The 72,089-nt window shown below is 40.1% G+C and overlaps 1 long non-coding RNA gene across 1 annotated transcript; it reads left to right on the plus strand.

Moving 5' to 3' along the window:
- The first annotated feature begins 15,227 nt into the window (after positions 1–15,227).
- On the plus strand, positions 15,228–22,688 carry LOC134488516 (uncharacterized). The gene is made up of 3 exons (XR_010066977.1): positions 15,228–15,402; positions 18,092–18,222; positions 20,951–22,688. It is a non-coding gene; the product is annotated as an uncharacterized LOC134488516 (long non-coding RNA).
- The last annotated feature ends 49,401 nt before the right edge of the window (positions 22,689–72,089 follow it).

The raw sequence follows: 72,089 nt of genomic DNA on the forward strand, positions 1-72,089 counted from the left end.
GAAGTCAGAACAATTATTTAACTTCTACCTCTATATTCAAATGCCATTTAACATTTCTGTCGCATCTGTGACTTAATTTTCCCATAATGGTTTCCATTAGGAAACAACATTGTTCAGATAATTTGTGTACCTATATTTTTCCTTAAATACATGCCAGCAGGTCTTGCATAGATATCAGTATTATTTGATAAGTAATTTTTTTATTAAAATTGCTAAATGACTTTTTTCACAGAGATACTGAAAAATTAATTTAATAAGGTATTCTTGCCTTGCAGTTTTAAGATTTTTATTTCCTATTATCATGAGGGGGCAAATACAATATATATATTCATACAAATCCAATTTAAATCCTTGAGATTCTCTATGACTTAAAAAATTACTTCTCTTAACTGGGTGAAAAAGTGGTATTTCTTTAGCATATTCCTCTCACAGAAGTTTGAGGAGAAAAGAAACTCATTGGCTCACTTCCTTCAAATGTTATTGCTAAAAGCTAATGAGCTCCATCGAGGGACAATGAAGAGTTCTGATAGGGGTTCTTTGATTGAATAGAAACTCATTAGGAAATCAAATCATTTTTGTATCATAATGTGTTTCGACACTGAGCATGAATTCCATTGTATCAGGAGGATATAGCTCTTCCGTCTTTAAAATTTTTCAAATCCTGCTGACTTTGGAAGGCCAATGTCCTAATTGGAAGCTATACTTTTTGAAAAAAAATCTTTGTTTCCTGTTCTGCTTCTTTTTTAATTGACAGCTCTGTATAACACCAGGCATTTTCTACTTTGATTATCTAAAAAACTTTGAAACACATTGCTGTATTTCAGACCAATGGAAACTGTGCTCTACTGCAGCCCTGGAGGCAGTTTACATTATTAGGTTGCTTGATAGGAAAGGCCATCCTGTACAGTAGTCCTTCACTCTGTTCTGCATCTTGTCGATGGAAGAATGCAGATGCCAAATAAAACGTCAAGTCGTCTTCCCTTCCTTTTTATTCACTGGCAATAAATACAATTTGGTATTTCAGCAGATGCTAAGAAACCTTGATGTCTCATTGGACTGGGAGGAGTGGCTACTGGAGGGAAATGTGACAATTACATCTCAAAGTGTTTCCTTTGGGGGAGGTGTGAGATTAACAAGATCTCCGGGCAGTACATTGTTTTTAATTTTTTTTTTTCTATCCCTGTCAAGTTCATCGTTTCAATGTTAAAGGTGCATCGTAACATTTCGCATGTCATTTGGCTGATGCGTGTTTCGGTTGGGAGTGGAGGAGGATTCTGTCTCCTGGGATGTTATCTGTATTCAGCAGAATTGGAATGTGTTTGGGTTATTTTGTGTGTTCAAGGTTTTCTTCCCAGGACATCAGCAGAAATTGTTACCAGCACCTGGGGTGGGGAATTTGAAACGGTTGGGCGAGGGGAGGGATTACGTTTGTGCCGAGGGTTTTTAGTTTGTATTTGGCGCGCTTTTGCTCATTCTCAGCTTTCTCTGTATTTGCACACTATTCTTTAATAGATCAGATTTCATTAAGTTCCTGCTTGTGAGTCTGGTTCTGTTAGGATAGGCAATCATTACAATCCCACATTTATTATTTTTATAAATAACACAAGGTGAGGAACATACCTAATACTCCTTCCTCCTCTTATTTTCCCCACAACAACAACCCTGTGAGGTGAGTTGGGTTGAGAGAGAGGGACTGGCCCAAGGTCACCCAGCCGGCTTTCATGCCTAAGGTGGGACTGGAACTCTCAGTCTCCTGGTTTCTAGCCCAGCACCTTAACCACTAGACCAAGTGGCCAAACTGTTACAAAGAAGTCAGCCATAACTTTGGTCCATAGGTTCTGTGCATTATGTTTTCATTCCCATCATAGCAGCCCCTTTGCTAATGTATCCCCTTTGTTCATTATGGACAAAATAATGGGAATGGCTGTGAGAACAGAGGCTTGAAGGCTGCCAGCAATGAAAGTACTCTGGGATGGTGTTATTGCCTAACTGATTTATCTAAATCCTAACTGATTTATATAAAGGAAATACAGCCACGCTAGCCATGAGGGACAGCATGTCTAGCTTCTAAAATATTGGTTTAACACCTCTACTCATACCTTTATTCATACTCCGTGTAATTCCAGAAAAGGTATCACATAGGTAAACAAAGTCTTTAACTATGGACTGCTAGCTTTGGGTGCCCTTTTCTGTGATCTTGTATCTAATTATCAGTATCTTTACCTCATTTCTCTACTCTAATGCCCAGTGGTCTCCACCCTATAAATGAAGCCAGTTTAGTGGCCTGCTAGAACCACTGAAATGAAGCAGAGCTTATAACACAGCTGAGAAGCTGGCACAGAAAAAGAAAATTATCTTAGATAGCTTCAGTGACTATGCCAGAGAAACACAGGTTATGGACCTGACACTCAGCCCTCCCAAGCATAAAGAATCACACACTTAGACATATTAGGTTAAGAAGTAAAAAGAATTCTTACTGACTTTATTGTTGCTTCTGTAACATCCATCTTGGTGGAAAAGATGAAGTTCCTTTGTTCTTTTCTTTCTAAATACTTAGTTTTGCCCTAAACTCTTAGCCCTACAGCTGCCAAAAACTGTGAAAGAAAGGGGCAGAATCCTTCATCAAGGCCCTAGCATATGGCCCTGATGAATGGAGAGCAGAGCTGCATGCTTGCTTCTCCCTGGGTGGAAGAAGGAGGAAGAGAGAGAGAAGTGGGAGTGGCAACAAACAGCTTCCTCAGAGTTGCATTGTGAGACAACTCAATTTACATGCTAATTCACATGCTAATGAGGCATGCTGGATTTGCCAGGACTTCCAACAATAGAGCCCTACCAGGCCTACTTTTTTCAATCTTCTCTTTGGATTTATAGTGAAGATTTCCCTGAAGATTTCATTCCCTGAAATCTTACTGAGCATAAAGATGCAAACATGTTGCTTAAATTCTCTTTCCTATCAACTGTTCTGGCATTGCATTTATCATTCACATCCTCTTGGCTCGAGTGCTGTCTCTCCCTCTGACCTTCCCTTTTGTGGGAAACCAGGCAATGGCTAACCTGAACATTGTATTTCCTTTGTCAATAAAACGCTTTGAATTTAGGGAAAGCTCTGTTTTTACTACAACTGCAACTTAAGCTTCTTTGGGGGCGTTCTGCTACCTAAGGCAATGCCCATAAGAAAAGCATCCTCTGTTATTATTTTGGAAAATCTGCTGGCTTCTGATTCAGGTCTGCTAGACTGATAACAGCTCATCAGTTGGCAAGATAGAGGCAGGACTGCGGAAAGAACAGACATCCCTAGCAGTAGAACTAAATTTCCTTCCAGTTGTTTGTATTCTCAAAGGTTTATTGTCTAAAACAGAAAATAGTACAGGCAGCTTTTATCACCACTATATAAAGACAGAGATAAGAGCAACTCTCCCCGTGAATGTGTTTGTCTATTGATTCATATATTTTCATAGTACCTTTATGTCACCTTTCAGAATAAATCTTCCCCAGGCTGCCCACCTACATAAAATATAGGGTAGATACAAAAATCACCCAATTTGGATTGTAAAAAGGAAAAAAAACCCAAAATTTTGCTCTCCCATTATCTAACATGGTAAAAATATAAACACTTAACAGCTATTTACTTTTTATCAGAAAAGGACATTTGGAAGAAGGTCAAACTATTTAAGGGGATGTCAAATTTCCTTGAAATTGGTACAAGGATATTTGAGCTGCACTCGCAAATGTAATATCCCCATCCTTGGTTTCTCCTGTGACACTGGCTGCTCTTCTCTCATAATATCTCTTGGGCCAAAGTGGAGCTGGGAAGGATGCTGCTTGCAAAGCCAGAGGCAGGAGAAAGATGAACATGTACACATTTATTATTTACATGTTTACACATGAAAAAATAGAATATAAATAAGGAATCATTTATGGGAGAAATAAACAAAAGACGAGGAATAAATAAACAATAATGCACTTGAGAACTTATGGGCCTTAAAGTAAAAGAATGGAATATCAAAATAGGAAGGGAGAAAAAAAAAGATAGAAAATGAGTGGAATGGAAAAGTGGAAAACAATTAGCTGAAAGAGGATCAAATTTAAATCCACTGGATAGAAAGAGAAAGACATGATTGCAGTGGTAGGAGGTGTGTGTGTGGGTGTGAGTGTACAGCATCATCTCATAAACTTGCCATCCATCCAAAAGTCTTTATTGGGCATAATCAATCCTCAGTAGCCCTCTGATTTCAGGATGGACATGGCAGTCCCTGAATCCAATATTTCCCACCCCCTTCCCTTTCTCGTGCCCCCACTAAAATATTACACAAGCAAGAGACTCTTATTTTTTCCCCCAGTCTTTTGGAACTTGTCACCAATTGTTTCACCATGCTGAGGTCCTGGACTCCATAGTAAAGGTTTCCTGGAGATTGAATCAGATGCTCATCCCACTTCAAATGAGTTAAATACCCACTCAAATTGCCCTGTTTCATGCTGAATTTGGGCTTTTTGCTATAAACAGAGTCTACAGCAAAGTGCAGCAAATCACATAAAATAGAACTTTTTAAAAGGTGAAGTTAAATAATAATTAATATATTCCATTCATCCCAAGATTGAAATAATAAGATTTTAAAGGCAGAATTATCTCACTTAGGAAGGACTTCCTCAAGCATGGAAGTTGTACAAATATCAATGTCGCCAAAGAAAAAGTTTAAATGAGATTCAGTATCTCATAATCTAGGTTACGGTAGTTTCATTAGCACTTAAAAAATAGTTTTACCAAAACAGAATATTTAAAACTACCCAATGTGATATCAAACAAAATAATCAGTATTGAAACCAACAATAATATATGAAAAATTGTCAGGAAACGGGTTAAATTACTTCTCTGTCCTCTCAGTACTTTTCAGTTCAAAATCTTTCAACTATTGGGTAAGTTGAAAGCATGAATGCATAACAGGGATAAGGCTGTCTCATCCCTGTTATGCATAATATGTAATTAGCTTCTAATTTAAACTCTTGACTGATCTGTGTTATCAATGTTGCAGATGAATTATATTTGAAGTCAATTCTTTCTACAATGTTTGGATTTAAATAACTCTTTATTTTTCCCTCTCTTCCTGAATACCGGTACTCTGACTATATTGAAACATTTTTAAAGTAATTTTTATTAAAGAATTTTTTTTACAAAGTAAAAACCATAGGAGAAAATAAAGATAATGAAGAAGAATAGTAAATAGTGAAAAAAGAAAATAGAAGAAGAAAGAAAAGGAAAAAAAAAAGAAAAAAATATTATAAAGAAGAGGCTTCTGATCTTTTTGACAGTGGTTATAAATGCATTTATATTTTACCCTCTCTCTAAGGTTACATCATAGTTTCCTTCTTTCCATAAGCTACCCTTTCTAATAATCAAACCCGTATCAAATCACAAGTTTATTTTTCTCTTTTTTCAGCAAAAAGTTCCCAGTCACTGATAAATGTACTTGTTGATCTTTCTCTGAGCAAACAAGTCAACTTTGCCATCTCTGCTAGTTCTGTCATCTTCACTAACCATTCCTCCACTGTGGGTATTTCAGAGCCTTTCCATTTTTGTGCATATAGTACTCTCACAGCAATAATCATAAATAAAAATGATCTTCCACAGCTCTTTTCTGATTAATTGTCTGTCAATTAATCTCAGCAGGAAAAGTTCTGGTTTCAGCTGAATGTTGATCTTTAAAATTCTTGTATTTGTATTTATATGTATTTGAACCAAGACATTTCTGGCTTTTTTACAAGTCTACCAGGCGTGATAAAATGACCCTTCATGTTGTCCACATTTCCAACATAGATTTGAAGTCCCTTTACATATTCTAAACAAGTTTTCTGGGGTCATATACTAATGGTACATCATTTTATAAAAATTCTCTTTTAAGTTATAACATAATGTAAATTTCAATTCTTTTAACCACATATTTTCCCACTGTTCTATCCGGATTTTGTGTCCAAAGTTCTTAGCCCATTTTATCATGCAGTCTTTCACTTGTTCTTCTTCCATTTCAAATTTCAATAAAAGTTTCTACATTTTAACAATTACATGTTCATCATTTGTACATTGTTCAACATGAAATTCTGTGTTTTGCTGCTCAATTCCAAATGTCCTATTATTTACCTTAAACCTTTCTCTTAACTGTGCATGGAAAACCACTGAAAACTAAATCCCGCTGCAGCCAGTTGCTCTCTTGATTTCATCTTATATTCTCCATGTTCCTGTTCTAACAACTCTCCAAAAGTTAGCCATTTTTCTTTACCTACTGTTTCTTTCCTGTAAAATGCTTCTTGTGCGGAGACCCATAAAGGCATTTTCAGGCACAGTCTGCATTTATATGTGTTCCATATTCTCAATATGGCACTTCTAATATAGATTCTTAAAATCTGTATTAACCTTAACTTTATTGTACCATAGAAACCTGTGCCGTCTGAACCTCAGATCATGTCCTTCTAATTATAAAATCTCTTAGTTCTCAGGAAAACCCACTCTTTCATCCAGACTAAGCAGCAGGCTGCAAAATACAGTTTCAAATCAGGCAGTCCCAATCCTCCTCATTCTTTTGCATCTTGAAGTATTTTATATTTAACTCTTGGTTTTTTCCTTGCCATACAAATTGAGATATATCTTTCTGCCATTGTTTAGATAGTACTTCTGTTGTCATAATAGGTATTGTTTGAAACAAAAACATCATTTTTGGCAAAATTTCATTTTTATTCTCCCCAACAATGACAATTGTAATTTCTCCCATCTTAACATGTCCTTCTTGATTTCATTCCATGTCTTAACATAATTATTCTGGTATAACATACAATTCATGTTAGTCATAGTGATACCCAAATATTTCACTTTCTTCTCAATCTTAAAACCAGTTTTCCCCATCAATTCCTTTTGTTTTTCCATTTCCATATTCTTTGTTAACATCTTTGTCTTTTAATTTTAAAACCAGCTAACACCCCAAAATCCTTCAGTTTTTCCATTAATATTTCTATTCCTTCCAGAAGATCTTCCAAAATTATCTCCAGCTCATCAGCAAACACCTGTTATTTATATGTTTCTCTTTTAATCTTCACTCCAGCAATTCTCTCTTCTCATCTTATATCTCTATTCAGTACTTCCAAAGGAAAACAAACAGCAATGGTGACAAGAGGCATCCTTGTCTAGACCCTGTCTATATCTCACAAGGTTTTGTTAATTCCCCATTCACAATTATCTGTGCCTATAAATAGATTTTACCCATTTAATAAAATTTGATAAAATTCCAGCCAAAGTCCATATCTTCCAAAATTTTAAACAAAAAAGTCCTATTCAAATTGTCAAAGGCTTTTCTGCATCAAGAAAAATCAATGCTGCTTGCTTTTCATTATGTTGCTCTAAATATTCCAAAATATTCAATACATTTCTAATACTGTCCCTCAGCTGACTTTTAGGTAAAAACCCATACTGATCTTCATGAATAAAGTCCTGTAAAACCATCTTCATTCTCTCAGGTAAAATCATTGTGAATAACTTATAAACATTATTCAGTAATGTTATTGGGCAATAATTTTTGGTGAAGTCAAGTCTTGACCTTCTTTGATTATATTGAAACATTGTGGAAATATCCCCCCTCCCCCCACTGCTATCTAAAGCATATCTAGTGGATATAATTTACAGAAAATATTGGGTTTTGAGGACTTCAGACTAAATGTGATAAAAATACTGACAAATTAGCATATTGTTATTATTGCTGTTGCTCTTATTATTTTGACTCTTGAAAGAATTCTTTATCAAACTAATCAAATAGTCAGATCTATTCTGAAATGTAATTTCCAGATGACTAATTAACCTGGATCACTGTTTCTTTCAGCCAATTTCATATCAGTCATGCACACCACATGAGTAAAGATGAGATTTTTTCAAATGTCAATGACCATTTGTAAGTATATGCTAAATAAAGTTAAGGATCACTTTCAATAATATATTGGCTGAGCAAAGTATAGTCTGTACTTTAATTTGTCCATCTGACCTCCCATTCATAAATTTCATTGTTTCATTGCAGGAGGATATTTGAATGTTGATATATTGAAAGACATTGAATGTTTCATGCTAAAATACTTATTCTTGGCAGCCTCACTCAACTTATGTGGCATTTGCTTCAGTCTAAATCTCCAGAGTCCTAAAGTCATTTTGCTGTCCTTTTATTGTGCTTGCTCATCATTCCTCCCCACACACACACCCCGGGCAATTTTGGCAGGGGTACCATGGCTGTAGAGCCAAACGGGCTACAACGCTTCATCTTGATATCTAAGCATATGGGAGAAATCATAATTCCTGCTTGTGAGACTTTACCTTCTTTCAGATATGACTGCAGACACAATTTTATAAACTCAGCAGGAACTAGGTAAGAGAAACAACACTTTTTGATAGACTTTTCCTGTATTCTTTTAATATCCTGATTGAATTTTGAAGGATAGAATATAAAAATCCAATCTGTTTCCTGTTAAAATACGAATATTTGATAGAGGACTGAGAAAAACAAATGAATAGAAAGCAGAGGAGGTCAAGATGTGTAATATTAATCCAAAACAGACCTCCATAGAATTTTGTCTTTCTTCAAACTAGAGTAAAAAGCCAGCCCCCCCACCCCCCTAACTTAATCCAGTCCATAAGCTGCCATCCAGAAACTTTTGCCACGTATCAAAATGAAACCCAGGCTTTCAGCTTATGTGTCACAACTGTGAGTCAGTCATGGTTAAATGTTCTGGAAATCAACATTTAGGAAGAATTCCAGACAGATGCCTAGCATTCCTTTAGGAATTAATCAGAAACAGAATTACTTTTTCATTGTTTTGGATAGTCCTCTAGAACCTCTTGTCTCCATGCAGACTTTGGGGTGACACAGAAGCCAAAGAGCAATGAAGATACAAATTAATAATGTTCTTGGCCTGCATGGATGCCTAACATTTTCTACCTAGGTCTCCCAAGGTGCTCAAATCCCTCCCAATTTCTGGTAAGACTTTAGGTGTGAACAGAACTCAGACTTCAAGAAATTCTATTGAAATTTGCTCACTAAATTTGGTCAGGCAAGTTCATGCTCTTATGAGATGAATATTGAACTATAGGTTTATTCAGGCTCTTTTGATGCTGCTGGCAAGAAGAGCAAAGACTGTCTTGATTCAATCCTTCTTCTCTGTATCTCAGAGGTCCAATAAGTACTGGAAAGTTGACCAGTTATTTTGAGTAGTATATTTATTTCATTTCATTTCATTTCATTTATTTTCTATCCTGCCTTTATTATTATTATTTTTTTATAAATAACTCAAGGCAGTGAGCATACCAGATACTCCTTCCTCCTCCTCTTTTTCCCACAACAGCAACCCTGTGAGGTGAGTTGGGCTGAGAGAGAGGGACTGGCCCAAGGTCACCCAGCTGGCTTTCATGCCTAAGGCGGGACTATACATATATACATCAGAAGTGGAGGATCAAGTAAGTGTAACCCTACATTTATGCATGGTGTTTTTGAAGCAAGACAGGGTTATAGAGTCATAAAGGTGGCTAAAATTCTTTGCTTAGTTTCTGCAATTTATGCTACATTTCTACTATATCTCACTGAATTTAAGTCTCATTGAACAGCTATTGCATCTTGTAGCATGGAATATACTTTGTGCCCAAGAAGTATAATATGATAGGCCTTCATAAGGTCAGATAATAAGCATTGTCAACATTAGAATTGTGTGATTCATAAAAGAGCCTCTCTACTTACTCTTTTGTTAGTAGGACAATATTCCTGTGGGTTTAAAAAAAAAAATAGAAAATTTTGTAACCATTTACATCTGCAAGATTTTTTTTAAAATGCAAATTACACTGCTTTTGTTTACTGGCATGTAAATTTTCCTGAGGCAGGCCTTTAAAATGCAAATTATCCTTAATGTAAACAGCCTTTTTAATGTAACTATTATTGTGTGCACATAATTTTCATTTCTACACCTTTTTGTTCCAGAAGATTTCTTTTCTTTTTTCCCCCCAGATTTTTGATTGAGGAAAGATGAATGCTAACAGACTTGATTTGATTCTAATGTTTGCACCACTATAACGTATGGTGGGAATGGAATACCAAAAATTAATTTCCAATGAAATCCAAGATGAAATTCTTTGCCAGCATTTAAATTAGCTTTACAATAAAGGCAAACAAACATGGCAGCATACAATTTGGTTATTAAAGAAATGCATTGATATTTGTTGGCGCTGAATATTAGAGAAGACAACCAATTATTATTGATAGATATTTCTTTGATGAGGAATACTGCTTTCAGCTCTGATGTAGAGGAAAGAAGAAACAATGGTTTGGAACCCTAATTAATTGAACCCTAATTAATCATTCCTTGGAAGGGTCAGGTCAATCCAAGCAGTTTTCAGATTGCGTGAACAGAAATGGAAGTCATAAACTTCATTTTCTTTCTTGTTTTGTTTTTAATGTTATAGTCATCCTTAGCCTATATTCAAAGTAAGTGTTTCTGTAGAGGAATTCTACCAAAGTTTTTCTAGCAGGAGTAGGCAAAATCTGCCTTCAGGGTGTTTTTTTTGGAGGGGGGGGATACATAAATCCCTTCCAGCATGGCTGGTGTCAAGGATCATAGAAATTCTGGATCCAAATATCTGAAGGAAGTCAGATTGCCTATCCTAAAGCTACCAAAGTAAATATATAGTCAGAAACACTGGGTTATATTGATTTTCAAGCACAGGGAATGAAAAAGGAGAATTCTAGTGATAGTCCCTTTCTTCTCCATTTTGGAGTTTTCAGTTTTCATAAAGACCCCCAAATAAGGTTGATTGTTTTTAAAGGACCTTCCTAATTTTTCTTTTAAACCAGGTATTTTCAGAATTTGGTGGTATCTGTAGTTGTTATAACAATGACATGAATTTGAGCTGCTTAGCTTCTAAAGTTAGGCTAGTGATTGGATACTCAACAGAAAACAGTAGGAATAAAACAGCACTCCCAAGCCATGGTATTTGTCATCTCAGTACAAAATAAACTGAAGCAACAAACCACTTCTGAATATGCTGTACTTTTCTCTCTGGAGTCCCAAAAGATTACAGTTCAAAGAAAAGAGTAGCATCCCACTCACTGAAAGTGTTTCAAGGACAGAGAACTAAACTCAATTCAACTGGAAACTTAAGGTCAACATATGAAAGGAAATACAGATGAAAAAAAACTTTTAGTACAATAACTTTTAAATATTAATATTGATTTCCCAGCTGAATGCAGCATTTTTGTTTGATGACATTTTACAGAATTATGCAGTAGGTGACCTCTCTGTATTCTAATGTATCTCTCTGGAGAAATGGGAGTTTTTTTTCATTTGGGTAAGATGTCACCCAGTGATATGCATTATTAGCTTATGATATTTTAGTTGCTTCAATAAAAGCACACCTGCTTGGCTGATGCATCCTTATAACCTGCATCGAACCTGAAAACAAAATGGTGATACTATGTATTGAAAAGTAAGTGGCAGCTGCTGACATCTCTGTAGACTGTGGCTGAAGGAATTGGAAACAAATCAAAACTCAGAACTACTCCATCTATTCAGCCACCAAATATATACGCAATATTTCTCTTGAAATGCTGACCTCGCTTTCATGAATGTCCTCTTCATTATCAAACAGAACATTGTTACCCATCACCGAAAGGATGTCAGCCAAGATTGGATTAAAGGTTCACAGATTTTATTATATAAAACCATACACAATCTACAACAAGCAATAGAACCTGAATTCAGGTTAGTCATCCTCTGGAACATGGATAGCCTCACCAGTGCTTGGAAGTAAGCTGATTAAGTTGCTTGACTGTTGTATTTCATTGTTTCCCTGTACTGAAGGCAGGTAAAGAGTTCTTGCTTGCTTGATACAATTTACTTGGGAGATCCAGGGATAGGCTTTGCCCCATCCCATCAAGCTTGTTGGCATGAGAAGTAGCCAGCCCCCATGCTCTGAAGTCTCCCGATGCTTACCAAATCAACTAAATAACAGGATGCCTGAACCTTTTGTGGTGCAATGCAATTCAAATGAAGTGTATGGAATAGATGAAAAAAATAAGCCATATCCCACCAAAGACCATCAGAAGTGCCTGCCCTTTCCATTTCTATTCATCTCCGAATAAGGGAACTGGCTTACTACCCTTACTACCGCAAAAGGAAGATGGGGGGACATTGTGCCAAAAGAAGCTGGAGAAAGCCTAAGTGCCCCTCTAATAGGAGGAACACCCTTGGATGAACACGCCTATGTGCTCAGTGAGGGCTCGCTTGCGTTCTTTCTGAAAGAGGGGAGTGCAAAATCATTCCACCTTAATGTGGGAATCTGTTAAAGAAATCTGATGATGCTTATTTAAACCTTCCTACCACCCAAACAAGAAACATGACTCTGTTGGTCTTTTAGAATTCAACATTGCAGCAGCCATGTATAATTCTTCCCCAGAAAGTCTTCTGTGTTTGTAAGGTCCTGTGAATCCCGTTTTTGACACTCCTGATCTCCTGTCGTGACCTGGGTGAAGAGATTTGAAGAAGGTTGCTGTTTCTTCTCACCTAAACCTGAGCAGAAACTTCCATGCAGCCATACATTTTGTTTTATGCTTGCATAGTTTCCATGAAGTTAATGTTGCTGTAATAAAAGTGAATGAGGACTATCTTTGATTCACATGGTACAAAACACTACATTCAAAGGCATATGAAATGAAGCGTAGTCTGGTGGGCAAAATATTGTCTCCATTTTAGATGTTCCTCAGCCACTGTCTGCTTTTCCTTTTATGGGTCACTGTTCATTTGTCACTCATTTTCTTTGCCAAGCTTGAGCTGGTACAGAAATTGTGGCCCTTTGGGAAGCAGGAAGCTCTAACAATGATTTGTGCCCCTAGCAACTCACAGTTGTCCAAGGCTGCCCTTGCACAGTTCAGAAACTTCATTTGATCCCAGTTGCAGCAGTCCAGCTGGTGATGGGAACTAGCCATGTCAGCCATACAGCTCCTGTGCTGAGCTCCTGACATGGACTGTCAATAGGTTTCTGGGCCTATTTTGAAGGGCCACAAAGGCTTTCATGGCTTGGCTCCTGCCTATCTGCAGGAGTATCTCTCCCAACTTGAATCAGCCTGCCTTGTGTAGTCTTCTCAAGAGGGTTTACTTAGAGTCTCCTACCTTCATGAAGTCAAGAGGGTCAGGGCCCCTAGGTCATCCTTCCTGGAGGTGGTAGTGGCATTATGGAATGTCCTTCTTCTGAGGTTTGGATAGCCCCTTCTTATTAGCTTTGCAGAAGGCATTAAAGACTGTTCTAAGGAGCACTGGGGTATTAACAGTAGCATCAGGTTGCCTTTGGGGTAGTATTTATTTGTTTAAAATTGGAAAGGCTCTGCTCATCTTCAAAATTAATCAAACAATTTCCTTTAAGGCTAGCAGTTCAAAGAAATAAATATTTTGATTCTTTTCAGCTTACAAATGTAAAACTTATCTTTTTTCTTTGTTCTCTATTGCCAAGAGTTTATTTTCATTCAAAATCTGCATGTAAGAGACAATATTAAAATAATAATAATAAAAACAAATGTTTTGCTTAGAGTTAGCCGTTAGGTTATCTTCTTGCATGAAGAAATATTGATATGTACCGATCATTTTAAATATTAAGAAAACTGCTTTCCTGTTAACAAATTCATAAAATGTCCCAGTAGTCTGTGGCTTAAGGTTTGCACTGTTTTATGCAAAGACTTCAGTTAATGGAAGTATATTCCTTACCATTTATTCTATATTAGGTTAGTAAAACATCTCATTTTGTGAGAATAGAAGCAAAGGGGAGTCTCTCCTCATTCAAAGGTAGAGAAGTTATGTTCAACTATGACTCCCAGCAGTTCTATGAGGAAGATTGCTGGCAAGTTGTAATTCAGAAAGACACGTTCCTCCTCTTCTGCCCTAATCTTTCAATATTTCACCTCTGGAGTAGGATTTGGTTATCAGTATATTAAGTTCTAACTACACGTTATATTAATTTTTGCCCAAAAAGTTCCTTTCTTTGTTCACATATGCCTTAAGGCAGGAAGGAGAATCAATAGTGTAAAGGGATGGCTTAGAACTAGCCAGTTTTCACCTTGAATTTTTCTTCTTGTTTTCTCTCTCCCTAAATCCAAAGAATAACTTACTAATGTAAACATGGCTCCGTGACACTCACCAGGAAGAGGGAAGTAAAGTAGTCAAAAGTGTGTTCTGAAAATAGATGATATCTGGGGACACTGGGGACTCCACAGATTATTTTAGAGACAGAGGCAGAGAACAACAGAGTCTGGCCCACACTGGTTCCTCTGATTCTTGCAGCTCATGAAGCCTTGTTCACCTTGGCTGTGAAATTCCTGCTTCTGTCCTCTTTCTCCTGCAATTCTCTCCCTCCCTCCCTCTCTCTTTCTCTCCAGGGTGCATGCATATCTTACCTATACATAATGTATTTCTTCTTTAGGTGCCTTATTTCCTTTGCTCACAGTGGGGCCCATATATGGAATCTGGTCCATCTGTTTATGACAAGGGAAGATTGAGTGGATAGCTCTCTTCCAAGAATGAAAGTAATCCATTATCCCGTAGAATTACAGCTGAACAGAAGATGCTGTTCTCAAGAGCTTACATATGAGCAGTCCCTAAAGGGATTTTGCTTTCAAATACTGTGTAAGTGTGACTGTTTACTGACCTGAAACAAGATATGCAAAATATCAGCAACTGGTGTTATAAAGAGCAAACAGCAAGCTTTAGGATGACTAGGTTTGTTCAAAGTGCAGTGAATATTGCAAGCACCACACATCTCAGCTATGTGCACTTATACTTGCCAACAGTGCTTATAATCTGCATGCAAATGAGGGCAAAGTTATATAACAAGGGAAGAAAGGTGTAACTGATATGAAAATGTGCGCTGTTAGCACAGTAAGGTACAAAAACAGGCATACTCCAATTTCTTCAAGATTTGTTTCTCAGCATAATTTTCCAGTTTCTCATTTTCTCGACTTCCTTTGTGAAATCAGTGCCACTGTTCTGAATGTGTGCTGAGGTCCCCACAAATATAGACAGAAAAATATCCAAGGTAATTTCATTCATTTCCTTTTGTATTTCCTTTCTTTTCTCTGTAAATGTGCTTTTTGCCTGCTTTTTACAACAGCTGGAGCCTGAAAAAGGACTTCTCTGTCCATGCTTTGACTGAAGGCAGGCTGGTAGGTTCAGCTCTATCTCCTTGAATTGTACCCAGAAACACCTTGGTAACCAGCCCAGCCTTTGCAGAACTAATGGAATATTTTTCTGCCAGTGAGTAGAGCTGTTGCCTTCTAGACCAAGATTTCTAGGGACACTTCAGAGGTAATTCCAGACAATGTGCATTACAGTAATCAAATTGAAATGTAAGTAAAGCATAGTTTTTATGCCTACATTGTAAATTTTTTGTATTACATATTACGTATACTACCAGGAGTACTGTATGTGATCAGTTTCATCCTATTTGTGATTCATCAGATATAGTACACGAGGGCATGACATAATGTAACATCTGTATCTCTCTGCTCTGAAAGCTTTAGGGGTGGTGGACTGTATGTACCATTCTAAGACATGGCCTTATTTCATGTGAATAGGATGGGATGTAGTTATTGTACCAGCTTAAGCTGGGCAAAATCATTCCTGACAATTACTGCTACTTGAGCCTTCAGGTGTGCCCTGAATCTAGGAGCACCCAAAACTGTTAACATTATTCTTTAGAAGAAATGTCATCCATCCAAAATTGGTTGAATTCCTATTCCAGAGTCCATCTGATTCCTAACCAGGAGTACCTTGTCTAGATTAGGTCTCAATTTATTAGCTCTCATCTAGTCTTTTACTGCTGCCAAACACGGATTCAAAATGTCAACTACCTCCCTAATAATAAGTGAAAAAGAGAAATCAAAAGAGTACGATGTGGATGGTCAAACTGAGAGGTCCAGTAGAACCAAAAGAGATGCACGATTTCAGTGTGGCTCCTAACACAGACCATTTACCAGGGTAACAAAGTTGTCCCAGTCTCAGACTTAGGCATAAAGCAGTACTGAAATTGATCTAGACAGTCTGATTATTTAATTAGACAATTATAAATTAATAGAACCATTATAAGCCTAAGAAACAAGAGATGTAAAAGTACCTGATATTTCATTGTTCAGAGTTGTTACACTGTAATTTGCTACTTCACCTCTGCCAAAATTGTGTTTTGATCCTTACTTTGTAGAACTCTCCGTTCCCTTCCCTTCCCTTCAATAACTTTCGAATCATTAGGCAGCTTTGATTAAACATTACAGTTCAACTTTTTATGGATCAGTGACAGAAACTTGTTTTTGGTTCTTTCATATACATTGGCTGATTGCTATTAACAGCTGAATTGTTGCTTTATCTGTACTTTTAGTCTATGTACACAGCTTTCATTCTTTGCTCTTTCTTACTTTTTTCTTTAGATAGATTTTAAATCCAAATTAGAGAAACCTGAGATGGTTAATAAGATATGAAGCGTTACTTTCAGGCTGCTATTGATCATCTTCCTTACCTTTTGCCCCTATTGATATTTACAGCTCTTACTATTGCTCTGTAAGATATGGACAATCTTCCACTTCTCCCTTTCACAATTCCACTTCTCCTCTTGACTGCTTATTTCATGACCTTTCCATCAGCATTACAAAAATTGTTCTAAGGTGTCTCCATTAGAACAACACACAAAACATTTTTATTATTAAATACTTGATTGTAAACAAATGGTTTTAGTAAAAGGTGAACACAGAAACACTACATCAGACATGCCAGTTCTATGACACTTATACACTTAAATTAACGAAACTTTCAGATACATAAACCAATAAGGTTTACATGAGTGTGTGTATAAAATTAATTAATTTAAAATGATTCATCCCCTTTATAGTTCATTAGCACAGCTGCCATAACTCTATCTCTGATCTTCCATGCTGTCACTGCATATCTTGCCCCTTGCTGGGTTACTTTGTGATCCAAATCTGTCAACAAAAAGCAGATTATTGCATTACAAGAATCCCAGGAATGTCAACACAGCAGTGGATAAATAAATAAGGTTCTAGGAGCTTTGTATAATTTACAATTCAGCACATAATGAATTAGATTTTTAACCTGTGGTGCTCCACAAATACAGAGACTTTCCAACACTGATGCTCCTCTCTGTATCCAAATATGCTGAAGGCACTCATTCAAAGAAGAGCTCAGTAAAAGCTTGTCTTAAAGACAGGTTTACCAGAATGTGTAAATATGTCAAGAGTCCTAGATACACTTTAATCACAAAGTACCACTCTGAATATCTCGTGCTACAAAATTATACAACTATTTTGAAAAGAGTCCTTTCCAAACAGCCAGTCCTTTGATTTAACATTAAACCTTAGCTTGTATGCTTGTTCTACTGAAAAGGAATAAGTTCATAATACTATACACAACCTGGAAGCTAGCTACCTCTTTTAGCTGTTTTTTTCAAGCATGGTTTAGCTAGGCACAAATCCGGGATATCAATCATTTATAGAAGAGGAGGATTGTCTTCATTGCTCTAATAATAATGGAGGGAAGACCCATTTTCATTCCCAACAAAGCAGTGAGGATGCTTAGTGGGAGAGCTGGGATGGTTCTAATGAATGTAATTGCAATCAGTTCCATCTTAATTGATTTTATCCTGTCCTCCACACTCTTTCATATACATTGGCTGAACGCGGTGGCGCTGCGGGTTAAACCGCTGAGCTGTCGATCGGAAGGTCGGCGGTTCGAAACCGCGCGGCGGGGTGAGCTCCCGTTGCTCGTCCCAGCTTCTGCACACCAAGCAGTTCGAAAACATGCAAATGTGAGTAGATTAATTGGTACCGCTTCGGCGGGAAGGTAACGGCGTTCCGTGAGTCATGCTGGCCACATGACCCGGAAGTGTCCTATGGACAACGCTGGCTCCAAGGCTTTGAAACGGAGATGAGCACCGCCCCCTAGAGTCGGACACGACTGGACTTTATGTCAAGGGAAACCTTTACCTTTACCTTACCACACTCTGCAGTAATATGAGACCATTTCTCCTCTAAAGATCTTTACTGTAGGTAGCACCAGAAGTCCTCCTCTGGAGAAAAAGGAAGAAGAGCAAGCTTTCGTGGATCTTGTAGCTGATCTTTCATTTGATAGATTAATTTCCCAGGATAAGAAATATGAGAAACTCAGGTATTTACACGAATACTTGTTCTATTTCATTGCTATCAAAAGTCCATTTATGTTTGGGGCAGGGGGATGGCTTTTTGGTGAATACAACCTTTTTTTCTTGGTCTTGGGATAGTTGATTTTAAATTACACTCAGGAGGTTTCACATATCAGTATGTGTCATGGACAGTAGTGCTATATATCTGCATATAGTATTACTGAAATCTCCCATTTACCAATGGATATAAAAAAAAAGGAGATGAAAGTTCTGTTTCCTGGCCATTTAAGTAAACCTTTTGATTAGGATAATTGATCCTGTTTACTTCTGATCATTATACTAAAGAACCTCCTTATTCATCTCTACTCCCTCTATCCCATTTTCTTCTTCTTCTTTCTGTCTGATACCATGCCAATGAGTTCCCAAATCCTGAATTTTATTTTCTTTTAATTTGCTAAATTCCCCAAGGACAGGATAAAAAATGACCCTCAGAGAGAGAAGAACAAGGAATCCTGCTCATCTCCGTAATCATCCTTTCTGTCTTTCTCTTTATTTTTATCCAAAATGGACGCTAAGTCACCTTCCACCCTACTCAAGCCAGCAACACAAGCTAACACAGTCCAACACTGCCAGAAAAGGTGATTTATTCTCTTTCTGCTTTCTCTCCTTGAACCGGAAATCTTTTTTTCTTTACTTCCTTCAAATGCAACCTTCTCTTTATTCCTTCTTCCTCAAAACTGCCTCGGTGCAAAGTATCCCTTTTTAGTAGGTGTGTGTGTATTCTACATCTATAAATCTCCTGCCTTCTTTGCTGGGCAAGAAGCCTTAATGCTAAATCTTTAAGTCTCTTGCCTTATTTGTTTGATGAGAAGACATATACTTTTTCAGCTTTACTCAGAACCCCTCAAAGTCTTGCACTGTACGGAGTCTCTATTCTTATTTTTTTCTGTTTTTTTCTGATTATAGGTGAACTCTGTATATGTTCAATTAAAAAGAATAACTTCATGAAATCCCCTCTTTCTTTGTACTCACTTTTTGTCGTTCTGTCATTGAATCAGATATGCTAATTACCCCATTGACTTTAAGTTCATAAGAACTATGTGTTAGCCTGTAGATGGTTGATTAGAGTGACTGAATATTAAGAGACTATTTGACTGCCTTGTATGCCATTAGCTTCAAATCTTCTTTGAAAAATTATATTGCTTGGATATTAATTATAAACTCATTTTTAGACTTCTAGAATGCATAAGCCTATTGTTTTTATTCTGCCTTTTTTATATATATCTCAAGGTGGCGAACATACCTAATACTTCTTCCTCCTCCTATTTGCCCCAGAACAACAACCCTGTGAGGTGAGTTGGGCTGAGAGAGTGACTGGGCCAAGGTCACCCAGCTGGCTTTCATGCCTAAGGCGGGACTAGAACTCTCAGTCTCCTGGTTTCTAGGCCAGCACCTTCACCACTAGACCAAACTGGCTATTTAATAACCTTTAGTCTCCAGTCCCAACAGAATTTGTACTGAGTATGTGGGGCAGTTTATTACAAGGTAGTGTTCCACAACTGGTTGTGTGATTTGTTTGAAACTGCAGAAATATTACTGGAACACCTTGCACAATCAACAGAAGCAATAACTAGCATAATGACATTATAATATGTTGTGTAATGCACTATGGAACAGATATACAAAGGCTTGCACAACTGATTTTAAAAACAGAATCAAAGTATTGGATCTGATGTAGGCACAGGAATGAAATGGAGTTTCCCCAAGTGAGAGAAACATTGTGTGAACATAGTGACATAATTAGATACTACCTCTTTTTATATGTATTTCTGTAAAATAGGAAATAAATCTTGCATGGCCTATGATTAAAATATCTGATGGTATGTAATAAAACAGGGCACGCTTATCATGATAGCCTTATAAAACAGCCGTATTTGCAGAGACTCAGAGGTCATTTAATCTAACTCTTGTATCGAGGCCGGATTCTCAATCAACTCTGTAATCATAGTGTGTCACAGCCACATGGCCACACCACTTAGAAACAAGGTTATAATTAATGGCTGTAGCTGTCATTATTAAAAGAGAATTAAAATTACCAAACACTCATATTCACTACTACTACTACTGCTAATACTAGAATTGCAAATATCACCTTAAGTATGTGTACATGTGTGCATGCCTGAACAGGCAGACATGTATGTGTATGAAGCAGAGGCTGGATAAAAATGGATAACCTTCTGTATGAAGACTGCAGTTTAATTTTAAATATTTTCTATAGTTGCTAGTTTAATAGGAGTAACAATGATCGTAATTCATTACACAGAAAGTTCAGAAAATAAGGAACCTCCTTTGTCAGTGCTAAAACTAATATAATTTATATCTTTGGGAAAGTAAAAACTTATTGCAGTGCAAATATTATGCAAATGCCCAGCAATGCAAATTGGATTAGAGGCACTCCTGAGAGGAACGAAAGCTTATACCATTTCTAATAGAATTTAATTTATTAGAGCATTAGAGGCAGAGCCAGTGGATAAAATAAACATGAATTGGTGAATATTTTTGCTGGTATCGGGGATTCTTTATTTATTTATCCCCCTTAAATAGCTCCATGCTCCAAGCTTACTGAAGTACCTCTCCTCTATAAAACAGAGGGACAAAAAAGCAACATGCTAGCATGTCATGAAATCCCGAACAAGTGGAAAAGGCCAACATTGTTCTTTGATGACTAATCTTTTCAGTCCTCTGACCCACTAGGACTGATGACTGAAGCTGACTTTGAACGTGTTCCCTGCCTCACATCATTTGCAAGTAAATCACTCTCCAGTCTGGATTGTCCCTCCTCCTCTGCATGCTTCTGTTCCATTTCTTGGTCACATGCAAGTAGCTGGCACGGGTTCCTACTGAGACTGTTTGCGTACTTCCATTTAGCTCACACTGGCATCTTCGGTGGGTGGGTGGGGGTTCTATCAGCTTCAAAGTATATATTTTCAGCAGTTACTTGGCAAATGTAGGATAGAATTTGATCATCCTTTTACTTGTATAGTTAGTGGAGAGTATGAAAAATAGAATGAGATTTAGATTGGGTAGAAAGCTTACAACAGCTCTTTCATTAGTATCAAAATAAGCCAAAACTGTGCACATTTTTAGTAACATTTCCAGCATGGTTTCTTAGTGGAAACAATCCAACAGGCTCATGTGTATACTTATACGGGATGTATTGATTACACCTGGGATCGGTAATACCTGTTCTTAGGTGCTTACATTTGTGTTGAAGAAAGCATGCTTCCATCCACACCATTTGCATCCACACCACTTGCATCCACCACTTGCATCCACCCAGATGTGGAACAGCCCACAGGGGGCTAACTTGGGTGATTTCAAACAGGTATGTGGTCCTTGGTAGCTGTTTCAAAATGGTTCAAGCAATATGGAAGGCAGACATCTGAGGAACTGAGGCAAGCAACCATGACAAGAATTGAAATATTAAACCTTGGGAATTGCAGACTGGGGCAGCATTAGGGGACAGTGTACCTACCAATTAAGTTCTATTTTTGTTTCTTTGTTTAAAGGACAAGGGTCCAAATATGTGTGGCTGGTGACTTGAACCCTTGTGATAAGATAGGACCAAAAATCCAAATAATTTTAATCCTGATTTTATGTTTTAAACTTTTTGTATTTTGTTTTTAACAACTGTTATGACTTAGAGTGTTCTCAATCTTTCAGCCTTGAGTGGATGAGGAAAATAGTGCTGTAGATGAGGATGGCACCTTTATCAACTCCCTCCCACATGTTTCATTCTCTTTTGTTCCTTATTGCCTCCTTCCTATATGTTATATGAACTCCTACATGGCTACACATTCTTACAGTAAAGCCCCCTCTGCTTTTTCTTCTTCAGTCTAAATGGGTCTACATCACAGCATCAGGAAGAAATATTTTGTCCATGGTTTCTGTGTTGCCCATCTATTTTCTACAACCAACCAAATGGATGATTGAAGTGCCTCATCTTATTGTTTCTATTTATATATTAAATAGATCATTGATCCTCAAAGAGTTCAGGGTTGATGCATGATTCTGAAACTCTACATTTTATCCTCAGAATAAGTCATGTTGTAGGTTACACTTGTGGGTAGTTTTGAATTTGGATCTCCTCAGGATTAGTCCAGTATTTTGCCACTACAACTCTCGGGCTATGCAGATCATCCAAGGTCTGATTGAAATTTGAGACTGAAAATCTAAAGTTAGAATGACTTGATCTGAATTGGAGATTCAAGAGCCCAAAGCACCAAGACTCAATTGGACTTCATTGAGCATACAAGTTTGACTTCAATAAAAAAATGACCATTGGCTATAATAGGGAGCTATAAAAAATATCTTTAGCTAATTCATTTTTGAGCAAAATGGGATGCAAATAGCAGCAGTGGTATACGTTTTAGAAGAGATGAACCCCACCAGGTTTCAGCAGGGTACTTCAAAGGTTTCACTGCAGTAAAAAGATGAAATATTTTCCCCTTTTAAGGTATCATGGATAAGGAAAGGACCACTCAGATTGACAGCAAAGGTTATATAGAGCAGTTACGCTAAATCAATAAAGCAAGTCCTTACCCTAACTTTAAAATAAAAACATTCATAAACTATTTAAAAATTAAGCTGTTACTAAATATCAAAGAATCCATCACGTACCAAGTACTTGCTTTTCTGGGCCAGCAGTCTTGTTAACATGCCTCACTGGCAATGTTAGCCTCTGTTGGGAATTAGACTTGACTGTGCAGATGCTTGTTCACCTATTTTTTAAAATAAAGTCAAAGTTATATGTGTCTAAAGTGTGAGATAAAATTAGTCTGGATTACGTATGCAATAGCCTAACAGCAAGCACACTAGCTCAGTCTGAGTATGGAGAATACTCAGGGCTCATTCAGATATCTTGCTTGCTCTTGTACAAGGATGGCCCACTATTCTTAGGCACAGGAATGCACAGCACTTCTGCTGGCTCAACTCATGCTGTATAGTCTGCCTTCTTCAATTCCTGTAATTATAGCAAATGCCTCCATTCTTGTTGACTACTGTGAACTGCGGTACATAGGAGTCCTGTCTCTGCCCTCTAGTCATTGGTCACTGTCCTTCACAGCCATTTCATCCTATGCTGCTGGGCTGCCTGCTCCTTTCTAAAGAGCCTTCCTATAGTAGACCAGTGAAATCTTTTTTATTTTACAGGTTCGTTGATGACAGGCTGCTTGTTTTTTTTTTTAAAATAAGTTCACCAATAGACCTGCTGAAACAGTAAATCTTTCTTTTTCCTTTTTGAAAAGAAGGTGAAATCTTTGCTCATTTTCTCTTGTTAGCTCAAGTGACTGAAAGAAAGGAAGAATTATGTTGTTTTTCCTTTAGTTTTTTTTCACAGGCCCACTGCTGGAAGTGCTGGCCAGAAAATGTCAAATAAAAACATTCATAAACTATTTAAAAATTAAGCAGTTACTAAATATCAAAGAATCCATCACCCACTAAGCACTTGCTTTTCTGGGCCAGCAAGAGGGCGTCAAAGGAGAGGGCCTGTAAAAAAGGTCTATCGTTTGAAATCACAGATCCTCAAAGTGCTGGTATTCCTGCATGGTGGGAGAAGTAGGGAAGCAGAGGAATCCACCACCCAGCACTTGGCCAGCAATATGGCCCAAACTGAAAAACAGATTTGTGCCACCATAACATGGAAAATACAATTTCCGTACCAGAGCATCTTCTGTCTGCCTTAGCAATAGGAGGAGGATGGAACAGAGGAATAAAGTTGTACAGACATGTCTTCTGTAAATTTTTCATACCAAAGCAAGGGGTCTGTGTAGATGAGTTTATAGGGGACAAGCTTCTTCATTAATGAAAATTGTCTTGCACAGCAATGATAGCCTTGATTCAACACCAAAAGATATATCTTGATATTTTAATAAAGAACATTTAAATTGTAACCTTTGTATTAATTAATTGCTCAATTAGTAATGGTGATTTTAGCTGATTAAGATGTTTATAATTAATTTGATGCTTGTATTCAAGATTGCACTCTTAGGACATTGTAGAATTGCACTGCTGCATTTGTTGCAAGATCCCAACAACGAACTCAAATCCCTGTAAGATAAAATGGAAGGGTAGTGTTGGTTACTCTTATCCACACATCATGAACCAGAGAGAAAAGCAACATGAGAGGTCCAAACAGAAAGCAGAATCGCACCCTAGCAATTTCTGTTACTGAACCATGTCGAACTTCCAAGCATTCTTGATTTTATTAGCAGAAAATAGTATTAAATGATTGTCGTTTGGCTTAGTTTTCATTTTTTTTCCTTTTGGAAAACAGAAGTAAAAATGCTTAATGATACCCCTGGACTGCTGCTACAACATGCCCCAAGGGTACACAATCCTGCTGCCAATGGGTGAATGAGCCAAAATGCTTTTAAAAATGACAGCTCAAATTTACCACTGCCGATGAAAGTGCATGTCAACTTACAAAGTTATTAGCAACAGCCAGAGGAAATACTGTTTCTACCATGGTCCATGGCAGTTAGTAAAACAAAACAGGCAAAAGTTGCTCTTTTCCAGCTTCATCTGTTAAGAACACATTCACATGATGCTTCTACAGCATATCCAGTCTGCTAGAGTGGTTTTTTTCATGGAAAGATAGAAGAATAGCCCCTACCCAGCAAACTTCATAGTTGAATGAAGCTTTGAGCCTGCTCTAGTGCCTTAAGGTACATAATTCACAATAATATTCCCTAATGTTCTGCAGCAACTGTTAGTGTGCCTGTCTTCTTTTACTGAACTGGTGTGCTGATTCAGGACAGAAGTCTGAGATGGTGTTTGTATCTGCATATTCCTTCGCTATTGTCTAGTGTAAGATTTTCTGAAATGGTTCTTCATCTGTTTGACCATCATAGCTAGCTTGATATAGCTAGATAGCTATCCATTCTAGCTTCCTAACTATCATCTCCTGTCACACTGAGATAGCATTGTCAGCCCTCTGTATTCCCAACAAACAGATGGGTAATGATCATGTAGTCTATTGTCCAACACAACTGAAGGCACCAGATTGAAGAAGGCCAGTTCAATTCAGTTGCATTTATAGTCTTATTTTAACATCTTAATAGAACACTAAACACGCAGGAGTGTCTGCAGGGTGACACATATCAAAAAGAAGTGGGGCTTCAATTACATAGTTGTGGCTGCCATCTTGACTTTTGATCTCCTCCTTGCAGACATCCCTGTTAACACAAATAAATGAAAGGAAGGAATCAGCCAACCAGTTCAATAAAATGGATATAAATGAACAGTAAGCTGACCTTCAAATCTTACTCAGATGTCTTTCTCTCTTAATATATGGGTGGAATGACAATGGTTTGCCCACAAGGTGGCAAACAATGAGGCCAATTTAAACATCTAGAGGGCAAAATTTCCACAACACTGAAAAAGCCCTGTTCCTACTGGTTGCAAATCTTGCATCCCTGAGAAGGATTTCATTAGGTTCTGGAGTCTAATGACTCATAAAAACATATCTGAAACCCCCCAGAGAAAGACAAGCATTGGGGGAAACAGGGAATAGGGGAACTCAGAGTTTTATATGACACAAGAAGATGAAAAGGGTTGAACATTCATTTTCAATTGCAGCTGTCTTTTTGTTCATGGTCACCTTCCCCTGGAATAGCTTTTCAATTAAAAGGGCTTGGTAGCATCCTTTTAGTCAAGAAGAGTTGCAAAAAAAGAAGTTTCTATCATTATGAATTTCCATTGCTTAAAAAATTGACGTTTTGTGAGCTGATAATTTTAAGGCATCTATATTCTATTAAATGAGCTGCAGAACTGGGTCAGACTTCAAGCTGGTATAATAGAAAATACTAGTGGAACATCATGCAGGCTAAAAATGGATGGATTGTCTTGGACAGGGTAATCATATTTCTGGTAAAGCATTTTGATATACTTTATTCAGGCTTGTTAAAGAAGGCAAATCTTTCATCAGTCTGGAGATGTTCTGAACAGGAGTTTGAATGTTATTAAGAGCTATTAAAACTTACGGCGTCAGCAGCTGACAGAGTTACATGAGACATCTTCTGTTTCATGTTTGAAGCAAGGTTGCTACCAGAACTCCAGGTCTGATTACTCTTGGGGCTAGTGCAGGATCAAACTTCCTGGTGTACTTTAAAAAGGGACCCTAAGATCAAGGTGTAGGAAGGCATGGACATTTATTCTCACAGGTTGTCCAGGAAACAACCCTTTGATGCTGCTATAGGAGATTCCGAGGAAGAATGTGTAGTTTAGGAGAATCACAAGAAGAGTAAATCGAAAGCCCCAGCCAGGAGCATCTGTGTAAAAAAAATCAAAATGCCCACCATGAGCATGTAATCAAAGCCCTGTCCTTTTTTTAATGTTTGCCATGCATGCAATGTATGTAAAAATGGCCAGGGATTTGATTGTGCCGTTGCAACTGCCATCTTGACTTTTTTGACCCCCCTCCCCCAACAGCCCAGCATCAGGAAAGAACTTGATGGGGCAACATTTTCATATATTTTTAAGGCCAGAAAGGGATAGGCTGAGGCTTAACAGCAGCATTTCAATTCATTTTGGCTTGCCAACATTTAATGAGAGACCCTAAATGCTCACTAGTGGATATTTTAAGGTGTATTTTATATTGCAAATAAGAATAACAGCTTCCATTTGCAATTTCCGCCATTTATTACAGAGGGCTTGAAGGAAGTTTAAATAAACAGTTTAAGATCTGACTTTTTGTATTATATCTTAATTAAAAGACATTTTTAATAGAACATTTTATTAGGTTTGAAGAAAAGAATAAAAACTACAAGAAAACAAAACACTACAAAGAAAGAAAAAAAACTTTAAAAGTGCAAAAACACAAGAGAAAAAATTTCAAATTTAGAAAAAGATGGGGCTTTCAATTTTTAACAGCAAGGATATACAAAAATTTCCACAATCAATCTCTTACACTATATTAAACCAAAACCCCACATTATTTCTATAAGTCATTCCACTTTGGCACATAATAAAAATTACTAAGTACTGTTACTCCTCCCCCTTATATTAAAATAAAGAAAAAAAAGTTCATATAAACCTCCTAAACCTCTTTCTCCCATCCAAACGATAAAACATATTTAATTATTTCCTTCCTAACACCATTCTATGCATTTCTGTATACTATAAGAATCAAATTAAAAAGCACATGTTGTCTGCTATTACACTTAATAATACAATTTTAATAATCCCAATCTTAATAAACCCAAAAAACAAAAACAATTCAAAACATTAGTTCCATATCTTTAAAAGGGAATAACATCAATCAAATCCTTAAAGCAAACCAGATGAACATTCTTCATTCCTTACCCAACTTCAAAATGAACCAAAGCAGTTACATATCCCCACAATATGCACAAAACTTTCCTCTTGAAAGAATCAGACAGCCCAACTGCCCCCTCAAAAATTAAAAGACTTTTAAAATTGATACTAAAAGATTACCCTGCTAATAAAGTGTTCCTCTATTAATGCTTTGTTTCGATTACTAAACATGGTTATGTGCATATATTATCTGTTTACACTGCTTGTGATGCTGTTTCTTAGATATATACCTTAATGTGCACAAATGAAGTCATAATTTACCATTAAGTTATCCCATTTATTGTACAGCATTTGCATATAAGCAGACCGTGAGTTCTAGTTCTGCCTTGGGCACAAAACCAGCTGGGTGACCTTGGGCCAGTCACTTTCTCTCAGCCCTAGGAAGGAGGCAACGGCAAACTACTTCTGAAAAACCATGCCAAGAAAACTACAGGGACTTATCCAGGCAGTCTCTGTAAATCAGACACAATTGAATGGATTAAAAAAAAAAGATTCAAATATGTTAGGGAACGGATGTGAATGCCAATAAAGGAATAAGAAATTTCTGGCATGAGATATAAGGACATTCAGTGATGAAAATACCCTTGCTGATTCCAGACTAGAGTTAACATTTGTTGGCACTTACTTACAAGATCAAGAAACTGGAATCAGAGACTGTTGCCTTAATAGACCAATCATATAATCACCCACAATGTTGCATAATGTCGTAATTTATTTTTATTTATTTATAATTTAATGTCGTAACTTCTCAAAAGGTCATTTCTTCTACATTTCTTTCGTGGAATTATAGTGACACTTTGCAGCTGGAGGGCTAAAATAGTGGCTGATTCAGGATATTCAATATGTGTGTGTGTGTGTGTGTGTTATGAGTGTGTGTGTGTGTGTGTACACACACACACATACACTCACACACACTTTATATTTTTAAAGAAAAAAGTCCCATAGTGATAGTATGATAGTGTAATATTTCCACATGTCACCCAAACAGTTGCATTTATTTCTCAAGGCTTACAGAAAAGTTTATGACTGTCATTATCAGTCTAAACCTTCTGTGAGATAGGAAATTAAACTGTACAGCTCAGAGTTGAGGACCAGAGTGAAACTGCCCACAGTGTCTAAAAACAAAGTAACTGAGCCGTGGAACTCTATTTCATTGTCCTCTATAGGAAAAAGGCCAATTTCAGATGGCCTTTTTCCTACTCTAGTATAAAATAGTAACTTCAATTATTAAGAGCTTAACAAGAATACAGAGAACAAGATATTCATTCATTCATTCATTCATTCATTCATTCATTCATTCATTCATTCATTCAGCTATTTTAGTAAATTAATCTGCAACCATACCTCTTTTAGAACACTTCAGATGTGTGAATCTTGTTATGTTAATCCTGGCTTTTCAAGGCAGCCAAAGTAAAGAATAATCTACCCACCTCCTACTGATTTTAATTAATCTTAATCTCAGTTAAGAGTCTGAGTTTCCTTCTGCAATACTTTTGAGCCAAAAATGGGTGGAAGGTCATATAGGAAGGCTTACTGAAAAATAAAGACTTCACTGAACTTCTCTCATATGACAAGAGTATGGATGAAATATTTAATATATAACATGAACATATCAAATTATTTGAGCATTCAGTGTTTTCATTCTTACAACTGAGTTTTTTGATATCTGATATTGGTTTCAATAGGAGAATATAGGAGAATAGCCATGTTGTCATTTATTTATTGCATTTCAACACAGGATTTATATGGTTTATAAATTTAGGGGATAAGTGGAAAACAGTCTTGAAAACAATATAAAATTCCTTACCCTGGTATGTACACAGTTCAAATGGGGCTTTCACCATATGGGACACTGATGATTTATAACAGAAGGGAATGAGAATTGGCAATAGGCTTTCAGTATTTTAATTTCAGCAAAAAAGAATGGTTGCCCTGCAGAACAAGTTTTTTTACTATTTTTTCTTCCAGTTAATGGAGAAAGTATATTATAATATACAGAGAGCCACACTTTTTTTTATTATTCCAGTTGGTGTGTTTGCTTGTGTTACTTTGAGTCAAAGCTATTTTATTCTAATATTTTCTTCAGATCTATCCCTCAGTGGATCTTATTGTCATGTTCACTGATTCAATGTAGGTTATACATCGTAATGTTTCACCTGCCATGGCGCTGACGCGCGTTTCTGTTTGGGAGGGAGCTGCTGTGAGACCTTGTACCAAGCTCTGTATGTGAAATCAGTACAATGGAATGTGTCTGGGTTATTTTCTCTGCTCAAGGACTTTTCCCGCAGACCATCAGAAACCGTTAGGAGCACCTGGGATTGTGAGCCTGGGAAGATTCTATGGGGGAGGGATTTCATTTGCACCGAGGGTTTTTAGTTTGAATTTGGTGCGCTTTCATCATTCTCAGCTTTCTCTGCGATCCTGCATACTATTCTTTAATAAATCAGATATCTTTGAATTCCTACTCATGAGTCTGATGGTGTTTTAGAATAGACAACCATTACATAAAGCTGAGAATGACCAAAGTTGTACCGTTAGCTCCTACCAAGATCAGTCTCTTGTGAGGGAAAATAGTTAACGATGGCTGAGTCAAAATCCACGACCGGGGGACTCGAGGAGATGGCTAGCTTGATGCCCGAGTCGACGGTCAAGAGCGGAGAACTGAATCTCACCACAGAACCTTCAGAATCCCGAGACCTGTCAAGGGATGAATCGAATTCCAATTCTGATGCAGAGGAATCTGACAATCTTGCACCTTGTTTTCCATTGCAGCTTGCTTAAGCCTGTGCACCACTCACCGCGTTGGCACCCTCAACCTCCTCCTCCTGCTCCAATTATGATTGATGGCCAACAACACTTTGAAGTCAAGGACATCGTTGATTCTCACAAGCTTCGAGGCACCCTGCAGTATCTGGTCCGATGGAAACACTTTCTTCATCCTGAATGGGTGTCTGCCCACCATGTTAACGCTCCTGATTTAGTTAACCGTTTCCACCTTGCTTATCCTTTGAAGCCTGCCGCTTAATGAATTCTTCATTTGGGGGGGGGGCAGTATGTCATGTTCACTGATTCAATGTAGGTTATACATCGTAATGTTTCACATGCCATGGCGCTGACGCATGTTTCTGTTTGGGAGGGAGCTGCTGTGAGACCTTGTACCAAGCTCTGTATGTGAAATCAGTACAATGGAATGTGTTTGGGTTATGTGCTCTGTTCAAGGACTTTTCCTGCAGACCATCAGAAACCGTTAGGAGCACCTGGGATTGTGAACTTGAGAAGATTCTATGGGGGGAGGGATTTCATTTGCACCGAGGGTTTTTAGTTTGAATTTGGTGCACTTTCATCATTCTCAGCTTTCTCTGTGATCCTGCATACTATTCTTTAATAAATCAGGTATCTTTGAATTCCTACTCATGAGTCTGATGGTGTTTTAGAATAGGCAACCATTACACTTATAATGTCAGGGTAGGATAATAAAATTACTTTAAATCAAATGCTCTTTCAAGGCTGGTTCATATATGTTTGTTCCTTATTTGATTGCCACATTGATTAAATACTATTTTTTTGCATGAGCATCATCAAATATCATTTATTGGAAAATGATTTCATCTCATTCCATGCTTTTCCAGTGAAGTCAACTTATAATTTCTAGTAATCAAGTATATAGTAATGAAATGGTCTTCCTGCATGCAGATTTTAGAAAGGTCTCCAGGTATCAACATGTGGCCAGAAGTGTTCTTATGTGAAAGTACTGAAAACTCTCTGGGACACCCTAGAAGAATTGGAAAAAGGCTAGAATTTACTGATACTACTATACCAGTATCTGGTCTCTGGCAACTACACATCCAAGTAGATTGCAATGGTACTACCACATTTAGTACTTTGCCTAAAATGTCCAAAGCTAATGGAAGACTGCACATGTTTTCTGATTTATTAATGTACTGTAGTTTTCTAAAAATAAATGTGGAATTGCTAGACTGAAATGCAACTATAATACATCTACATTAACACAAACCACTTTAACATGTTTTGCTTTTACTTTTGGTCATCCATATTGGAAGTCCTGGCAAATCCAGCATGCCTCATTAGCATGTGAATTAGCATGTAAATTGAGTTGTCCCACAATGCAACTCTGAGGAAGCTGTTTGTTGCCACTCCCACTTCTTCTTTCCCCTTCTTCCACCCAGGGAGAAGCAAGCATGCTGCTCTGCTCCCCATTCATCAGGGCCATGTGCTCAGGCCTTGATGAAGGATTCTGCCCCTTTCTTCCATGCAGATATTGGCAGCTGTAGGGCTGAGAGTTTAAGGCAAAACTAAGTACTTAGAAAGAAAAGAAGAATGAAGGAACTTCATCTTTCCCACCAAGATGGATGTAACAGAACAGCAAAGAATAAAGTCAGTAAGATTCTTTTTACTTCTTAACCTAATCTGTCTAAGCGTGTGATTCTTTATGCTTGGGAAGACTGAGTGTGTTAGATCAATAACCTATATTTCTCTGACATGCTCATTGAAGCTATCTGAGATAATTTTCTTTTTCTGTGCCAGCTTCTCAGCTGTGTTATAAGCTCTGCTTCATTTCAGTGGTTCTAGCAGGCCACTAAATTGGCTTCAATCCACACATACCAGAATACTTAGAGACATGTTCCATGACATTTAAAAGAAAGCAGGCAAAGGTACCTGTAGCAGCGGACTGCTCACAGCTGGAATCAGGCCCAGAAGAAGGTAGTTCAGTCATTCAGCATCCAAACCTTTAAGTTTGTGGACTGTGACTTAGTTCCTCAATTCTGCATGCAGGAAACAATTAAATCGACGCTGTAAATGAGCAGTCAAAATGAAGCCTCACAAATCAGTCACGTTTTGTTGATGCTCACTGCCAAACGGTGTGTTTTGGTTTTGTGCTCAGAACAAAACCCTCAAAACATGCAGCTTTCACTTTGTGCTCAGAACACCCAAAGGCTGGACTGTTTTGAGTCAGAAACATTCTGCACATCCCTGCTGGATATTGGCAATGGGCAACAGCCGTGGGGCTTTCCTGTCACAGGGAGTCCAACACCCATGTAGGTACATAAGTGCAGTTTGCGTTGCAGTATTAAAACACAGGTTTTGTCACTTGTTCCCCTGCCCCCAACCCCTGCCTCTCTCCAGTGGATGCCTCTGTTGATAAGAAAAGTTTTCTGAGTATGGCTTTTAGGCACTTAATCATATTTTTAATTGCCCTGGGAAGTAGTTTATAAAGAGCATAACGCTGCACCACAATCGTCAAAGGTTTTTTGCAGGTGTAATTAGAAGACCAAACCCTTTCAGCATTGCCTTGTTTACTAAGCATAATGATAGCGCTACTGTTTAAGCCTCAGGGAACTGAAGATAATGGCATGGTCAACACAGTTTTGATCTAGGATAAGCTGTTAATTTATTATCATAAGTTAACTTGTTAAACATTTTAGCACTTGCTTAATGACCTGCCTTAGGAAAGGGGATGTATGCAGCTTACACCAAAAAAACCCTAATATATTCTGTGTCAAGGAAGAATCTTGCTTTCATGTTGTGCATTCGGTGAACAGTTAGGCTAATTCTGGCTTTGTTTTTTCTGGCATCTATATATTGTTCTTATTTATATGCCACCAACAAAAGTAGTATAAAAGCTTTGTAGTAGATTTGCTATGCTTAGGTGATGATACTTGTAACTGTACATCAGAGATCAGAATTGCTTGGTATCAGGGTAAGTAGATCATACTAAAAGTAAAAAGAAATGCCCCCTGTTTCTGATGATTCTGCAGGCATTTTTTTGTCAAATTGTTTGCATTGCTTTGACTTTGAACATCATTTTTATTCTCTTCATGCCTTTGTGGTCCTCAGCTTCATTTGTTCATGCTGACATTGCATCTGATTGACTAAAAAGAATGATGTGATTTTTTAAAAAATCCATGAGCTCATAATGTTATGCATAAGATGATGACTTCATAGGCAGCTTGGCCATTCATTCCCATGGATTCAGAGACACCCAAGGCAGGAAGTGTCATAAAAAGCAGGAACCAGGAAGTGACAAATAACACTGCAGCATTTCAGATGACCAGCATTTATTCAACAGTTTAAGGGGGAGGCAATTTTTTTCAGCTTGTGAGCACAACTGAAATTTTAAGAACGAGTTGTGTCACAGAGGATGTGGCCAGTCACCATAAGCAGTCATCCTTCTGCTCTCAGTCTTTTGCTTTCTTTTTTAAATGTTACACCTACTGCTCCAAATTTCCTGCAATGCCAATGGGACGCAAAAGGGTACCTCTTATGAGGGGGAGCAGAAAGAGTTATTTTTCTTCCCCATTGCTCTATTAAATTACACATCCTGACTTTTTCCCACATTTCCCTCTAGTTTTGCAAAACAAATAATGCTCATCAATGAAAATATATTAAAAACATCCTTACCCATTGACATCTGCAGTATAAAAGGCTTAGGCTGGGAAACTCATTTGTCAGGTAAGTTCATATATGTTCCACAAGCTGTCTAATCAGGATGAGGATGGAGAAGGAACAAGAAGGAAAGAGAAGGAGATCCAAGGGGTATCATATTAGGTATCTACCAGTTTGCTGACAGCAGGCATTTTGTGCAGCAGAATTGAAATGGACATAAAAATAAAACAGGACTGTAAGCACATGCTTTTGTTCCTAACCACAACTACTTTACAAAAAAAAAAAAAATAGCACTGAGACTTTATTTCTAGTGATGTATCAGAGAGTGGTATATTAAATGGGCTTATATTAGTATAAATAAATGGCTGCTGCAGATCTTTAAGGAATGTAGCCACTTAGGAAATTTATCCTCAGTCATAAATATTTTCATGCCAGGCAGTCTGTAGATAATAAAAAGTGCGTCCTAGTTTACACTATCTTCATACTTGATCCATACAGAGTTCTGTTACATGTATCTTCATAAAGAACCTGCAGCGGGTGAAGGCTCTATGTTCCTAGAATGTTTAATCGACTGGAAAACGGGAACAATTTTAGACCTCATACTGAGTAAACTCTTCAAATAGTATTCAGTAAAATATGCCAATCATTGATTCTCTGTGTGATTTTAGCTTTGGAGAGTCAATGAGCACAAAAATAAATGAAACTTTTGCTCATGCAAGCCTAACTATGGTGAACCACTGCACATTTTGGCAGATCTGATTCCTATTACAACCTTTCCTCTTCTTCCATTTAAGCAAGCCTCTCCCTCAGCCCATCCCTTTTTGTCATGTACTTATATGCCCAGGCACACTTACCTACACAGGAGAAGGAACCTGCTGTAAAACAGGCCACTCAAATCTCAGCAGCACAAGTCCCGACACCACTAGATGGTAGCCAAGAGTTGCAGAATATATTTCTGCCATCTAGTAGTTCTCCACAATTTTGCAGGTTGGATCTTGTAGCCTGACTTTAAAGTCAATTTGGCAGTTGTATAATGCAGGATTGATGATATAATATAATATTTCCTCGTTCAATCGAAGAGAATATTTGTAGCTCAGGGTTGAACTGTGGAGGTCTTGGTGGTCTCTGAGCCTTGTGGTTTTCTTGCAGACGTTTCATTGCCAGACTAGGCAACATCTTCACTGTGCACCAAGGACTCCACATTTCCTCATTCAGGCTTTTTCATTTCTTAGTTGAAATCTTTTGTGCCCAACAAAAGACCTATGGCTGTGCTAGTTGAGAATTGCTATGTGTTTTATGTTTTGGAACAGAAGGAAAATTTAGAAGATTGGCCAGTGGGCAGCTTTCTGTTTGAAGATACTATCTATTCGAAGGGTCTCTGGGCCAAGTTCAAAGACCTGCAATAGGTACAGTTGTGCAGAACCAATATGTGCGGATTCAGCAGGAATTTATATCAACAGTAGGTTGATATAAATATTGTTACATGCTCTTACTTCCCTAACAAAGAGAAGTTCCTGTCATGAGTACTGATGGCGAGCAGGAGGGGGCCTCTATCCAGGCGGGAAAACGCACACGTAGTACTGAGGAATTAAGCAGCCATTCAAAGAGACACAGAGCAGACCCGCCTTAACTTTTGGGGTTTATCTGTCTGGGTTTTTCCCACGCTTCTTCAGTTTGTTAGGATTTTCTGTCTTATGTAGCAGCAATAAACACTAGACACCTACTGCTCGTCTCAGCGTGATTCCTGACTGTTAGGACAGTTCCAGTGATCATATGAAAGAGTTTACCTTACTTTGGTTGAAAGAACAACACAGTATTATAGCAAACAGTGCATGTAATATAATATTAATTTCAATAGTCTACCAAATATCATCAGGTAGAATGATGTAGAATGTCCTTCTCATTGGTTTTAATGAGATTGGATTGTCCCAGTGCAAATGTATAAGTGGATAATATCTTCAAGATGAATGCTCAATTTGGACCCTTGCTTAAGTTACTTATATAAATACATATCCTGCTCTCCTGTGTCTTTGATGCCTTATATTTATTTTAGTAGTAAGGAAATTATTTGGGAATTGCATGGCGATTGAAGTAAACCATTTAACATATGAGCATCCACAGATTGAACTATTATAGTTCAAATATTATGTATCTTAATAACTACTTGGCATTCTTTGAGAAAACACACTACAGGTAGAGATTTGGTTCCAGTTTTTCAGTATTTTAAGCAAGAACAGCTGAAGTTGAATGTCTTCTTATCTCTAATCCACTTGCTTGTTGAGTTGATGTATTTGACGAATATACAGTAATGGCTGAGGCATACAAAAAGTTTCATTTTGTAATAATAATAGATATTGAATATACAGAACAGGGGGGTTACTATCCTGAATTAAGAAACTGAACAAATCTATATCAGTCCCTCTTTTTTAAAAACACCAAATCCAGATGGAAATTTATCTGAACTGCTATGTCCATTAATGGAGTGTATATAATTTATGAAGACATCTTAGAGAGTTCTTTTGAAGGTTCCAGTATTTAATGGCATTATTTTGGAACAGATTCACCGGTATGAAGTCCAGAAGAGCTACACAACTCCTATTGCAAGGCCTATTTAATTAAGAAGCAATCCTATACATATTTATTTGAAAGCAAATCTCACTGAATTGTGTATGGTTTACTGAGCAGACAAATACAGTATTATATTGTTAGGAGCCTGAAGGTGAAAATCCATGTTCTCTGAGACAGCGTCTCAAGAGCCATGGGACAGAATGGAAATCCTCCTTCTCCTTCATTGTCAGGCTTTTAATTGTAACTGTATTTTCATATTAATTGTAATTTATGGGTTTTGGGGAGGATTTAATTTAATTTTAACATTCTAAGCACTTTGAGGATTTGATAGCTCCATCAGTCAAACCAATAAATAAATAAATAAACCAGAGAGAGCACTTCTGCCTTGGAGGAACAGATTTGATTGCAAGTTCCTTTCTCTTCCCCCTGGAAAGTTCTATTCATTGACATTGAGAGGAATGAAAAGGGAACAGATTGCACTGCATATGCAAATCAGAGGAGGCTCTGGAGCTATAGCATCAAAAGCCCTCAGTCATGTCTTCTGTCTATGGGATAATTTAGACTAGATCCAAGTCTAAAATTGGTCACAGTGGGAGGGAAATTGTTTTCTTCAATGGCAGGAATGGTAGCAAATGCTAGTCTGCTCTGACTTAGGCTGGTTGCTGAAGTTCTTGAAGCATCCTATGCTAGAGCATCCAAAGCTCCTGGTATCATTTATTTCACTTTCCTGTGTTTGTATTACAGTTCAAGAACTTTTACCGGGGCTTGATTATCACATAGGTTTTGGCAACTTTTCTATATAATCTCCCTCATAGCATCTTATAGCAAAATATAAAATAATAAGATAAAAATAAAGTAAAATATTAGGACCATTGCTTAAATTGTAACTGCACTAGCTCCAATTTTCTTTCTGAGTCCAATTCAAAGTGACAACTATCCCCTTTAGGCCCTTAATAATTAGGGATCACCTAATGTAAAGTATCACCATCTTATCTGACATTATCTTGCTTAAGCATTTTGGATTCCCACCCACTGCCCCATTTTTAAACACAAGATATAATTGTCCAGCCCACACATGACCAAAATGAGTAAGCAGGTTCGGTCCAGCAGTTTAAACTGTATTTAGCAAAAAGAAAAAAGAAAAAAAGAACCACCACCTTGGGAGTTACTGCAAATAGAACAAAAGTGGAACTACATGATTGGAATAACAAGTGCCCATCAACGTTGTTCGCTTTGCACCATTTTTCAGTAGTATATTTTCAGTATAAAGCATTTTTGCAATACTTGATGTGATCAAAGCATGAATGTTAGGGTTCATCTGCCTTCATCAAAGATAGGTGGGATAGCTATGCAAATCATGTCTGGAACCTGACTATGGAGCAGCAGGAAAGAAGCCAAAGGAACACACAAGCTGTTCTTCAAGGAAGGGAAAACTCAGTCTGAGCGTTTCTTCAAGAAGTGTGTAGCCCAATCTAAAGGATTCCTCAAGGAAACCTTTGCTGGTATTTTGTTTTATTGTTAAGAGGAATACAGTCACAAGATTCTTAAGTACCAGCAGGGTCAAAAGTTAAAACTATCATGTCCCAGGCTGAAGAGTTTGGGGTTGCCAAGGAAACTAAGTATTGGTTGCCTAGATACAAATTGATCATTAATTGTCTGCTCTGCAACTCTGCATTCTTCTTTTCAGATGCAAGATGTAAGTCTTATGAGCTGGAAGCTTGCTAGAAGCTCACCCTGTGTGTAGGGTGGAGATTCTTTCAGTGCTTTTTGTATTGTAACCTTTAACTCCAGGATCTGGAGGAATATGTTCTTGTTCTTTGTTATATCAATACAATTTATATTTTGTGAAAAGATATGGCATGATTATTGATCTCTCAGTGCCAAGACGCTTCTGGAACTCTGCACGTGCACAAGAACCCATACAACCTTTACCAAAACTGATGGTACACAGAGCTTTATTTCTGATTAAAACTCATCTTCCTAGCATAGAAAGGAGGTAGGAATGGGACTCATTACTAAGCATAGATTCACCTTCTCTTCCAAGATGGGGCTGGTTCTATTTTATATTATCTCTGTCAGAAATGTGAAGAATGTCAGGCATCACAGTATCCTGGCTTCTTGTTGTTAAGGTCCTTCATGACAGGTCCATGGAGTTATCTTGGTAACAGGTTGGAGGTGGTGGGTGAGGCAGAAGCTAGAGTGAACAAACAACGGACAAGCCCAATTTGATTAATCAGTCCTTGCTTGAGATGGCCTTAAAAATAAGAGATTGACTGTGTATTGCAATGCAAAATACTGTAAGTCGTCATGGGAAGATATTAGGGACTATGATAAATCAGATTACTTGTCATAGATTGACAGTTTATTTCTCTGAATTTGGCTAGTCTTCATCCCATCATAATTTACTAATGTTCCCAAATATTTTACCAAATAACAGTAGCAGTAGCAGTAACAATAATTTGCAGACACCTGTATTTTCCTTTGTAGTTGTGTCAGTGGCAATCTTGTGTTGGACTGGGTTTAGAGTTGAAGTTCACACTGTTGTCTGTGCTTAGCCTGAGTAATATTCATTCTGTCCCACAGCAGTATAGGGTAAAATTTTATGGATTCTTTCCACTGAAGGTTTATCTAACCATCATGGACCATGGCCTTGATAACCCCATCTTTTATGGATTTTTATAATAATAAAGATATCTGGAGCTACATCAAGTGCACATTATCAAGACAGAAAATTGCTCACTTAGAAGAAGAAACTGCAGCAAACATATACTGTATGGTAAATGGTATTTCACAATGTTCTGTTGGATATAATCAGTCTTTTGCTTGGACAAGTAAATTGCCCATGAATTATTATGTCAGATCAGGATATTTTGTTATGTACTACATCCCTTCAATAAGAGATACTGTGGAAGTATTTAAAAGTTTATTTTTCAGGGAAAGTAAAAATGTTAAAACTTGCAGCTTAGCTTTTATAGGTAAAGCGATTCTTCTGAAAATGCTAGTAAGGATTATTGAGTCAGGGTGCCTCATTCTAAGACACAACATCAGGATTTGGCCTGGTGGAACTAATGCTGGGAGTTGGGGACAGAGCTGACATTAACATCCCTTTTAAAATTTTATTTCCCAATTGGTTTGAATATATAATTATAATTTTATTATCTATATCACATTTATTATGGCTGCATACTCCAATAGACTCTGGGCAGCTTACAAAATACAAACACACAATTAAGAGTTAAAAACATAAAACAAAATGTGACAGCCCAGACTAAAAACAACCATAATATGCCAGGGGACCTACAAGCACATTAACCCCAGGTGTCATTATCCCCAATCAATCAATCAATAAGCACCCCACTTTCATCGCTGAACACACAGCCCTTCAGAAAGGGTTCAGCTGTAGTGGAGATGCTGGGAGAGAAGAGCAAAGCAAGAAGAAAGATGAACAAAGAAGCCAGAATAAGAAAAGAGCAACCCAATTGAAGGTGGAGAACTCAGCAGGTGAGCCTTGCTGGTAGCCGGACTGGGGCAGAATTGGCAGCATGAAGTGTTGGCTGCCAAATACCCATATTACCTAGGCCATGTACTTGCAAGTCAGAACAATAGAGGTGATGGTAACTGCAAGCTGTCCAGGTCCTGGCTAGGATTTCCAAGTGGCCTGCATCACTGATATTTGAAGGTACTGAGAGGCTGTCAACTTGGAGTTCAGGCGTCGGCAAGAAAGCACAAGACATTGGCCATCACTTGAGGGAGAACTGGTGGCTCTTAAGAGGTAGGCCAAGTACCTGACAGCAGCAAGATTGTGGTTATCCTGGGAGTAGTGTCCAAAGGACATTATGAATCTTACTGGCAGAACAATATAGTTATGCTGGGATCTCCAATGTGGCAATGATTGGTGGCCATGTCTCTGGGTTCACCATCAGGTCTCCTGCCCCATTCTATCTTTTGATCGTTTTAAAAACATGATTTTAATTTAAACAAAAATAGAAAGCAAACTGCTGTACTGTAAAGCAAAGCACCAGCTTTCTGAATCATTTTTATATCCCAGAATATCGTTGGCTTCCACAAGTCTCATAGTGTTCTTAGAAACTAAAAATCGTGAGTGTATGTAGCCCAGAGCTAGATTAGTAAACGTATCCACCTACCCAGAAACAGACAAACAGAGACAGTGTTAATCTGTAGCTGCAGTATATGGGGAATTGCAGAGGGTATCATGGAACCGCCTCATTATTTTGACTTCTGATAAATAGGGGTTTTCTGATTGACTGTTGCCAGATTTCTGCTGCAAAAATCTTGTTGACCACAGGGTTAGTTTCTGTATAGTTTGGCAGCTCAGAGCCTGGCTGTCTAAACAGTGACCACTATTCTGTGAATGGACAAACCACTCCTGGTAGCTATTTTTGTAAAGTATCCACAACATCCTGGCCTGAAATGGTTGGGAACTCCTTTATTATCTGATACCATTTGTTCCATTTTATAGTTCCATTGCCTCAGCAGATAGCAGCACCTAGCTGACCTTGGCTAATCTCAGCAGCTAAATGGAATTGGCTCTGGTTAGTATTGGATAGGAATCCTTCAGTGAATTCCAACGCTGAGATTTAGACTGAAAAGTGGAAAAAACATCCTGGAAGAAGACAACAAGCTCCTGGAACTCTGCCAAGAATGCTGCATGCTGCATCCACAGAGTCCTTGGTAGTCAATCTTGACTTGAAGTCATCTTAACTCTTTATAGTGCCTTCAGCTCCACTGCAGAACATTAAGTCGATTCTCATTATGAAGCAGTCACTCTCTGTCTTATATAAACATCCATGCATGTACAGTCAGGCAAACTATCCTTTAGTTTGTTTACTTCTTTTATAATAGGGTTTTTTTTTCAAATTATAACAATGTATTTATATTATGAAAAATAAATGACATACCCACACACACACAAGCAGAATGTGCTTAGATTTTATATTGATCTTTTCCTGAAAATCACTTTGTAAGAGTTTTGTTTTTCTTTTCTCTTTTTTGCCCCACAGAAGGAACTCTTGACTAACTACAGAAATATATTGGCTTAAACATTTCAGAGTTGACCTAAGCACCTTGGGTGCTCTGTGTTTGAAATAACAGCCTTTATGAGGCCCTGGTGAAAGTTTATTTTTTCCATTTGTAGATATTATATATGGGCTTTTCTCTTCTTTGTGTCTCCTAGCAGCTTTCTCTTTTAACTAGAAGTTTGAAAGGTCAAGTTCCATCCCAGATGAGGTCAGTGAGATCAGGAACATCTCTTTAAAATGGAGTTTGTCCTCCCATTTTCTTGTATTTCCCTCTCAGTGAAAGCTGAATGGGAATCTCTGACAAATTTAACTTCTTTGCAGATGTGCTCTGTTTTTATTTTGGCCATTGGAGGTTGCAAGTGTAACATCATCCATCACAAATACTAGACATCCATCAGCAAATCTATAGAAAAAAAATCTAAAACATAATCAGGTGTGTTTCTGAGCCCAAAACAGAAAATGCCTAGCTAATACACTGTGGCATGCAGAGAATTTTACTCAACTTTTCCAATTACAGTTGTGTCAATTTTATCTACTATTTGCTTGGGTTTAAAAATGATCATCGTCACTGTTTAATATTTTAGGTCATGCTAATGTATCCAGATGATATCAGGCATCAAGTGCGTTTTTCTTCCATTCAAAATTTAATTACAAAAAATACTTACTGACTCAACCTTAGGCAAATCAGCTTGATGGAAACTGTAGCAACAGTTAATTTCATTACAAGATGCTTCCACACTTACCTTTTTTTCCTCTGGTATTGACAGAATTCACACATATCATTATTTGCAAAACACTCCAGGATTTTAAAATACTTTCCTCCTTCTCCTCTGCCTTCTTAAAGAGACTATTTCTGTGCTGGCTCCAGGGCTTATAGAAAAGATGCCAATTTGGTAGGAAGGGTGCAATGGATTGGGAAAATTTTGGATTCAGCACAGGCATTGTCAATTTTCCTGCATATCTCATTTTAATTTTTCCAAGCATAGGAACAACTGGCCTTGAAGCTTCTAGGAGAACCATGGTGCAGAGGGGAAATCAAATATTGTACCCCACCCTCATCACAACTCTTTTCCTGACCTCCCAGGAGGACTTCAAAGTATTCTGTGGCTCTTGTGATCCTTTCCAGAGCACCCTATGATTGCAGCCTTGAGTTCCTAAACAATAGCTGCAAACAGACACTTAGATATTTCCTTTGTGTGATGATTCACAATAATCCAAATACATCTAATATCTGGCATATTTTGTATATTTTCAATGATGCATATATTTTTATACACTTTTGCTAAATACAGTATATATAGTTTTTTGCAGCTCGTTTCTTTAATGTAGTACTGGGTTCTTTTTCCTAACATATGCACTTTTTTGTATGGATGCCCATTTTTTATTTCTCTATACACACACACTTAACTAAAGCTTATTTTTGGTAAGTTATCTTCTAGTTCACATTGATTTGGGTCATGAAAATCTGGAAGTTCTTACTGAAATTCCCTTCATCCTACAGTAAATCACTCTGGGTAACAAGATGCTGGATTAAGTGGACCCTTGGTATGATCCAGCCAAACTCTTAGGTTTTCATGCTCAAATTACACTGTTTGCCCTTTTGTTCTGCTAAAGTTTTCCCTCTATCTCCACTGCTGCCAGAGTGACTGAGAAAGAGTTAAGTTGCCTCTTGGATTAATGAATACTAGACCCTTGGTGAAACTCATGCAGGTGGAATAGAAGAAAGTCACACTTTCAAAGCAACTCTTGGGCCAGGATATCTCCTGGCTGAAGCCAGTCAGATGTTAAAAATATTGTAATGTAGGGGTGTGGCTAAAAAAGTCAAAATCACAGTTGCATTGGTGCAATCAAAGCTTTGCCTGTTTTCTATGTGCATTACATGTGCAACATCCCAAAAAAAGGGATGGAGCTTTGATTGCACTATTGCAGCTGCCATCTTGACTGTTTTGATGATATCCTTTGGATACCCCTGCTGTAATGCATTCTTCTTCAATGTGATATCCTCCAGATGTGCTGGGACACAATTTCCATCATTCCCTGTTAGCAAAGTTAAATTCTTGCAGAGGATTACTGCCAGAATCCATGCTGGTTGGCAGACAAAGAGGAAAGAAGCATAAAAGTATTTCCCTTCCACTTTTACTGAACCACAGTTTTATGGGTGAGAAAAGAACACATTAGCATTGTACATTTTTGTTAGGAAAGAGATGGAGATGTAGCCTAATAGGATAGTTTTTAAGTTGCTTGTGTAGGTTGGAACTGTAGCCTCCAGCAGAGAAGTAAAATTTTATGCCTTTTTTAAAAATTAAAACTACAGTCTATAGCAATACAAATATTGTCCTGAAACTTCATGGACCAGAAAAATGTTGAATGGTGTAGGCCCTGGAAGAAATTCAGACAGGAGAAAAGCTGTAAAAACCAAAGCATACATTTAAAAAGCATGGAAAGAAATTTAACATTTATTGCATTGTTTTAAATATCTCTAACCTTGCATCCTAAAATGCTTAGGCTGGTCACACAGAATAACAAAATCTCCCAATCAACTAAATTTTATATTTTGCATCATCTAAGACAGTCTTGTCCATATTGCATCTTCTAGGAGCTCCTGAACTGCAATTGCCATTAACTCCAGCTAGCATCAGATGGCTGATCGAAGTCATTGTGCAGACCCCTAATTACAAATATACTAATTCACAAACACATACACATAAAGTAAACATATGTATAGGTATAAAATACATTTAACAGGAACAATTATATACTGTACATTAACTATGCACCAAAAAGAAGAACATCAATCTCTTTTAATTATCTTAATTCTATTATTCTCAGGATGTAGTTCATGTGATATCTCTGTCATCCATCCGTCCATCTATCTATCTATCTATCTATCTATCTATCTATCTATCTATCTATCTATCTATCTATCTATCTATCTATCTATCTTCTGGGAAAAAGCTTTTTTGAGACCCTTAATAGATTTATTTCAGATTTTTACAAAGAGACCACTGGCACTGATAATGTACCACATCTGCTTCTTCATTTCCTCTACTAATGTGGAAATACTCTTTTGACAGGGACTTTTGCCAAGCTTCCCTGATTTCTAGCAAATACCAATGATTTATTAGTGATTTATTTTTGTATTGCAACAATGGTACATCTGTCAAAAAAGCTGAAATGTTCATTCTGTTCACAATTTATATGTTATTCAAATATTCTCACATCATAGTAATGTCAGAGTCAAGCCTGCCTCTGACTCAGAAAGCGAAACTCCTTCTGAGTCAGAGGAGGAAATAGAAACTTAACGGGCTGAAACCAGGAAAATGAAACTCGAAGATGAGCCAGCAGTGTGGGAAGACTCCAAGGTGCTGATTGGCCAGGATTTGGGGGAAGATTTGAATCCTCCAATCAGCACATGCCAATGAGGGAAGAAAAGTGCATGAAAGAGAAGGCAGCCAGATTGGCCGCAGAAGGGTCCAGGTGCGCAAAGGATTGGGATAAAAGGCAGACACGCGAAGAACGAGCTGCTGGAGACAACCAATCCTCCAAGCCTGCAGCTTCAGCGGAAGAGTCCCTACCTGCATCGGAGACAGTGTCTGTTGCTGAAGAGGAATCAGTGCCTTTGCTCCGCTCTGAAGAGGACTTGTATCCTGCCTCTGCTGCCATCGAGGATTCTGTATTCGCAGTGCCCAGCAATCTCAGCCTTGCATCCAGTCTTGAAACTCTGTGATCTTCCATGCAGCTTCCTTGTGCCTTTGATCCTCAGCCCCATGACTTGCCTTTGGTACAGTCCAATCGTGCTTTGGGTGCTCAGAGTTGCTTAGGAGCTTCATACCTATCTCGTTGTGAAACCATATCCCAGTTTAGCCGTGCCCCGAGTTTCCAGCCTTGCTTCAAGTCTCCAGTCCAGAGAATCCAGCCTAGTCCAGGTTTTCCAGCTGAGTCTAGCCTTGCTCTGAGTTCCAGTCTTGCTCCAAGTCTCCAACCTAGTCCAGAGTTTCTAGTTGAGTCAAGCCTCATTTCCAGTTCGTAGTCTTGCTTCAAGATTCCAGTTACCGGCTTCCAGTCCAACGTGGGTCATCAGCCCCACCCAGAGTTCCAGTGCCAGCGCAACTCAAGTACTGTTCCAGTTCAAGACCTGTGTCCTCAGCTTCAGCAGCACCTTGCGTTCCAGTCTCTTCCAGCCTTCCAGTTTCTGTTGGGGAGTCCTGTTCCACTGTCTCGTTGTGGCCCATTTGTGCTTGTTTGAACCCATATCTTCTACTTCAAGGACTTACTTATTGTAAATAGTTATTTAATAAAGAGTATTTTTGATATTACTCTGCCTGGTTGCATAGTCTGAACAGGACAAGTAATGTGAAAATATGATTATTGTGTGTACAAATGGCGCTTGCCCCTAAGGTGAAAGGTAGACATTGACAGTCAGAATGGGTCCACTCCAGCCACTGCTTTTTAAATGAATACATTGTACTGATGAGTAGGTACTTGGTTCAGTAAGGACTTTTGTATTTCTGGAAACAAATGTAAACTGGAAAACAGCTTATATTTAGGTTTCCTAAAAAAATTGCTTTATTATGATATGATCAAGGAAATGTTTAGTGTTGACCTGGAGCCAATGACCTTTAATGGACATCTCTGAGCTTTAGAAAATTCTCCCTTTGGAAATGTGGAGATTAACAATGTTATTACCTTAATATCATACATTTTAAAACAAGCAATATTTGATTATGTGGAAGATTTTTTTTTTTGGTTAGGGGCGTTTTTTGGCTGTATTTTTCATGTATGTTGTGGTGACCTTTCTATTTTTAAACAGAAACAAATAACAAGCACACAAATTTAGGAGGGATTGTTTTTAATAGCAAATAGCAAAACTGATAGATTTGTCCACCCTACTGCTGCTACGCTTGTGCCTTGTGGTATTATTTCCTTCTGCTGCTAGGTTATTCCTTAACTGAATGTATTCTTACAACATGTTGGATCTGGTTGCTATTTGACAGATACCAGAAAGCAGCCTAGATAAAATAGCTGCAGTAGGTCACAGTACCACTGAAGATCAGGAGCAAAGGACAAGGTAAGTAAACACCACTATTACACTGAAGGAGGTGAGATTAGAGATCATGGTCCTGAACACAAATCTTCAGATCAAAACTCTTTTCCTCTTCAGATGCATATGTTTGGGAAGTTAAGGGAAAAGGTTCAGACTTTAATGTGCATTTGGCATTTCTTTTTTCTTTTTTAAATCTGTCAACCTGCTTTATACTTTGCTGTGAATCAGTTAAATCACTAGAAAATTAAAACTTTAAGAGTTTCTTAAACTACTGATAAAGTAAAAATTCTTCCATTTTTACAGTGAGGACCCCACTGGGGAAAGAATGTGCAGGGTGAGGAAAAACAAAGGTTTTTTTTTTACTGTGTTCTTTTCAACTAGTGATAATTTTTCTCCAGGGATTGTAAGAGTGGCAGATGTATTTATTTAGTTAGTTAGTTTTGTCAAATTTCTATGGCTGCTTACTCCATGAAGACTGATATTAAACAAGCCATATATACATATTTGATAAACTTTCAGCCTGTCAAAAAAAATTAATAGCAAAACAAATTTCTGTGATGGAATCCTTGAGATTGTCAGTGAGTAAGGGAAGCTGTGGGCTGTGGAGGGTCACAAGGTTTTCTACTTTGTCTCAGAAAACTTCATATGCTGAATTAGACTGTCAAAAATGAGACATGGCAGAAATCACCGGTTAGCTTAAAATCAGTGTAAAATTAGCAAAGTTCCAGGTTTCAATATAACCATAATTCTCATTAGAGACAATATAGGGACTTTATACTTTAGGCATTGCCAAGCAAAATGGAGCAAGGAAAATGTAGATTTGAGATTACTCTGATGACAGTTTGGAATCACTTAAACATGCAGAATGAAACGTCACTTTCTAAAAATGGATGATACCTCTGGAATTGTACATATGAAGTGTGCAAAGTGTCCATTCAGTTATTATATTCCAAGTCAAGTTGATCAAATCTCTGAATCAAACTGACTTTCTGAACTGAATCAGAAAGTTGGTCTGAATCAGTGAATCAAATTGGATGCTTCCAAATTGATTGGACAATTTGGAACGCTTTTATGTGCAGTCAAAATCATTTCAAATTTGATTGGCATCATCAAATTGTTCTGACCCAATATGATGCCCAAAATTAAGCAAATTGCACTGACCCAATATGATGCCCTAAATTTGGCACCAGTTTCCAAATTGATTCAAAACTCCAAATCAAATTGGTTTAACAATTTCAAACTGGATTGGAACTGGTCTACAACTCCTAATGTACAACAATTACTATTTTCTAAATGTCTATGCTACAAGTATTACTTAAGGATGAGACAACAGCTCAGTAGGACTATCAGAGCAATCCTAATGCAGGGTTAGATCTTTCCTAAAAATATATCATAGAGCAGAAAGGAATGTGGAATGCCTGTCTAATTCCCTCCCATAGCTGTCATGCTGCTTACTATTGGAAGTTGATTACAAGGGAACCCTCAGCCCACAAGGGCCATTTTAGCAGTTCTAGAACATCCTAAGAAAACAATATTTACCAGTGCAAAATAATAATGAGCACCATGTGCTCCTGTTCCTCTACCAGTGTTTTGGAAAGATTTGACTTCACTGGCGCTGGACACAAATCAAGTGCTCTTCCATATTATACACTTTTATTTATTTTTTAAAAAAATTAAAAATAAAATAAAACAGAGTTCTTAGGTCAAGGGTGGACACCACAAGGGCAGTTAAGCCAGGTAGTTTGCTCAAGGATACCTCATGGTGGTACTGGACCAAGGTAAATCCATATTATGGTTTAGAAAGTTAGACGTGTTTTCACTGGAAAAGACCCTGATTCTGGAAAGACTGAAGGCGAAAGGAGAAGGGGACGGCAGAGGATGAGATGGTTAGATAGCATCACCGATGCAATGAACATGAATTTGAGTAAACTCCGGGAGACAGTGGAGGACAGGAAGGCCAGGTGTGCTATGGTCCATGGGGTCACGAAGGGTCGGACATGACTTAACGACTGAATAACAAGAACTAGAAAAATAAGTGGCCTAGTCAGCAGTGCAATAGAGCAGTATTTCCCAATATGCTGGTTTTCTGATGCCATTAGATAATTGGCCATGCTGGCTAGAAATTCTGAGACTTGTGCTCCAAAATCTGCAGAACACTGTGTAGAAAAGGCTGCTGTACACATAATTTATAATTGTCAAGCAAGACAAAGTATGCATATTACCCAGCCAATCTTTATAGTTTTGACACATTGAAAATTACAGTATTTATATTTAGAATTTGACTGGTTGCCTTTTTTTTATGATTTGTATAGTTTAGCAAGTTTCTAGAATTGTTATTTCTAAACTGAGGCAGCCTGTTTATGTTTTTATATGCTACCCTATTGCTCACATTTTCCCCGTTTCTTTCATTCCTGTACGATGCACTCCTCATAATAATCTCTTCAATGGAGGCCATTATGAATGCATTGTAAAATGGGTACCTTGATTATAAATGCACACATTTTCCACATTGCTAATATAAAATAAATGTCATGTATTTTTTCATTTTCATCTTTTGCCAAAGTAGTTGATATCAAGGAGCCATTAAGAAAACCTGAATCCTAGATCATTATTCATTCAATAGTAAAAAAAAAAAAAGCATATGTGCATTAGATGCTATTAACACATGCAGAATGCCAAATATAATGATCCCATTAAATCAGACATGATTAATAGCTCATGAGAACTGAACCAATGTTATTTCTGGAAGTGTTCTTGATATTATTATTCACTCAAATTAGTTTTGAAAATGTCCAGTCAAGAACAGCCTGAAGGTTCCTCCAGTGGGTGGTGTGCACTATCACAGATGGTGTGCACTATCACTATTCACTTCAGATTCTGGTGGTTCAATCAAAATAATGAGATGTAAAAGCTCATAACACAGAGACAACTACCTAGAACAAGAAGGAATACATTACACCTCCCATTTTGTGTTAGCTTTTAATTTATGGTCTTAAAATGTCACTCAGCATGAATCCCCTGATCTCAGGGCAAGTTTCCAAGGAAACAGGCTGAATCCTGACCCTATCTTCTTAAAAGCTCCCTAGTTACAGAAATATTGGTGTACCTTTTTTTCTTTAATAACAGTGTTCTTAATGCAGTGCACTAAGAGATATTCAGACATCAAAAACACATGTTGGCCCTCTTTCCACTTAAATGATGACTATTTATAGAGTGCATGATGATATTAATTATAGATTTTAAATCTTTTGTGTGGCTCATAATGTTAAAAATGTCTCCAATTATAACTTCAGCAACTACCATGCTTATTTTTTTTAGTAAGATACAGTGACTTTTTATTGCAAATATCAGAGCAAATTGATCAGTCTCTTAGAGCTACACTGACATTCAGCTGTCCAGTCCACAGCTAAATATGGAAAAGGGACATGGGCATGATGAAGCCCTACCTTTACTGTTCCCATCCAGTGTTCCTCCAGTCCTTGAGCTTCCTGCATTGATTTTTCGTTCAAATATTTCCCCTCAACATGCAAAGGTCAGTGTCCTGTTCTGACTAGGAGATGGCCAGGCAGAGATACAAATAAGTCCTTTATTTACAACAAACTATTTACAACACATGGGGATCCTTAGAATAGATTAGACAGTACAGATCAATCAATTCCACCCAGGCAGTGAAGGAAAACAAGGCAAGGCTGCAGGATCAGGAATAGAAGGAGTTTGTGGCAACACAGCAAGGCAGAACTCGGCCAACCCTCTCAGTGCAGCAGCAAGACCAGGTGCGGCTCGGACTCGTGGCAAGGAGGAAGCTTGAGATTCGGCTGCAGGGCGCGGCATGGAGGTGAGGCTAGGCTTGGCAATGGAGGCTAGGCAAGACTCAGCTGGCGTGACAAGGCAAGGCGTGGATCTGGAGACAAAGCAGGACTCGACTGGAACTGCAATGCTTGGCTTGGGACTGGGGACACAGCTTGACTCAGATGGAACGACAGTGCGAGGCTTGGAACTACAGGCAAGGCTGGACTCAACTGGAGCAGCAAGATGGAACTCAGAACTGGAAGCAAGGCTGGATTCAGTTGGAGCAACAAGACAGAGCTTGGGACTGAATGCAAGGCTGGATTCGGCTGGAGCGGAATGCATGGAAGGCGGGTCTGCATTGGCAGAAGGAGCTGGCACTGATTCCATGTCAGCTACAGGCAAGGCTCCGGGTTCTGGTAAGGACTCTTCCACAGAGGCTGTGAGCTTGAAGGATCAGTTGTCTCCGGCAGTTTGCTCTTTGTGCTGCTGCCTTTTAATATAATCCTTTTTGCGATGTTTTTCTTCTGTAGCCAATCAGGTTACTTTTTGCTTGGCGCATTTCTCTGCTCTCCTCTCATAGGCACTGATTGGAGGATTCAAACCTCCCTCCAGATTCTGTCCAATCAGCATTTCTGAAGTCTTCGGCTCTGCTGAGTCACTCCTGGTTTCTATTTCCCGATAAGTTTTGTTTTTCCCTACAGGCTCAGGATAAGTTTCGATTTCGGAGTCAGATTCAGACTCAAAGCTTACAGTCAGGGACTGCATGTTGCCTATTCCCCTTTTCCAATTTTAGTTCCCATGGGAACAGCTGAATGACTGCAGGAGATTTAGTTAATTAGTGCGATTTACACATAGCTTTGTGCTTGTAGGGAGGCCAGCTACTTTAATATCCAGCCCACAGAACTTTTAATCCAATATTTCAGTTTCAGGAACTGAATTGGACAGTTAAATTGGACAGTCTTTTCTACTTTGTTTCCAATATAGGTACTCTTTGGTTAATTAAATTTTTAAACATTTTGCTCAGGTATGATACTGATGAAATGCCATTAATAGCTAGAATTTCACAGGGAAGGAATGCAGAGAAAGTATTTTCTCTTGCCTTTTCTTCTTAAATTCAGAATTATGCTGTAACAGGTAACTTCTGATGAAGGCTTTACTTGCATCCCAAACCATTCTCAAATCAATACTTTTGTTTAAATTATTTTTTTTTTTAAATTATTTTAATTTCTTTTCACAGTCCTCAACAATTTCATCTTTCTGTAACAATACTTCATTTAGTATTCATCTGAAAGAACTCAATTTTCTTTTACAAGTCAAACTCACAGGGTTATGATCTGAGAAACTCTTTGGTAAAATCTCTACTTTAGAAAATTTAGTAACTAAGTTACTTGAAATCCAAATCATATCTATTCTTGAAAAGGATCTGTGCCTTCCTGAAAAATATATTCTCTTGAACAACCATTCTTCTGTCTCCTTATATCAACCAACCCTAAATTGTCCATCAGATTAAAAAAAAACTTTTGATAATTTACCCTGAGTAATTTTAATTTTTTTCTCAGAAGTCATGTCCAGTTGCAGAGAAACCATTCCAGTCTCTCATCAAACACCAACTTTCATAAGAGAAGTCCATTAGTCTCTCCATAAGTTATTTATAAAAAGTCTCTTTATCTTCATTTGGGGCATAAACTCCCAGGACCATCATTTTAACTCCATATAATATAACTTCTACTCCAACAAATCTGCCATGTTCATCAGTTAATACAAGTTGTGGGTTCAGTTGAGGATTAATATACAAAGCAACTCAATTTCTCTTTTTAGTATCTGCTGAAATAAATTCTTCACCCAAAGACTTGTAAGTCAGATATTTTATATCTTTTTTCCTGATATGAGTCTCTTGTAGACAAAAAATGTCTTGATTTAATTTTTTAAAGTGGTGAGATTTTTTTCTTTTTTGAGGAGCATTTGATCCATTTATATTCAATGTTAAACATTTGTAATCCATAATCAGTTCAAAAATTTAGAAAAGTCCAAACCTGTAGCACCTAATTCAGTGTCATCTTTTTCCACATTCCTGTTGCATATTTTGTAGCTGTTGTGAAGTTCCTTCTGAGATCTCCATTTCCATCTCTTCCAATTCTCCTTTTGAAAAGATCTTTTGAAAAAAATCTCTTATTAGTTCTTTCTTCAATCCATGGTACTCTTAGTAACTGTTGTGAGGGTAGCCCCCTCCCAGCCTTTCATCCCAGACAGCCAATACATGCTGCTTTTATCCCAAACCAGGAACTTCCCAAGTATGACATGTTCCTGCTTATGTAGGAAATAAGTGGTTTTCCCCAAACACTCCTTGTTCAGGTTAAAACAAGAGTTTTTGCTTTTGTTTTAAATAAAGGATGATCTCCTTGGGAAGGGAAGCAACCCAGTGTATGCAGAGACAGACAGCAAATGAAAGCTGAAGCTAACCATCTTCAAGCCAAGACTTAAGGCTGGAAAACCAAGAAAGCAAGTGCTGGTGATATTGATTTAGAGGTGAGCTTCTGTTTCAAAGAAATTGTTACTTGCTTAGACATAGGTAGATGTCCAGATAGTATTGAATTATGATTATTTATTTTCTGTGTGCTAGTTTTTTTAAAATTGTCTCTGAACTTTATTTTATTCATACAAACTTATTTTTTTATTGCATCCTTCATGCATTTTGGGATCTTTGTTCAGAAGAACCTCCTATATTATTAACAGCTCCCTCCCATTCTGCAATGTCCCTTGAACTTATATTCCCCTTTGTAACACTGTATGAGAAAACTTTTTAAGATGCAGTTTGTGATTTTGGCAGCACTATAGGTTTGTTTTCCCCAACATTGATGGTTGTTGCATGTTCCTACTTAAAGTTAATTTTTTTTCTTTTGCCTTTTTAAAAAAAAAAAAATTGTTTATGAGACAGATCTGTCTCCAAAGGAAAGGAGGCTTATTTTTCCTAATCACATGCTTCACTTATAAGCCTAGGAATTAATTTAATGTTTATCCTTGTTTTTCCTTCTATTTGCCAATAAGGCAAAGAAGCTGTGAGGGTCACATGCCGGGGTTAGGAGGAAGGACACCTTTTAAAGGCACTTGTCTGGAAGATAGGTGGTGACAGCAGTAATTACCCAACAGCTCCACCCAAGCGAGAAGGTAATGCAGAGTGTGTAATACCAAACAGATTCTGGGAGAGGTGGTTTGAGACATGTAACCTATGGAGTCAACATTATTGCAAAAATCTATTGCTCCATCTCCATAATTCTGTCTTCTTTCTCCTCTTCTTTCTTAGATGTGGGGAAAAGGGCAATAGTATTTTGGCTTGTAAGGTCATCTCTAGAAGAAAGATTCTAGTTTGTATAGAATGTTGTGAGCATGCCTGGGGTAAAACTGGACTTTGCACTTGTGGTACACTGGCCAAAATTGACCAATACTATCCTTTCCATTAGCAGAATCAACATGCAATTAAGATCTTCCTGGCTGTAGGCAGTCCTGCAGTGTGTGCTGAAGCCACCTAGACTGGATGACCTTTCACCAGCCCTGAAGAAGAAGGCTGAGGCGAATTGTCTCTATCAAGGTAACATTAATTGCTTCATTGAGGTGAATCACATTGCCTCTTCACTTCCACAAAGAGACTTGTGTAAACTCTGGGACAAGAATGATAGCTAAAATTAATCAAGCAAAGCAGAATTGATTGTTTAGTGACAGAGCATGAACCTCAATAAGAGCTATGCATCTCCAAAGAAAAAGAAAGCAATTTAACTCTTTTGCACTGTTGAGAGATAATAAGCATCACCATATGTCCTTCCATGGCAGAATATAAGTCTTTACTGAACTTGTATACATCCCTTTGCTTTGATACCAGATTTGGGTCCAGTCACCAAATCACCTCAGCAGATGGCAGCATCTAGGTAGTCTCAGCTGATCAAGAAAGCTAAGCAAGGCCAAGTTAATAGTTAGATGAGGAATCAGCTGGGAATTCTAGAACTGTAAACCAGACAGGGAAGTCAAAACAACATCCCAGAAGAAGATAATGGCAAACTCCTTCAATATTCTGCCAAGAAAATTGCACAGATCTGTCCATGGAAGTCAATGTCAGATAATTGATTTCAAGGGTTTAATCATGATTTCTAAAGAATTCTATTTATTAACCCAGGTATATCAGTTTTAAGCATTTAATAGAGCAATCCTATGCCCACTTATCTGCAAGTAAACTATACTATACATACTTTTCAGTAGCTATGCATGGAATTGTTTACTACAATCTTATGCACTTGTAGTTAAGGGAAAGTCCAGTTGTATGAAGCTTATATCTGTAATGCTATGTGGGAATGACATTGAGGGAAAAGGGGAAATGATGCTGCCTAGGGAACAATCAGAAGAAAGTGGGGAGGACCCTGCAGCTGCATAACAGGGGAAAAAACTTAAAAAGGATCTGCCCTAACATATCAGGCTATTAAAAGTGATGGCGGGTGATTTGTATTTCCAGACTTGCCAGATTCTGTTAATGTAGCCTTACAATAAAGTAAAATTAGCTCATCTGGTTGTGTTTCCTGTCTGATTTACCTGGGAGGGCTGATAATATCTGAACTGACATACAGAACTTTAAGATGTTCATTGGCTAGCCAGTTAGTCTGGCACCAGTTTTTCTCTTCTCCCCCACTGCCTAGCAGTAGCACCACCATCTGTAAAGTTTAGCACCATTAATTTTTTTTTCTTCTATTTGCCAGTAAAGCAAAGAGGCTGTGAGGGTCACATGCCAGGGTTAGGAGAATAATACCGTAAATAATTATCCATTTGTCATAACATACAACAAATGGTGAAAGTTTCTTCCAAAATATATGCAAGGTGACTGCTAGAAAGGATTAAACTGAATGTTAGGGAAGGATCAATAGGATAAATTATACTGGTTGCTTGGCAACTATATAAACCTTTATGCTGTTCCCATTACTCTAAAAATAATAGGAGAAGCATATATAGCTTTCTAACAATGACAGGTGATTTTTGCTTTTTCTTCTTCTCCCAGCTTCTAAGATCAAATAAGTTTACTGGCCAGATTTAATGAATAAAGTTGGAAGTGGAAGTAGTTCTGAAGTAGGTTTTAAGCTGGCCAAGAAAGAAGAAGCATTATCTCCCACAATTCTCTCACGCAGAACATTACTTTGAAGGCTGCGTGATTTCTCTCCATAAGCTGGATCCAGCCTTTGAGCAGCCAACTGCCCATTCTTACCAAGACTGGATCACCCTGCCACTGGATAAGAGAACTCACTGTGGGTGTCATAACAGGGCAATGCGTTAGAGGGGAAGAGGTGTAATATTTTGCCACAGGGCTTTTGCTACGTAGTTGTCACTGGTCTTGCTAGACTGTGCATAGATAGGAAAGGGATGCAACTTTACACCAATAATGCAGTGTTTTAAAACAGAATGTATAGTAGGAATGAAAGCTGAACCAAGACACCTGGCTACATAAGGCAGAACAGCAAATGATACTCGTGTTCTCTTGGCCAAAATCAAATGGCCCCAAACCCAGGACAAATTAGGTGATTTGAATAGCTGGGAAAGAAAATCCAGGTACCTTTTTCTCCACTACACCCACCTAAGCCCTAAAAACGGCTTCCAGTGGGAATGGCGTTTTGAACAGTGTCTCTTTGCGAATTAGTTTCTCAAGTAGACCTGGCCACACGGCGTTTTAGGGCTTGGGCAGGATCCCCTGGAGCCCAAAAGTGTTCCCTGGATAAAGGAGAACCCTGGGAATTACCCTCTAATCACCATCGAGCAGTGAGTGATCAGCTGGGAGGGGGAGTGTCATCCTTTCTCAAGCTGCGCTGCAGCCGTTTAAATGGACTCTAAAACTGACCACCCCATTCCTTAATGCACCAATTTATTTTTCCTTTTCTTTGTTTAAAAGAGTTTTTTTCCAACAAAGAGATGAGATTCTCTTGGTAACTTTTACATTGTTTTTGAAAATTAACTGTTGAGCATTTGAACTGTGGATTTATTTTATAGAAGCAAAAGACTATATATTTTTTTGGATTTAATTGGTGGTATTTTTACTGTTTCCTTTTGGGATTTAACAAATCTACCTGCTGGAATTGGAACTTTCATGGCTATCGTGAGAAAGTGAGTGTTGTTGCTCTTTTCTTAACAAGTTAATTGGATATTTCACGTAAACACCTCTAGTGGCAAGACTTTTGCTTTGGAACGATCTCAGTCTCTAGTATTTTTCCACTGACTTTAAGATCTGGTTGTACTGGCTAATTTTAACCACCAGAGGGAACTAGTCATGGCTTCTAGGAGACCACCTCATTGTGGTTCTGATGATGGGGAGATGATGAGAAATATGATTGATGAAATTTCTAATACTTTTAAACAATCTTTTGATGCCTTTGAGAAGAAAACAGAAAAAGATGGAAATTAAATATGGAAACTTTGAGAAGACGATGGAAAGTAAATATTCTGACTTTGATTGAACATCAAATGGAAAAAACTGCTGGAGAGGTGAAACAAGTAACAGATGGAGTGGAGGTGTTAGAAACTAAGGTGGATAATGCTGAGCAAGAGAGAGAGAAAGAGCTTGATGAAATGGCTCTGTTAGAACTTAGGGACGTGGATTTTTGTCTGAGACTGAGAGGAGTTCCTGAGGTGAAAGGGAAGAATATTGTTGAAAAAATCCTACAGGTTTTGGCAAAACTATTGGATTGGGAGGAAGATAGAATGGAGGATGAATGAGATAAAGTTTTTCGCATCAGCTCAAGATGTGCAGCTGTAAATAATAAACCAAGAAGTGTTTTGGTTCATTTTGCTAGAAGGAAAACAAGAGACCAGGTTTTGCAAACTCACTTTGAATCAAGATTAAATATTGACAATGTGGATATAATTGTTTTGAAAGAGATTCCCGTCAGGATTTTGAAGAAGAGAAAAGACTATGTTTTTAAACAGAGATTCTGAAAAAGAATAAAATTGTTTTTTGATGGGAAAGATTCAAAGGTATAAGTTTTATGTTCCAACAGCAAAGATTCAGACTGACCTCCATGCATAAGGCCAAGGATTTTCTTGCTAGATATGGATCTAGTTTGGATCGGGGTATAGATGAGAAATCTGCACCTGGAACTAGACCCCAAGAATCTGCTCTATAAGGTGTAGACATGGGTGCTACATCCAAGGACTTTGATCAGATGTCTGCTTAATCATGGCTTGCACTTACCTTACTTGGAATGTGAATGGGGCAAATGCCCTGCACAAAAGAAAAAAACAATCATTATTTGAAGAAATTAAACCATGATGTGATGATATGCTTACAGGAGACTCATATAAGGGGAAAAAAAAATTGATGAATAAAAATTTGGGAGAGGAATTTATTTCAGCAGGTTTGAAGAAGATAAATGGACTTATAATAAATATATGTTAAACCACAACTGAAACCACGTTTATTGCTTTCTGACAAACACGGCAGATATGTAGCAGTGGAAGTTGAGCTTAAAGGACTTAAATCTATTGTTGTGGGGATATATGTACCAAATGAGGATAAAAGTAAAATTTTTAGACACCTTCTGAATGAATTGCCATCTTTTTCATATCAAAGCTGGTGCCTACTAGGAGATTGGAATGGTGTAACTTCCCCATCATTGGACAAGACATCTGAAAAGGAAATTAAGCTTAAACAAGGAAGACTCCCACAGTCTTTTTTTTTTTTTGACATGATAGACAATTTGGCATTAGTAGATTCCTGGTGACACAGAAATGGATTGGCAAGGGAATATACTATTTATCCAGAAAGACATAAATCCTTTTCAAGAATTGACATGATATGGATTTCAAATAATTTAGCTAATTACATTTGTAAGGTTGATATTTTGCCAAAGACTTTTTCCCGAGCAAATTCTCTTTATGAAATAGTATGAGAATTGGTAAACAAAAAATCCAGATTATTTTTTGCCAGGTTTAATTAAAATACTAAAATGAAAGACTGTACTCTTCCACATGCTGAAAATTAGATTTGATAAACAAGGATAAAGGTTGCTTTCCATTTAAGAAATAACCAGTTGATGGATTTCTCAAAGGTGAGATGAAAGAATGGAAGTTGATACAAAAAAAGAAATTGCCTGTTTTTAGGGTGGGTTTTTTTAAATAAAACTTTATTAATTTTCAAGATATAATTAAAACACAAAATGCAGAATATAGAACAGATAGAATACAAGTCTAAAAAAGAAACAAGGGAAATTAAAACAGTGCAAGAATAGACAGAAAAACATAGACAGGTGACTTCCAACCTTCTCCAACACAGATATAAAAGCACATAAAAGTTAATCTCTTGCTATTAATTGAACATTTAGTAACATTATTTCTCTAAAATCAAACCATTTAATCATCAAAACCCAAAATCAAAACTTCATTTTGTTTTGCATTACAAGCAAATAGTCCAAAAACAGCTTCCAAACAGAAACAAATCCAGTTACAGTATTTTCTCTTATCAATGCTTTCTGTTTAGCCTTTTGTGCCAGTTCTATTAACTTGATGATCCAATCCTCCATTGAGGGAATTTGTGCATCCTCCCATCTTTGAGTGTATAAGAGTCTTGCTGCTGTTATCACATATAAGAACAGAGTTCCATGTTGCTTCTCAACACCATGGAATGTGGCATTCTGGCATCTATTTCATTATGAGATGGTCAAATAGGGCATGTGAATGTCTTGTTTTTCAGTTTACAATTCCCTCTCCAGAGGCATTTATTTGTATTTATTTTTAATGTATTTATACCTTTTATGAACTGCTGTATTTCACATATGACTCCCAATGATTTACAGATAATAAAAAACAAACAACTAATGGATAAATGTTAGACAAGTTAAAAAACTGCACAAGCTGGAACCTAATCCTACCAGTGACAATTATGTAGCAAAAGCTCTGTTGCAAAATATTATTCTGACAACCTCCTAAATGACATCAAACTGATTTTTTTTGGGGGGGGCTATTCAAAACAGAGGGAGCTACAATGGAGAAATACTGCCACCACTTCCCCACCCTCTCAAATGGAACTTCCCAAGATGAGTGTATGAGACATCCTAATTCTACTTGAAGAAGACAGTCATGAAGATATCTGAAGCCAAGTAAGGGAGGTTAAAACCAATCCTTTCAATTAGGTTTCAGAGGGGCCTTATGGACAAAATAAATTTTTTAAAATGTGGTTGAAGAAAGGAAACACAGTTTTAGTTTCACACACTTTTCTATGGCTCTAAAGCTTTTAATAGGAGCTTGGGGAATTTGCACACTAAGAAGTAGATCAGTGAAATGATAATGTGTCTTTGAATGGAGTACATTTATCCCATTAATTTCTGCCATTATAGCGTAAGATTAAAAAGTAAGCATTTGACGAGCTGAAAATTAAGCTCTTCCCCACCAAGGCAGTGAAACAAAAGAACAGCTTATGCTCTGTTGTGTCAAATATATGCTGAAATTAATCTGTACTCAAACTTCAGTTAGAGATAATTTTAAGTCTGTGGCTTGTGCATTTAATCATTTCTGTTTGGGGTCATTAAAATATATTATATCACTGAATATTTCTTTTGTAGTCTGTATACATCAGATATCAATTTGCAATAATGTTCAGGGTAAGCATCCCGAAGAACAACACAGAGATGAAAGCATACAGGTGAAAGTATAGCTGCTAAATATAATTGCAGAAGCATAGAAGAAATAGCTTTCTTTTAGATGCAATCTTATAAAATGTTAATTTAATAACGCAAGGGATTGGTGTCACTATCTGCTTCATAGAAAGATAGTCAAGGTCCATTTTGAATACATTTGTTCATTATGAGATAGTGAAGAAGACAATAAACTACAGCTTACTTTAGAAACCTAAGATTCTGATTTTGAGGTATCAGTTTGTCTACTGCCAGGTTACTATATAAACTATTTTTTGGCAGCTTATACAAACATTTTCTTCAGGATATGTTGGAATCAAAATTCTCTGAATTCCCAACCACATGAGTAGCAGTCCCAGTATCTTTTCAAGGCCACTACAGAGAGGAAGCTGATGTCAGGCTGTGCCTGAGACCCAATAAAAACACAGACGCTAGAGTAGACTTAGGTTCTGGTTTTATTTGGGAATAGAATGCATGCCCTTAGGAAGTTGAGAGTGAGGGGAGCACGCCGGAACAGGATTTAAATAGCCCGCGCCGGTCAGCGCTCCACCCCACCTTACCCCAGGTGCACCCCACGAGTCCCAATAGTTCATCCTTGCCAGGTTAGAGGTCGTCCAGCCCCCTGCGCCCCGGGCATCGCCTCGATCGCCTTCCTGTGCGGTGATGATCCATTGCCGGGCGATCAGGCTTCTAATTCCTCGAAAGCCTGGGCACGCCCTTCCGAACCTCGCCTGTTCGGTTGTTATTCAATTTCATGTCAGTTTCCTTTTATTGTTGCTTCCTGGGCTGCCGGACTCGGTCGTTACATAGTTTCCTTAAACCCCTTACTTCTTTTTGTGTTTTTTTTATTGCCCTTGCCTTATCAGCTCAGGACCCATATCCCTGTATTGTCATGCGAGCCATTGCAATGTCGCAAACATCGCAACGGCGATCATGACATACTGCCCCCCTTGAGAAAATCAAGCCGAGGGTTTGGAGGGATATGCGGTGTGGAAGTTGCGGATTAGCTCAGGAGCCTGGATGTCTCAGGCAGTGACCCACTCAGGGTGTGGAAAGTGTTTCCATTTTACCAGGTATTGGAGGGAGCCCCGCAGTTTGCGGGAGTCGAGTACCTCCTTGACCTCAAAATGTTGCTGTCCATCTATCATAACTGGTGAGGGGGGGGAGTGCGTGGGTGCCACTGGGAGGAGTCACTTGCCGGCTTGAGTAAGCTGCAGTGGAACACCGAGTGCAGCCGCTTTAAATTATGGGGCAGGTCCAAGCGCACCATGACTGGGTTCATGATTTGTGTCACCTGCAATGGCCCAATAAATTTGGGGGCCAGTTTCTTAGACGGTTGCGGTGATTTAATGAATTTGGTGGATAGGTAAACCAGGTCCCCTACCCGAAAGGTTGGTTGTTGGTGCCGGTGTTTATCTGCCTGCAGTTTGTATATGGCTTGTGCCTCCTTAAGCGCGTCCTTGATGATGGGCCAGGAGTCTGCGAGTCTTGAACCCCAGTCGCAGGCGGCCATTGCTGGGGACGGGGGCTGAGGGAGCTCTGGGATGGGGACGAATTCCCAACGCGACACCACCCCAAAGGGGGTTTGTCCCGTGCTTTGATGTATCGCGTTATTGTATGCAACCTCTGCAAACAGGAGTAAGTCCACCCAGTCGTCCTGGTGGTAATTTATATAGGAGCGGAGGAATTGTTCCAGTGTGGCATTAAGGATCTCTGTAGATCCGTCCGTCTGGGGATGCCAGGAGGTTGACAGGGCTTGCTGGGTACCTATTAGTTTCAAAAAAGCCCGCCAAAACCTCGAGGTAAATTGTGTGCCCCTATCGGTCACCAAGCGGGAGGGGCAGCCGTGGAGGCGGTATACGTGTACCAGGAAGAGTTTTGCCAGCTGTTGTGCTGACGGGATCGAGGCACAGGAGATAAAATGGGCTTGTTTTGAGAAGTAGTCTTTGACTACCCAGATGACCATTTTCTTTTGGCTGGGCGGTAGATCCACGATGAAATCCATCGAGATTTCATCCCAAGGGCATGAAGGTTCAGCCACGGACTGCAGCAGCCCCTGGGGTTTACCGGCCGGTCGCTTGGCCATCGCACACACAGGGCAGGACGCCACATACGTTTTGATGTCCTTCCTCAGCGAGGGCCACCAAAATTGGCGTCGAGTTAGGTGGAGGGATTTTAGGAACCAGCCTGTTTGCTATCATGCGACCCGCTGAGGATAGTCAGTCTTTGTGAGTCAGGGACATATAACTGTCATGAGTAAGGATGGCGAGCAGGGGGATCTCACCCAGACTGTCAAGCGCATGCGTAGCACTGAGGAACTGTTCAGCCATTCAAAGAGACACAGATCGGGACCGCCTTAACCTTTGGGGTTTATATGGCTGGGTTTTCCCACGCTTTCTCAGTTTGTTAGGATTCTTGTTAAGTACTACTAATAAATATTAGAGACCAAGTCCTCGCCTCAGTGTGTTTCCTGGTAATCAGGACATCAATCCTAACAAACTCCTACTCCCATCGAAAGAGGGAGGAACAAGCAATTAAACAGATACGTTTAGAAATGTCTTCAGAAAACCAAGAAATGCGGCTCGCCATCCAGCAATTGGCAGCAGCCCTACAGCAACACCAGCAACAAGTAGATCTCCAGATCAACACATTACAAGCTGCCATGCTACAACAGTTGCAACAACCAGCTCCGATTAACCCACAACTGGCACCAGCAGCAGCAGCAGCAGCAGCCCCACCGGTAATGTTGAGATCACAGGGCAGTCTACCAGAGAAATTTGGAGGAGAAGCAGGACAGCTGAGAATCTTTCTCACACAGTGTACTATGTTCTTCGACAGCAGACCCGCAGAGTTTCCCACAGACAGAACCAGAGTCACCTTCATACTAGGCCTGCTGAAGGGACCAGCGGCCAAATGGGCTATTCCCATGGTGGAGAACAACGATCCGATTCTCAACGACTACCAGAACTTTTTGGCAGGCTTCCGAGCACACTTTGACGACCCCATCAGAGAGGCCACGGCCAGCCGGGAGATTCGGAGGCTCAAGCAAGGTAACAAGAGGGTGGGACTCTACATTGCTGATTTCAAGTTGTTAGCAGGAGATCTGGACTGGAATGAGAGTGCATTAAAAGACCAATTCAAACAGGGGCTGGATGAGGAAATTAAGAATGAATTGGTGCGCCAGGGAACACCAGCCACGTTAGAAGCCCTATATCAGCTATCGGTGGTCATAGATGCCAGGCTAGAGGAGCTTAGGCAGATGCAGCCGGGGAGAAGCAAGACCCTCCGAGCATTTTCAGGATTCCCAACTCCCCTTGTAGCAGCCTCTCACTCAGCACGAGAGGAGCCAATGCAGATTGGGGCAAGCAGGAGACTGATTTCCGAGACTGAGAGGCAGAGAAGGAGAGAGAGAGCCCTGTGTTTCTACTGCGGAGCCCAGGGGCACATGGTGAGAACTTGCCCAGCGAGAGGCCAAACAGCTCCAGTAAGACCCCCAGGGCAAGCAGCTGAAACAGGACCCATCCCCGCCTCTGTTTCCAATCAGGGAAACTCCGTTGGTCTCCCTCCCAAGAGCTCAGCAGGAAGACCGTAAATCAATTAAGGAGAGCTCATTCCGAAGATTCCAGGCAAGACTTTTACTACTTACCCGTAAAAGTCCAAGTCAACCCAGAGCACCAGGTCAAGCTAGAGGCCCTCGTGGATTCTGGAGCTTCAACTAATTTTATTGATGCACAGACCGTACAAGACTGCAACATACCGACCAGGGAATTGCCATGCCCCATAGAAGTAGAGACCATTGACGGCCAGCCCCTCAAGGCAGGGCCGATTAGAAGGCTCACAGAACCGGTGCAGTTCACAGTGGGAGACCACACTGAATGGATCCAGCTTTATGTTACTGCAGCGCTAAATGTGCCGGTAATCCTAGGCACGCCTTGGCTGAGGATCCACAACCCGTTGATGAACTGGACTACAGGAGCAATCTCCTTCCCAGCTAAGGAATGCCAGCACCACAAGAGTCAAGCCGCTCCACACTCTCCAGCAACCAATGCAGTCACAGTAGCAGGGGGGGTCCACTTGCCAGCCAAGTATGCAGATTTTGCAGACGTTTTCAGCGAGCAAGAGGCCACAGCACTACCCCCCCATAGGGACTGTGACTGCACCATTGAGTTGTTACCAGGAGCCAAGATCCCAGCAAGGAAACAATATCCCATGTCCCCCAAGGAGTTAGCCACCTTAAAGGATTACTTGGACTCCAATCTCCAGAAGGGCTTCATCCGACCATCTACGTCCCCAGCGTCTGCTCCTACCTTCTTCGTACCAAAGAAGCCCGACCCGTTGGCACCTGCAACCCAGGAGACACCCTTGAGAGTGGTCCACGACTTCAGTTTCTTAAATAAACAAACAAAGAGAGAATCCTATCCTCTGCCCTTAATCTCGGAGCTGCTAGATCGCTTGCAGAAGGCACGCATGTTTACCAGGTTGGATCTCAGGAGTGCGTACAATCTGATCCGGGTGAAAGAGGGGCACGAATACCTGACTGCCTTTGACACCAGGTTTGGCAAATTTGAGTACCTTGTTATGCCCTTTGGCTTGTCTAATGCAGGAGCCATATTTTCCAGATTTATGAATCATGTTTTTGCTGATTTACTAGACAAGTACATGGTCGTTTATCTAGATGACATATTAATTTTCTCTGAGGATGCCACAACTCACGTAACCCATGTACGTAATGTTTTGCAAAGACTGAGAGAGAACAGGCTGTTCGCCAAGCTAGAGAAGTGTGCCTTTGATTTAACTGAAGTACATTTCCTGGGCTATATAGTATCCACAGAAGGCATATCCATGGATCCTGCTAAGGTCCAGGCAATTCTCTCTTGGCCACCCCCCCGAAATGTTAAAGATATACAAAAATGGTTAGGATTTTCCAATTTTTATCGGCGTTTTGTCCCGGCCTATAGTCATCGGACCAGACCATTCACACAGCTCTTGAAGAAAGGCTCAAAATTCGTATGGGGGGAGAGGGAGCAAGCAGCGTTCCAGGAGTTGAAGCAGCTTTTTGCTTCCCAACCGCTCTTAAGGCACCCTGACCCCACGAAGCCATTCATAATGTATTCAGATGCTTCAGATGTTGCCATTGGGGCAGTGTTATTGCAATATACAAACAGGGCAGAGAATACATTGCTTCCTTGTGCCTTTTTCTCACACCTACTCTCACCAGCAGAGAGAAACTATGATGTGTTTAACAGAGAGTTGCTGGCAATTAAAGCAGCATTCCAAGAGTGGAGGCACTGGCTAGAAGGGGCGACCTTTCCTGTGAAAGTTTGCACCGATCACAAGAATTTACAGCTTCTACAGAACACCAGATCCCTCACCCCACGCCAGATCAGATGGAGCCAGTTTTTCTCCCGTTTCAATTTTGTCATTTCTTATGTGCCCGGGGCGCAAAACTGCTTGGCAGACGCCCTGTCTCGATCCTTTCAGGCAGACCCCCCCACTCACCAGGAAGTACAGGCTGCTATATTACAACCTCACAACTTTGATCAGCCGATGAGGGGGAGCCAAACGGAGAGTTTAGCAGCAGGCAGCCAAGCAGAGGACCTATTTGCAAGAGCCAGAGCTCAGCAGCAACAGGACCCGTATGCCAGGGCCAGGATGGATGACCTCCAGAGGGCCCCGCAAGACACTGCCTCCCCATTCAATGTGGAGGCAGGAATCCTCTGGCATAGGGGGCGATTGTACATTCCCCCTTCATTGAGGGAAGAAGTACTGAGACTGTGTCATGACCACCAAACGGCAGGCCACGGAGGCGTTTTCAAAACTCTCCATAGAGCTCTGAGAGACTACTGGTGGCCTAAGATGGTTGCAGACATTAAGGGCTACGTTGCTTCTTGTCACACCTGCAGACGAGCCAAGCCTCTCCCAGGGAAGCCCACAGGACTCTTGCAGCCCCTACCCACCCCCAGTAGGCCTTGGGATACGATCTCCATGGATTTCATCACTGATTTACCCCCGGTCCAGGGCCTGACTTCCATACTGGTGGTGGTGGACCTTTTCACAAAGATGGCACATTTTATTCCTTGCAAGGGCCTCCCATCTGCACCAGCCACCGCGCAGTTGTTCATAGACCACGTTTTTAGGTATAGAGGCATGGTGAATCACTTGGTGAGTGACAGAGGCCCACAGTTCACTTCCAGGTTCTGGAGGGCCCTTTTCCAGTCATTAGGGGTCCAGATCCACCTGTCATCAGCGCATCACCCTGCCAGTAATGGGCAGGCCGAAAAAATTAACCAGTGGTTACAGCAGTATCTCAGGTGTTACACCACGTATCGGCAAGACAATTGGCCAGCCCTGTTGCCCATGGCAGAATTCACTTATAACAACTCTGTGCAGTCATCTACCCAGATGTCTCCGTTCCAAGCGCTCTACGGGGTTAACCCTCAGGTGTTGCCCACCTCCTCCCAGCAGGGAACTGTTCCAGCCGCAGCTGATTTTCTTAAAGAGCAACAAGCCGCACAGGAGTTGTTAAAGGAGCAGCTGAACAGGGCAAAGAGTGCTTACAAAAGGGCGGCAGACGCTCACAGGCAGGAGGGGCCAGCGATTGCAGTAGGAGACAAAGTGTGGCTCTCTACCAAGTTTTTGATCTCTACCAGACCCTCCAAGAAATTAGACTCTAAGTTTGTCGGCCCTTTCACTGTGGTGCAGCAGATAAATCCAATAGCTTATCGTTTACAGCTCCCACCATCCATGAAGATCCATCCAGTGTTTCACAGAGCCTTGCTAGCCAAAGACCCTCCCCCAAGTAACTTGCGATCGCAACTACCCCCCCCTCCCCACCTCCAGTAATTGTGGAGGGAGAGGAGGAGTACGAAGTGGAAGAGATTCTGGACTCTAGGAGGAGGGGAAGGGGCATCCAATATTTCATACACTGGAAAGGGTACCCTGAGGAGGAGCGCACGTGGGAGAATGCCAGAGATGTACATGCTCCAGCACTGGTTCATCGATTCCATCAGCTTTTCCCTCACAAACCCAAGCCTCGCATTTTACCCGAGATTCCTCTTTCACCTGAGCAGGCCGAAGAAGCCCAGGCTGAGGAGTTTGTGAATGTGTATTTCCCCCCGCCCCCACCTGAAGCCTCGACTCCAGTTACAGAGGAGCCAGGTGAACCACAGCCCTCAACCTCGGGCTTGCATTTCCCAGGGGGGAGGGGGGCTGACCCTGCTAACTCTCTAGATGTTTTTCAGCAGCAGCCACCTGGCTCGGAGGCGTTATCGGATTGGGAGGGCAGCACCGCTTCGTCCGTGGAGGAGTTGTCCTTTGAAGAATTGCCTTCTTTGCCAAGTTCTCATGGGACTTTACAAGCAGACAACATATCTTATCAAGACTCTGGAGGGGAGGGGGCTGAAATGGAATATCAATCTGGAGGGGAGGGTGATGTCATGAGTAAGGATGGCGAGCAGGGGGATCTCACCCAGACTGTCAAGCGCATGCGTAGCACTGAGGAACTGTTCAGCCATTCAAAGAGACACAGATCGGGACCGCCTTAACCTTTGGGGTTTATATGGCTGGGTTTTCCCACACTTTCTCAGTTTGTTAGGATTCTTGTTAAGTACTACTAATAAATATTAGAGACCAAGTCCTCGCCTCAGTGTGTTTCCTGGTAATCAGGACAATAACCTTCCCTCCACCCAGGCGAGGTCCTGTTCCATAGTCACTTTGTTAGGGTTGGCAAGGAGCCAGGGGTCAGATTTTAATGCTGTTAGAAAATCTGTACGTAACTCACCTGGCATCTGTGGTTGCCTGCAGCTCGGGGCGGACTGCACCGGAGTCGTTTGCAAGGGGGGGGGGAAGGCTGTCCCGTAGCACGGCTCCGGGTGACAGCTGCTAAACCCAATTGGGAGTCAGAAAGCACAGTCCCTACGACGTCGGAGATAGGTTCCACGTCCTGGGGTAGTCGGGATAGTGCATCTGCCAGGAAATTCTTTTTTCCTGGGATGAACTTCAGCTGGAATTTGAACTGGCTGAAAAACTGAGCCCAGCATATCTGCTTGGGACTGAGGCGCCGGGGCGTACGGAGCACCTCAAGGTTGCGGTGGTCTGTCCATACCTCAAAAGGGCAAGTCGCCCCTTCCAAAAGGTGACACTAAGCCTCCAGTGCTGCTTTAACCACAAATGCCTCTTTCTCCCACACGTGCCAGCGCCTCTCTGTCTCGGAAAATTTCCGGGAGAGATAGGCACAGGGCTTCAGGATTCCGGTGGAATCCTTTTGCAGTAGGATAGCCCCAATTGAAAAGTCGGAGGCATCAGCCTGCACAACAAAAGGCCATTCGGGGTCAGGGTGGGACAGGATTGGCTCCGCTGTGAACAGCGCTTTCAGCCTGTCAAAAGTGGTTTGACAGTCAGGAGTCCAATTAAGTACGGCCCCTGGGTTTTTGACCTTGCGCGTCTCCCCGACGCCTTTGGTCTTCAATAAATCGGTCAAGGGCAGGGCAATTTCAGCGAACCCTTTTGCGAAGGACCTATAGAAATTTGCGAACCCAAGGAAACTTTGAAGTTGGCGCCGGGTGCATGGGCGCACCCAGCTCAAAACAGCCTGAATCTTCGCAGGGTTCATTTCTATGCCCTTGTCTGAGATTCTGTACCCTAAGTAATCCAAGCGCGACTTGTGAAATTCGCACTTGGAGAGCTTAGCATAGAGTTTGGCTTTCTGGAGCTTAGTGAGAACTTGTCTCACTAATCTCTCGTGTTCCCTCTGAGTCTTAGAGTAGATTAGGACATTGTCTAGGTAAACTAAGACTCCTTTGAACAGATGTTCATGCAGCACCTCATTGATTAGTTGCATGAAGACCCCTGGGGCCCCCGCAAGACCAAAAGGCAGTACCTTGTACTGGAAGGAGCCCAAGGGACAGTTGAACGCTGTTTTCCACTCGTCCCCCTCCCTGATGCAAATTCGGTAGTACGCCTCGCAGAGGTCAAGTTTGGAAAACACCCTTCCCTTTGACAAGTGTGCCAGCATATCTTTTATGAGGGGGAGGGGGTATTTGTTTGACAGGGAGGCGGAATTTAACCCGTGGTAATCTGTGCATAGTCTTAGGGTGCCGCCCTTCTTCTCCCGGAATAGGACGGGCACTCCAACCAGTGAGTTTGCCGGTTTGATGAAGCCCCTAGCGAGGTTTTTGTCTAAAAAGTCTCACAGCGCCGCCAATTCCCTCTGAGTCATGGGGTAAATTTTGGGCTTGGGTAGTGGGACGTTTGGGAGCAGTTCAATTGCACAGTCCATCTTGCGATGGGGGGGTAATTGGTCCGCCTCCTCCTCCCCAAAGACGTCGGCGAAGTCCGAGTATTGCTCCGGCAGTTCTTCCGGGGGGGGGGGGGGAGTGTGGGCTTGGTGGTCAATGATCTCAGCCCTCTCCACAGTCAAAGCGGAGGATTTCTCCCTTGCTGGCGTCTGGTAGAACCCGTCCTCGAATGTTATTGAACAGGTCCTCCAATTAATGTAGGGGTTGTGGTGGGTTAGCCAGGGGATCCCCAACACCACTATGGGCTTGCCTACCAGGGTGACCACGAAGTCTATGGTCTCCTTGTGGGTGCCCATTTTCAGGGTGACCTTCCTTGTACCCTGGGTGGCCGGTCCCCCCCCCCAGGGTACAACTCGTGGAGCCATCGAGTTGCTGAAAGATCAGCGGCTTTGGGAGGGGGAAGCAGGGTAGGTTTAATGCGGTGGCAATGTCCAGGTGGATCAGGTTTCTGGAGCACCCAGAGTCCACCAAAGCTCCGACTGCGATGGCTTTGGGGCCGTAGGTCAGTTCGATTTCCCCTGCCAGGATGGGACAATCCCCACTCACCCTGGGGGTGTAGCGCCCATTCTTCACCACCTGCCCGGCGGCGCTGCTTAGGGCAGGTGGAAGGCATTTCCCGCCGGCTGCTCCTGGGCGTCCAACACGTCCCCTGCGAGGTAGGCATCCTCTTCCTCGTCCGGGGTCGCTAGCACTCCTGTCAGCCATCTGGGAGGGTTGGGTGGCTTGTGCGGTGCCTTCTGCATTGGTCTGGGTGGGCAATCTGTCATTCTGGCCTTCAGGCATTCAGCTGCCCGGTGGCCCGTCTTCCCACACCTGACACATTGCCCGCGGGCAAACCGACGTTGTCGCTCCGCGTCCCATGTCGCGCCCGACTGTGGAACTGGCCCTTTCCCACTGGGAGGGGGTCTGTCTTTCTCGGTCGCTAGCATGAAGGTGCGCTGGGCATGCTCAGCCTTCCCGGCGAGACAGATCCACTCGTGCAGGGAGTCTGGATCGTCTCTGTATAGTGCCCATTGCAACACCTCATGGTTGAGGCCATCCTTGAACATGTTGATCAAGGTGGCCTCGGACCATTCCGGGATTTTCCCCGCTAGGACCTTAAATTCAAGGGCGTAGTCCACCACCGCTTTTTGTCCTTGGCGAAGTCCTTTAAGGGTACTCTTGGCCCTTTCCTTTGCCAGGGGGTCTTCGAAGTACCGCTTTAGAGCAGCTAGGAAGTTATGGAAGGTAGCTAGGGCTGGGGCTCCAGACTCTGACATCTGGACGTACCAGTCTTCAGCCCTGCCCTTGAGTTTTGTGGCCACTGCCGAGATTTTGGCCCCTTCCGTTGCAAAGCAATGTCCATATTGCATCATGTAGTTCGTGGCGTTTGTCACGAAGAATGACAGGTTCGTGGGGTCTCCAAATTTCACGGGGAAGTCCTTGGTGAACCCCCCAAGTTGCGAGACCCCCACCTGTGGGTGGCTAGGGATGACCCCCACCGGAATGGGACCACGAAGCCCTGCGAAAGAGTCCCGTGCTTGGCCCCTTCCTCTCGGGGTTGTCGATAGGGTGGGTGGGGTGCCACGATCCCCCCCTACCCCCTGTGCAGTAGCAGTCTTTGTGAGCTCGCTCATCACCGATGCCATGGACTGGAGCATGTGTTCCAGGGCTTGTACCTTGAACTCCAGGGCTCTGAACCTGTCGGGTGTGACAGGGTTGTCCGTTCTCGGTGCTGCCGGTTGCTGCCCGATCGGCAGTCCTGCGACTTCCCTCTCGGGCGTTTGAGGGTAGTGGAGTCTCCAGGTGGTGTAGGATGCCCCTGGCCGGGGTCCCGTTATGCCGTCCCAAGTGAAGAGTTGTTGGCTCCTGATTTCCTCTTCTATCAGGGCTCTCCACTCTGGGCTGGAGCTCCAGGTTTGGAACTGGGGTGCGGTGTGGGCAGGGAGGGAGCCCGTGTCCCCCCTTGGGCGTGCCGACTCCAGAAGCTGTCTGGTCATCTCTCCCACATGCGTTGCGTCTTTCGCGCCTCCGGTCTGAAGCGCCGACTCCATGGCCGTCCCCGGTTCCATCATCGCCGGTGTTCTTTCCCGCGGAAAAAAATTTCTGGTGGAGACTGGCGAGGTTCGTTTTAAATGACTCTCAGCTTTGTGTCAGGCTCTGCCTGAGACCCAATAAAAACACAGATGCTAGAGTAGGCTTAGGTTCTGGTTTTATTTGGGAATAGAATGCATGCCCTTAGGAAGCTGAGAGTGAGGGTAGCGCTCCGGAACGGGATTTAAATAGTCCGCGCCGGTCAGCGCTCCACCCCACCTTACCCCAGGTGCACCCCACGAGTCCCAATAGTTCATCCTTGCCAGGTGAGAGGTCGTCCAGCCCCCTGCACCCCAGGCATCGCCTTGATCACCTTCCTGTGCGGTGATGATCCATTGCCGGGCGATCAGGCTTCTAATTCCTCGAAAGCCTGGGCGCGCCCTTCCGAACCTTGCCTGTTCAGTTGTTATTCAATTTCATGTCAGTTTCCTTTTATTGTTGCTTCCTGGGCTGCCGGACTCGGTCGTTACATAGTTTCCTTAAACCCCTTACTTCTTTTTGTGTTTTTTTTTTTATTGCCCTTGCCTTATCAGCTCAGGACCCATATCCCTGTATTGTCATGCGAGCCGTTGCGATGTTGCAACCATCGCAACGGCGATCATGACAGCTGATTTAAGAGTAATGTGGCTAGGCAGGTCATATCTGGAAAAATTG

This window comes from Candoia aspera, chromosome 1, assembly GCF_035149785.1.
Source record: "Candoia aspera isolate rCanAsp1 chromosome 1, rCanAsp1.hap2, whole genome shotgun sequence".
Taxonomy (NCBI): Eukaryota; Metazoa; Chordata; class Lepidosauria; order Squamata; family Boidae; genus Candoia; species Candoia aspera.